The sequence below is a fragment of the Seriola aureovittata genome, chromosome 21 (assembly GCF_021018895.1).
Source record: "Seriola aureovittata isolate HTS-2021-v1 ecotype China chromosome 21, ASM2101889v1, whole genome shotgun sequence".
Classification (NCBI taxonomy): domain Eukaryota; kingdom Metazoa; phylum Chordata; class Actinopteri; order Carangiformes; family Carangidae; genus Seriola; species Seriola aureovittata.
Genome location: NC_079384.1, coordinates 7,754,487 through 7,826,575, shown reverse-complemented (window position 1 = coordinate 7,826,575; position 72,089 = coordinate 7,754,487). Strand labels below are relative to the sequence as shown.

General features: G+C 43.8%; 2 protein-coding genes across 3 annotated transcripts in view; both read left to right on the top strand.

The window, feature by feature from the left end:
• The window catches only part of nog2 (noggin 2), a 2,616-nt gene extending 1,302 nt beyond the window's left edge, over positions 1 to 1,314 (top strand). Inside the window, exon 1 of the mRNA XM_056365367.1 lies at positions 1 to 1,314. This exon is cut by the window's left edge and continues 1,302 nt beyond it. Within this exon, the coding sequence (XP_056221342.1) occupies positions 1 to 600 (600 nt within the window). The 3' untranslated portion in view covers positions 601 to 1,314.
• Positions 1,315 to 16,151: 14,837 nt separating this feature from the next.
• Positions 16,152 to 60,405, top strand: ntn2 (netrin 2). 2 transcript variants are annotated; one of them, XM_056366213.1, is made up of 7 exons: positions 16,152 to 16,308; positions 29,759 to 31,070; positions 43,372 to 43,560; positions 49,209 to 49,358; positions 51,627 to 51,680; positions 56,102 to 56,176; positions 56,270 to 60,405. In XM_056366213.1, exons 2-7 carry the CDS (start codon positions 30,020 to 30,022, stop codon positions 56,653 to 56,655), a joined length of 1,905 nt encoding a protein of 634 aa, XP_056222188.1. In that variant the 5' UTR covers positions 16,152 to 16,308; positions 29,759 to 30,019; the 3' UTR covers positions 56,656 to 60,405. The 2 variants fall into 2 exon arrangements, with proteins under 2 accessions (XP_056222188.1, XP_056222187.1); XM_056366212.1 differs by lacking the exon at positions 16,152 to 16,308 and adding an exon at positions 18,722 to 19,094.
• Positions 60,406 to 72,089: the final 11,684 nt, after the last annotated feature.

Below are 72,089 nucleotides of genomic sequence, written 5' to 3'. Positions count from 1 at the left end.
GTGTGCGTTCACCTTGGAGTTTCCCAGCATTACCTTCGCCTCCGTCCATCGCCCAGTGATCACCTCCCCGTGCCCGACCTGAAGGAGGACCCCGACCCGGAGTACGATCCCCGGGAGCAGGACTTGGCCGAGAGGACTCTGAGGAAAAAGCTCGGCAGTAACTTTGACCCCAACTTCATGTCCATCAGCTCACCCATGCTGGTGAACCTCTCCGCGCCAGACAACCAGGTGAAGCTGCAGGGGCCCATGCCCAACGAGATTAAAAAACTGGACCTCACAGAGACCCCTTATGGAAAGCGGGTAAAAGTGGGCAAGAAAGCCCGTAGGAAATTTCTGCAGTGGCTGTGGACCTATACGCACTGCCCAGTGGTGTACACCTGGAAGGATTTGGGCGTGAGGTTCTGGCCACGTTACATCAAGGAGGGAAACTGTTTCTCTGAGCGCTCTTGCTCCTTCCCTGAGGGGATGTCTTGCAAGCCCGTCAAGTCAATCAACAAGATTTTCCTGCGATGGTATTGTCAAGGGTTTCTAAGACAGAAATACTGTACGTGGATACAGGTGCAATACCCAATCATCTCAGAGTGCAAGTGTTCGTGCTGATTTTCTCTAAGGAAGTAGCGGTGGTCGAGGGGGGAGTGGACTGGAAATACGGTTTCTATTGCACTGTTAACTCTCTACAGAGGTGGGCACCATAGCAAATCTATTTTTTTATATAGCATTTTAAGTGAAATACCAACATTGTACATATTTAAGAAAAATGCAGCTATTTTTTCTAATTGAACCAGGACCATATTTTATTCTCAGCCCTGAAACGCTGTTTTGGGGGGAACACGAGCACTTCATAAGGAAGAGCTTTTTTTTTGATATTTTTTATGAGACATTGAAGATGGGATGCATATGCTACACTTCTCCAAGAGGTGAACTTTTTTTTTTTTTCAACTGAACATTGATGCTGACTGTTATTTCACTGCAATGCTGCCTAGAGTTTTTTGTATAATATTAATATCAATAATAATTAAATTGTAAAAAAAAAAAGAAGTTGAGGTTAAAGATATATATAAAGGCGTGAACTCAGCTTTTTTGGAATACATAGTATTGTAGAAATAAACAAATCTGTACGTTTTATTTATTATTTTAACGATTGTGAGTATAGAGCATAAGGAAAGAGAATAGCAGAGTATACCAGAAAAAAATATGGGAGATGTCTACTTGAATATTTCTAAAAATGACAAAAAAATAAATAAAAAAGTAAAACATATCAGTGTACATGTTATGGTTACACGTTTTAGCAATAAAGCCTATCTTTTCAACATGTGTTAGTGTCAAGCCATGTTGCTTACAACGAGTGTCTATATCCAGGGGGGCGTGTACACTGTAAAAAATATCATCTGAACATGTTGTCTCATCCAGTCTGCAAATCTTTCCCTGCAAGAGAAGAAGTCTGCCGGTGGCTTTCATCATTTCACTTGTTTCCAACAGGGTTTCATTTACAGGATTTTCTATAAATAAGTGTCATAAAAATGTTTCATAAAGAGTCTCTGATTGAGTTTTCTTCAATTGGAAACCATTGAAATTGAGCCACGTTTTATGAAAATACAGAAGACGATGTCAGGCTGATATTTTTTGCAGTGTAGACGGTCGGGCTCCGGAGTGGAGTGGAGTTACTGACTGCACATTAAGTCCAGGCTTCAGTGGCTCTTGTGTGGACTGCCTGATGCTCCACGCCGTCACAGTGATTTTAGAAAGGGCTGATTTACTACGCTGTGTAATGCGCAACACACACCCCGAGCGCCTCCACAGAACTGGCATTCATTTGTCTCAGCACAGGGAGAGAGAGAGAGCGAGAGGAGAGGAGAGGCCACGCACATTCATCTCCCTCCCTGTCTGTGCACACGCTCGTTTCATGGCTCCGAGGTGTTAACATAATGGGTAAAATATGATTCAGACATTTCAAACAGTGTCAGATGATGAAATGGCCAGCGTGTGTATACGCGCAAGCCAGGGGCGTCTGGGGTCTGTGCTTTTTACTCTGGAAGCTCCACACAAGTTCCACTGAGGTATTTGTATAGAGGTGGACTGGAGCAGACCGGCGCCTATTCAAGTCTGACCGCCCTGGAGAGAAAAAAAAAACACAAAGCCCATAAAACAATGGTCAACTGTTTTTGACGTTAGCAGACTATTAATTGGAGAGCTGGGGTATGCTGTCTGCAACTTAAAGAGATATGGCCAATTAAACGCGCTGGAGACGCGCAGGGAAATGAAGTCCTATGAAATCAAAGCGAGGAGTCATTTTCTGTAAGTAGGGGGTTTTTATGGTGTTTATATTATTCCTCAAATACAATCAACGACTTAAACAGAGCTATGACCAAATGTCTGAAAGCTAAAAGCAGCTTGTGTAGTATTTCCACTGAGCGCATCTTGTGTGCGTTAAAGTGATTTGTGTTTTTGCGGGAAGAGTTGGATTTGACACTTGCCGCCCGGTTATTGTGACAGAACCACTGAGGGGATTTGGTAAGCAGAGGAGAAGAACTGCAGCATGCCAAAGGAGGAGGAGGAGGAAGAGGAGAAGGAGCAGGAGGGGGGCTGCTTTCCTTACTGTCAGCTTCTTTCTTGATGATGTCTCGGGGTTTTTAGAAACTGCGTCTCTGACTCGACGGCGCCACTCAGCCGCCCCCTCTCGACTGCGCAGAATGAGGCACTTTGGGAAACAGTAACCCTTTCAGGCTCTGCCCGGAGAGTATTTTAGAAGCGTGTGAAAGGCAATACGCCGCCCTGGCTCCAGCCAGTTAGGTGCGCACCTTTTAGAAACAGACCCTGCCAGCCAGTCAGATCAGCGGTTCTCAAAGTGGGGTCCGGGGACCTACAGGTGGTCCTTAAGGGGATTCCAGGGGGTCCTCAGCAAAATTATAAATAGGTAAATTACAGCAAAGTGCTTAATTCAGAAGAAATAACCCGATTTTTGAGTGTGTATACACAGCAGTCATGTAACACTATCATTATCAGCTCCTCACTGTCAGTGCCAGGTATTAAAAAAACAACTACAATCTTCTCAGTTGGGAGTCTCTGCACACAAATCTCATTAAATGAAAGACTTCACGTTTGTCCCTTTGTGTTTAAATCAAATGTGATCAGGAAACATATTTTAAATTATATAATCTGGGGTTATTATTTTATAACTCCCACTGTCACGAAAGTGTCTGATTGGATAAACTCACTTTTCTAACCTTTGCTATTTGTTCAAAATCCATCCCCAGCTTTAAATCGACTGTACATCCACTATATTAATCCCTTCCTAGAAATAGGAACCTTTTGAATACAGAGTTAATATAGAAGCATCTAACACGGTTGGAGGTTAAATACGGACCATGTGGGTTTTTTTTCTTACACCCGGGGAAAAATGCCAGTCCTCAAATGAGCAACTGCCAGAGACTCCTGTCTTCACTTTATGCAAAACTTCAATGTTGACTAAATCACTGCTTTGCACCATTCATAAAATCTTTACTTTCATTTATCAACAAATCACAAAACTTCATCATAAAATTAAGTTGAGGTCAGTTTACAGTCCTCGCGGCCACAGACAGACTCTTGACTGACATGTTATGCTGGGAAAAATTAGAAAACGTCTCCCATCAACACCATCAGAGCGCCACATGTGAAGCGTTGACACGTCAGAGCAGCCTGCATTCATACACTGTCCATAAAAATGTCAAGACAGTGGCGGCCTTTACCCTGTCAGACGCTCAGCATCATTATTGTCTGACACAGCCTGTCTCCACATTCATCACCGCCGACCTCTAACAAAGTGGGCTGCAATGAGCCCACAATGATAAATACTGTCTGGTATATTTGGAAGCTCCATATACATTTACACCCTCATGTGAATATGAGATAAAGCACATGCCTGTGAGGAGAGTTAAATCAAGGCCTGGAGACAATTAGGGCAGGGATGATGGGGTAGAGGGCGGGGGGAGGGGTGACATGCTTAGAGCCTATGATGAGGCTCTGTCTCCTGATGAGAGTCAATTATTATGATGGATTGCGGTCCTATTGGGAATGACTGGGGTGCATCAGTGGGTGGGTGGGTGGCAAAGGGTCTGTGGTGACCTTCATTCAAGTGAAAGACACGTCCATACCTGTGTGGACACATCTACGCTGAAGAATATGTGTGTAAGTTAAGCGTCTCCTGATTTCGTGCATGCATGCACACGCGCACACACACACACACACACACACATCTCCGGCGTGTGTGCAGTGGGCTGACAGACAGACAGAGACGGAGACAAGGGTCTGTGGCAGTAAGTAAGGCCCAAACCCCATGGTTGTAAAAGCCGGTGAGTCAGCAGTGCTGAGGTTATTGATGATGACAGGGTATTAGATGGAGCACTGAGGGGAGGGAGGAAGGGCTCTCACACTCACACTCACACTCACACACACACACGCACACACTCACGCACACACACACAAATGGAGTCACCACAGATGATACCCGGCATTCAGTCAGACCACCAGCCCCGGCTTGTGGTGTCTGGAGGCATGTGTGTGTGTGTTTGTGTGTGTGTGTGGGGGCGTCAAGCATTTGTTCATATTGTATAAGCATTGAGTGTTGCTGTAGTGTGTGTGTGTGTGTTGTGTGTGTGTGTGTGTGTGAGAGAGAGAGAGAGAGAGAGAGAGAGAGACAGTGAGAGAGAAGATATAGATGTATCTGTGCAGTGAGAGAGCATGAGTGCATGGATGTGTGTTTTTACAGATGCATTTCTTCCTGGTGGTCTTCATTTGATTGGTCAATCTCTAAACCACCAAAAGGCCCCGATTGGTTAATTACAGACCTCTCTCACCGAGGATATGCCTGAATGCATATGTGTGTTTTCTTGTGTGTGCGTGTTTAAGATCTTCACAAGTGCGCTTCCAGTTACTTGAGACATAGCCAAAATCCTCCTGATCTCAACCATCCATCACTACAAGAGCTGACAAACCTGACCTGGAATCAGCAGCGGCGGCCGCAAAATTCATAACATGCCACTACATCAACACAGCGGCCATCTTTGTCAGCAAACAACAGGTGACTGTAGTCAAATAACAGGTGATCGTAATCAAACTCCAATCATCACCAACAAGCGGCGCTTATGACAATTAAGCGTACTGGTAGGAAATGCGTGCAATGCCACAAGGAGTCATGAGCGCATTTGTCATTCACGGGACTGTATTACTGAAATCTTATTATTATCGTAAATTATTTGCCACATGGAAAAGTCTGGCCGGTAACTTCAGTACGCCGTTAGGCTGATGAGTGTGAGGAGCCGCTTGCCAAGCAGAGCTTTCCTGCTTTAAGTACAGAGAAAAGGCCAAAGTTGACTATACGTTCAACATCCAGGCTCCTTCCTTCAGCTCTGAAATCATCTCTGTGCACGCAACGGTTTGTTTTTATATGTTTGCTGTTGTTGCTGCCTGATGTAATCCTCGTGAAAGCAGTTTATCTCATTAATCATATTTGTCTTGTCTATTTTACGCTCTTAATCTCTTTATACCGGCAATTTGAAAAGTAATAATCAGCTAAATGATGTTTATTTTATGTGGTTTGTGTCCTTGGGAGCTCCCATGAACCACACAGCAGTCAAAAGGCTGCAGTGAGAGCCTCATAGCCCTACTGTATATGCTCCTATGCTGCTACCCTTTTAATCAGACGCATAGTGTCAGAGTCACATTTCTGTAGTCATGCTTGCTGATTACTCAGTTTAACTCTTGTTAGATGTAACAGATATTGTAAGCCCAAAGTAAGGCCTAAAAATAGAGCTGTGGGTGGCGTGGCACTCGCAGGGCTGGGAATAGTGCATATTCTGAGCTCTGTTTCCATGGTTACTTGTGCTTTCTCCCATTGCCAGCCTGGGTCTCGAAATCCTAAAAAAAAAAAGTCCCTTTGCATCAGTGGCCATGGGTTGTTTTGTCTTGTTTTTCATCCGTTTAAGAACAAGCTAATTTTACGTTTTTTATCATGTTTCCTCACCAATCAGGAAACATGCGTTAAAGTTTGTGGACCATGTTTGGTACATGCCAGTGTCACAGACTGTGGATTGTGAAAGTGTGAGGCCTGCGTCTAAAAATGTATGGACACAAATATGCCATTAACCACTACTGACTTTACCATCTTTACCTCATTAAACTAAAATCAGAAACCTTGGCTTGTCTGTCAAATGGGACACAAAATAGATGTTGTTTTAAGCCCATTGACCCCAAAATGAGGAAAACAAGGAATAAACTCACCGCACAAACATACACAACACACCCCATTTCCTTTTTCTGTAACACACACACACAAAATCTCAAGATAGACATTAATGTTTGAAAGAGCTCATCACCAGCCCACACAAACACTAGGTGTTCCAGGAGTGCTCCTGATACATAATTGGTCCCTGGTCATCATAACAACACACACAGGTAAACTATCTTTAAATTGTTTACTTGACTACTCAACTCGATCATGATTTGGCCGGCTTGATTATATACACACATATCAGCCCCCCCCCCCCTCAAGTAAAATCTATATTTTCCATATCCATCTCTCAGCTCGCTGATTGCTGCTTTACTGCCTACACACACACACACACACACCTCCCCCTCACCGCCTGTCCGGCGGCTGTCTCCCAGTACCCCTCTGTGCGCCTAGATGGCATGCTGAGAATGTTTACTTTCGCCACAGTGTGTATTTACAGAGCCTAATAGTTTTTTAGGCCGCAATGGCGCCTCGCTTCGTAACATGTGTACAACCCACCTACTCCCTCACATACACACACACAGAAAACATACATCACCCCCACACACACACACACACACACACACACACACACACACACCACCACCACCACCACCACCACCACCACCACCACCACCACCACCAAACAACAAATCAAACCTCTGGTATTTGGGGTTTGGCAGTAGTGTGAGCTCTAATGCAGCCAGGTGACACAAGGAAGCAGCAGCATCAGAATGCGATGTTACCTCCTCTGTGATTGGAGTGAATGGATCACATGAAGCTAAAAATAAGGCCAGGGGGAAGAGTATGTGTGCTATGAGAGGCTGAATGAATGCACGAAGGGCTTGCAATGAATGGTTGTGTGTGTGTGTGTGTGTGTGTGAGACATGTGGCAACCAAAAAGATTTGTGAATGTGTGTACAGTACGTGTGAGCAGGTTTGTGAGTGTGTGTGTGTGTGTGAGAGAGAGAGAGAGAGAGAGAGAGAGAGAGAGAGAGAGAGAGAGATTGAGGGAGATGATGAAGTGTACTTAGATTAAACAGATTATGCAGATGAAAGGCAGGCGGGATTTCTGACGGCAGACAACTCCTTCATCGTCACATTTGCAAAAGAGATGTGGGGAACCGGTTAACTGACCAATGGCTTCATGGCTATTGAAAGTTGCTTTGTTTTAGTGTTCACTGTCCTGTTCTTTGCTTTGGTTTTCGTTCCTTGCAACATGTACTCTGCAAGAACATAATCACACATACCTAAAAAAAAAAAAAAACTGCAGCGCCTGATAGGGATAGACAGCAGGGTCATGGGTCATGATTACACGTCAGCAGCTGAGCCATGTAATGAAATCAATTTAAGACGGTCTATGTCGATCCTCAGTAATTCTGCTCAGTTTCTTCATGACTGGTTCCACACACAAAAAAAATTCCACTTAATTAATCTTTTGTCCCCTGAGCAATATGGTTATTTAATTAAGTTAGTGCTTGAGCAACAAGTGAAGTAGCTGCTCCCAAAGAACGATGAGCAATACATTTCAGCTGGGTGTAGAGGAGTTTGATAACAATGTTTTTTTAAGTCGCAGCTCGTGTGTAATTGTATTTTCATTTTTATTATGTCTGTGTGTTTTTTTATTCTGTTTCTGTACCTGAATTTCAACTTGTTTACACGAATCTTGGTGAGATGAGACAGATAAGAGAGAAGTGACATTTACATGGAAATAGAAAATAATAACAGAAAAATAATAGAAAATGCAAATATCACGTACCCGCTCGGAGCCTCAGAGCAAAAAGTCCATCCGGTGAAACAGTTTTCCATTTTGTTGTCTAGTGTCGCAAATTGTCTGCTGCTGCTGATGAATGGGTAAAAAATTGTGTTGGCGTACAGCATTTCCAGTGTAGCCTCTGGTCAGGGAAATCACCATGCAGGGTAATTTCCATTGTAGAAGAAGGAGAGGCCTTAACTGTAAACTCAGTAGATCTGAAGCCAGTGGAGCCGACAAGATGCTGTACACTCAGGAACTGGTGCCTTAAAGCCACAATATTGGAGATTTTCTCGGACACAGTGGCTTTAATGCTTTGCTTCAAACTTGAGAAACTTGCTCTGCTACCGCTCACAGCTGAATACAACAACTTCAGCTCTGGTCTCTGTCAGGCATTGTGGGACATGTAGGCACTAACATAAGTACTTGAGACATGTTGGGTAGAATAGAAATCGTTACAGAATAACTCCTAGGACTCCATAAACATGATAGATTAGTAATATATAACAATGTAAGAGTATCAAATTAATGTTCCCTTTTATCCTGATAACCATAAAAGGGGTGAAGGGGGCAGTGTACTCGATCCCACTGAAAGGACAGAGTAGGCATTAAGAGTGGAGTCTAAAACACTTGGCCCATTGTTTTATTTTCTTTCTCCCGTTAGACAAAGAGCGCGAGGGAAGCAAACAGGTGAAAATAACTGGCTTTATTTTCCCCACTGGGCCGCCATGCACGACTTGGGCTGCTGAACCTGATGTCCTGACGCCTGCCTGTCTGTCGTATTCAGCCGAGGTGGTCTATTCAGAGTGAGGGACCAGGGGACACACAGCCCAGGGGGGTGTGGACGTGCGTGTGTGCATGTGTTCATGTATGTGTGTGTGTATGTGTGTTGGTGTGTAAGAGGGTGGGAGGAGGCACTGTGAGCAGCAGAGAATGCTTGGTGATGGGTTACCAAAAACAGAGCACCAGGGGACAATAGGACCCAGGACATTCCTGACATAACCCCAACACACCGGGGAGGAAGTGGAGGGGTGGGGGGTGGGGGGTGGGGGGGGGGGTTTATTGGTGTCAACGGCCCCTCGCCCGAGAGGAGGAACGGGTGTCTCTTTTGTCCCCTCTGGCATTGGAGATGGACTGAATCAAACCTTGCACAGAGAGGACGCCTCTAAACACATACACACATAATCACTCCTTTGAAAGAAGAACCACCAATTAGGGAATGGACATATATGGCTATAGAGGTTTAGACTCAAAGGGGCAGGTTTCTCTCTCTCTCTATGTGTATGTGCGTGTGTGAGAGAGAGAGAGAGAGAGAGAGAGAGAGAGAGAGAGAGAGAGAGAGAGAGAGACTGTGTGTGTATGTGTTGTTGCATGCCTGCCTGCATGCACTTGTCAATAGGATCTGAATGTAAAGGGAGAGCCAAATGGGATGCTTTTCAGCTCAAAGTGCACAAGGGTTGACCCCATGGGAACACTGCTATGAACTTGTTTGAATCAGAGGGCATTTAGTCTCATTTAGGAATGGTTCATGTTACACTGAAAGAGACCACAATGAACAAGACAATGTAATACTATGGTAATTGGCTGGACAATTGTCAAGTGAATTTCCCATAGTGTTACTCAAAACGTTGTACTTTAGAAATGCGTGGCTCTCTCTTGTTGAGTGAAATGGAATGACATTAAGTGATAATATCTCTTTAATACCTTAAAAAGAAACATTGCTTGATCATTAAAATCCAGTTTGTGTTTTCATATAACAAACATTTAAAATTTCCAGAGAAAAGGCATGTGTCATACTTCCCTTTATGCCCATTCTATATTATTCAACTGGCGAGAAGAAACATCCTTTTACTAATAGGGAAGGCTGGTTTTGAATTGCATTGTAATTACTGACCCACCCTGAGCCTCCTTACAGCTTATGCAAACCATATTGAAGGTAAATACCCCTTTTGTGAACGGAAATGACTACGGAAAGCTGACCACTGAGCCTGACAAAGAATACTTTTTCTCCAGATACTTGAGACTTAAACCTACAGAAAACATCAACACCACACTGATTGAAGACCATATTTAAGGTTAGTGATTTAGAAAACATTAACATACCTGCTGACGCTGGATATATATAAAAAAAACAAAAAAACATACACTTTGGAATGTTTTTTTGTTCCTTAACACAACAAAACGACTATCTATCTTTGAGGATTTACACCCGCAGAGTCATATATTGATGACAGAGGCTCAAATCACAGCGCTGAAGCTTTTTATCCCAGCAGCTACAGCACACCTGGGATCAGTTCGCCGGTTTTTCTGCACTAGCCCAGTGTCGATTTAGAAAAATGCTGACTTTCTGTATGTGGCCTTGATCATGTTGTACAACACTCCTACTTTGACCTCCTTGGCAAACACTGGAACAGGTGGAGGGACATGTCAAACTAAACCAACACCGCCATCTAGTGGTTAAAAGATTTTGCTGTCCCTTAATGTGGGTAAAAAGCTTCTAAACCTGTGCAATTACACTGTGGTTATCTGTGATCCCAGATGAGCAGTAAAAAAGCTGACCTTTTGAAGTTTTACAAGCTCGGGGTTTGTACTAATGTCATGTTGTTTGCGTGGTTGTTTTGGAATGAACCAGTTTAAAGGATTGTTAACTTGTACATAAGTGGTCTGTGAGGGATCACCTGCAGCTTTATGATCTGACTAACTAACTCATATCTTACTCATTTCCAAACAGGCCATTTTAATGAACCTGTTCTCAGATAGCTTAGAGAACTCACTTGTGCCCTGCATGTAAACCTACTGTAGTTAATCTAAGTCTGGAACAAGCTCCAGTCTCAAGACAGTTAGGAATGTGCTCGACTTAAACAAGACTAGTCTACAGCTGCAGACATAGTGACTCTGTGTGGCTGTAGTTAGTCATAGCAGTACTTTCAGCCAAATGCTAACATCAGCATGCTATCATGCTCGAAACGACAAGGCAAACATGCTGACGTTGAGAAGCTGTAATGTCTTCCATGGTTGCCATTTTACATCAGTTTAGCATGCTAACATTAGCTAACTAACATTTGTGTACACAAAGCACAGCTGATGATGAGGATGTACATAGTGAAGAAACATGGGTATTATTGGGGGGAATTTAAATTTTGACCTGGTGATGGCGCCAGATGAGAAGAGGGCTCACCAAAGTGATTACAGTTCCACCTGAGAGGGACGTAATTGAGGGGTGGGGGGTGGCATAGGTCTAACTGTCTGTACTATTGTCTCTACCAAATTTCACAGCAAACCATCCAACAGTTTGCAAGACATTTCACTAACAAAAAAAAAAAGTCAACCTCATGGTGGCAGGAGAGGAGAAGTCAGGAACCGTGCTTATCTCTACCAAATTTTGTCCCAGTTCATCCAATATAAATTAAGATATTTCACAGTAAATAAAAATGTTAACGTGTTTGCTAGTGGTGCTAGAGAAAAATGTTAGCAGTTAAAGTTGGGACATAAAATAAAATGCACTCCAATGGTATCAACATCTAGGAATCCCTGATACTTAGTGTGTTCACTCTTTCCAGTTGCTACAAGTGCAACAAATGAGTGATCGCCCACTGATCAACACTGGTAATAATTACCATTTTTGATCCTGATCAACTTAGACAGGCAAGAGTGAAATACTGAAACATTTAAAGTTTTTCTTCTAATTGATTGCAGATTTATTTGGTCATAATTTACTATCATTGTGCTTGAATTGAACCTCCACCATCATCCACTTCCAGCTCACTGGATTACAACTAATTCATAGAGCGGCTCTGTAGCCTTGGGTGGCATTGTTGTGGCCGTACAATTTATTAGCTAATCGGCAAGACAGTGCCAGATTCTGCTGCTCATGAATGTCAGGGCGGAATGAGAACCAGAACGTGAGCTTTCATTAGAGTGTTTCGACTCTCTCGCTCTCTCTACATCTTCAGAACACACATCGAGTTCAAATGGGAACTCCCAAGCACTTCCAGCTGGCAACACTTTGGGATAATGATGCTGGATTCCACACAAATGAAGGGCCCAAATACCACCAGAGAGTTACCTGAACCCCTTCCTCAATGCACAGACATGCATACATGTATGTAAAAACACACACGTACCAAGCAATCTTCTTTCTCTGTGGGATAATCGCACATGCACTACACACCGAGTGGGAAAGCCAATTTCCCACCATCATCCTGGACAGTCACTGCTGTCAAATGTAAGCAGCTAACCCAAAAATAATCCCACAGCAAGTCAACAGTACCCCCCCCCCCCCCCCACACACACACACACACACACACACACACACACACACACACACACACGTACACACTGAGGCCAGCACACATCCTCCGAGTCTTCAGGAGTGCAGATTGGGTTACAGCAGATTCCTCGCTGTGGCCTCAAGGTATCCTCATTTAAAAACTCTCTGCGGTTGAGTCATCAGTGTGAGCTGGGAAGAGACCACCTTCAGTGGTGTGATGTCAAAATGATGGATGGGACCATAATACTGGCAGAAGAGCTATTGATAGCTCTCTTTCCTTAATGTTGACATGTTGATACCGCACACCCCAAGAAATGAGAGTGTGTGCGTGTGTGTGTGTGACACAGGGGGAGCCATAGAGAGACGCTAGGCCTGTGTGCGCACACATACACACACACACACACACACACACACACACACACACACACACACACACACACACACACACACGCACGCACTCACATGCACGCACGCATCGTAAAAGGACATGCTGGTATTATACCCATTAATATCTCTTCCGTTCCCACTAAGGCCCCGGCTCTTTGAAGTGGAGTGGCAGCTGAGTCCTGAATGAGTGAGTGTGTGAGAGGATGTATACAATAACGCCAACACGCCGTCTTGACTTAAGATGAGTCGGCAGAGGGAAAGTAAACAGGCGGGGTTCCCCAAGAGGCTGTCGCTATAAACAGGGGGTGTGCTGAGAGGGGCTCAAGCTGTTTATTTTTACATGAGACCTCAATGTCGTTTGAAGTGCCCTCTGTGCTCTCTCTCTCTCTCCCTCTCTCTTTCTTTCTTTTGACCTCCTTTTCCCACCCCCACCCACCCCAAAAAAACTCTGCCATAGTCCCACCCCTACATCCACCCACCCATTCTCTATGGGGTTCTTGCCAGCAGCAACTAATTATCAGTCGGTTGGGTTCCACCGTGCCCCTGTGTTTGGCCCACTTCTCCATAGGCATATGGATATGCAGCGTGTTTCACATTTCTCTACAGTGACACAGGGTTTTGAGTGCTGAACTGAAGGGCATCAGCAGGAGCCCACAGAATAGTGAAGTAACAGCTCCTTCACAGTGGGAGAAATGTCAGGTGTATGGACTTGTGAGATACAGATTTCCGCTTGCGGACTGGACTTTAGTCACTTGTCCCATCAGCTGAGTTGAATATGAGAAATAATGCCAGCAAATAATTGTATTGTATATTAAATATTGTGTGTGCCAAAGTGATTTTAGGTGACAGTATCCAACTTAACATGAAAATACAAAAAGGTATTGAAATATTTGCTACTTTGAGTCTTGACTTTTGTTCATCACATGTGTAGGAGCAGTTTTAGTTAGTGTTGGCAGATTATATTATTTTTATTATTTTTTATTTTGGCTTTAGATTTCATTATTGATTTGGACACACGGTGGCAGTAATGGGAGACACACACAGGATATATGTTGGGTATAGGTGGGAGGAAGTAGGTAGGCACAGGAAGTGGGAGGGCACACAAGTTTTCACCAGACCTGAGGCAGAGAGGACAAAGAGAGAACACCTGTAGAGAAAGTGGTATGTTGGAAACCTTCGGGGTTATGTCAATAAAACGACAATTAAACCTGCAAGGATGACTGGACATTGATTCTGTCTTTTTGGGTCTGCGTAAAGACAACCGGCTGCCCCTCCTGTGCAAGTAATGGCAATATGGGAAACGGATGAACAATGAAAATTGCTATTACAACATGTAACGGCAGAACTTACTAATCAGGCAACTTTTATAGAAGGTTTGTAAATAGTAACCAATGGCCTTTTTAAGGATTCATAAATGTAACTTTGGGGATGCCAGATTTTAAAAACTGCGGAGTGTCTGGGCCACAATCCACATTTTAACAACTTACTAACATTTACAACCATAGAGCTGATGGACTGTTGTATGAGTGCATCAGTAATGTTTCATCATTATTGCTTTTGTTTATGGTTTATTAAAAAGTGAGTATTTATCATAAATGGTTCCCTAGTTGGTATCATCAGTGGCTTATAAAAGAGCTATAGAGAAAAGTTATTGACCATTAATTAATCCACTAATTAAAATTTATAACCCATTTTCAAAGGCTGCTTTATTAGAAAATAATACCTATATACTTAAGTCAGGATGCTGACTCATTTTTTCTTTTTTAAAGGTTCACAAATTCAATTGTTCAGTTTAACAAAAACATCCTTCTGCAATAAAAATTGCACCTGCATAACAATAAAGGTTTAAAAACAATGATACCTCTAACAGGATCACTTTCAGATAAGATATGGAGAAAAGATGAAAAGTTGAATGTGATTACATTACATAATCTGATCAGGTGATGAGATTTTTAATGCCAAGTATTGATTAGTCCACAATATTAAGTGACAGTTGACATCCATATGGATAAGCTAATTGCTCCCTAATATAACGGCACAAAGAATAAGGTGTATGTGGTTACATGGTGATTGAGCTGCATGATAGTGATGTTAACCACATGCCAAAGCTTCCTATGAGAGTCTGAAGACTGAATACATGTTGAAGAGGTGAGAGATGACTGGAGGGGTTTATACCTCAAAAGATCAGCCGAGCTTTGCTGGCCGACAGTGTCCATCATTATAAATCATGGATGGATTATGAGAGAATTGGCCCCTGGGCACAAACATGTGAAAGCCCCCCCATCCCCCACCCCCCCTATATAGGACTCTCAGACTGAAAGAGACGCAAAACGACTACAAACGATACAACTGTTTTGTGTCTCTTTGTGGTCATATTGTGTCTTTTAATGGAACTCCCTGACCTTTAAACAAGAAATATGAACCGTCACTTTATGCAGAGACTCTGGCACAAGAGCACCCTGACCTCCTGGTCCTGTACCAATAGGCTTTGTTTGGTAATCTTTCCATGTTACAAATGCATGGTGTGCAGATAAGCATTGTTAAAACACCCACAGAACATTGTGTATTCTGGTTAAAATCCTAAACTGTATGAAGAAATTTTGGATAAAACATTTATAAAATGATTCATCTGACCATAATATTGTTTCCATTTGATCTTACAATTTAGTCATAAAAGACATGGTCTTAATATTCTAGTGTTGGAAGCAGATATAACAACGCGTAAATGTTTTTCAACTGTTTTTAAAAGGAAACAGGAAAGAAATAAGAAAAAAAAAACTTGTTTCAAGAAGTTGAAGTAAATGATGAAATCTAAATGATAACACAATAGGTTGATGTGATTTCTGGTTAACATACACTGTATATCACATACAAATCCTGGTGAGTACCTAAAGGTCCACTCTCATCCGAGGAGCAATTATGACCGACAGAAAGTTAGTGTAATAAATTTCGTTTTAAAACACAAAATGACACTGTGTAGGGACTTCGGCCTTACATTTTATTACAGGCCACAACATAAATCCTGACTTGTCCAACACAGGTGTTACTAATAAGATTAACGATGGCTGCATTCAATTTAGTGTTTTAGTGCCAGGGCTCTGTTGTGTGTACTGGCTCACTTACAGGGACAACTAAATGGAAGCGTGCATCATTACTGTTAATGGTAACACCTGTGCTGCACAGAGAAAGGCCAATTAGATTGATTAGATGGATTCGAAATAACGTGGCTTTATCTGCCTATTCTTACTATGTGGACATGACCGACAAGACAGTTGGACAAAGACAAAGTGTAAAGTAACGGTGTGGGTGGATCCTAGCTGAAGTGGTCTGCCCGAGTTTTACAATCATTTCGCCACAAGAGGGCGCCCTTCGCCTACTGAAAAAAACAGGTGGGGGGTTCCCCTCTGGACAAGGTAAGCATCCCTCCTTGCGTCCAACAGCAGGGGTGCCAAAAAATGAAGCGAGGAAAAAGCCGGAGGCTGACATTTTCTCCAGGGTGTCCGCCGCAGGGAACCCAGCGCCGAGAGCCCCGGGTTTTGAACAAACAGACCACTGAGACTTGTTTTGCAGACAAAATCAGCTCACTGATCCAAGTGCAACAACTCTAAAGGACCGAGGAGAGCTCCCCGCTTGAATCCCAACTGACAGCAAGTGAGTGTGTTGCCTGTTGTTGGTCTTGCTTTCTTTCATTCTGTCTTTAACGCAGTCTAATCTCTCCCGCTTGTAATTGGAGAGATAATCTACCTAGATTAGTGCCTTGCTGGCGGAGCTTCTTTATTTCACAGAAATGTGTCAGTGTTGGCACTTCTCTGGAAAAATGCATGTACATGGGCCATACTGTCAGTGTTTGAATAGACAAAGCTGTATGACTGCTGGAGACATTATGCAGCTGAGTGAATGGTGAAGCTGACAGTAGAATATCTCAGTTTGTTGTCCTGTTACTGAACCAAAGATTTACAGTATTATGTTCAATTCCAAGAAACTCTGAAAATAATTGTCTCAGTTAAAACTTCAGCATTTAATTGGAAACAGGAAAGAAAATAGCTAGGATAATAAAAATAAAGACCAGGGGCCAATGAAAAAAAAAAATAGAGCAGAATAATTAGAAAACTGATTTAGACTTCTTGTAAACCCACGACAAAGTTTTTGAGAGGAGAAAAGAATTGCAAATGAATAATTGGTCTTAGACAAATAAAGGAATAAAGTGAATGGACAGGAGGCCAGAGGAGCAAAAGGAGTAATAACAATAAATACCAATGGAGACAGATAAATGTGCAGAGATGGGAAGTTGAACGATTAAAAAATGGTGTAATTCTTTTTATCCTACTGCACAATATTTCATAGCTCCACACTTCATTTATCCTGGCTCCAGTTTTATTAATTAGATTGATTTTATCTTTGTTGAACTGGCACAAGTTTGTGTTTAAATCCAATAACCGGCCGCGTCATTTTCTTCTGTCCCATTCTGCTCATTGACATGTTAATTACTATTGGCTGCAGGTGTGCTCCGATATAGGTGTCACACACGCGCGCATGCGCGCACAGATGCACAGCTTTGGGGTTAATACTTATTATTTTCAGTTATCCGCGGGTTTGAATACATGTTTAAACGGTCTTTGTTTTGAGATTAATTATTGGAATAAAAGCACCAAAACGCATCTCGGTCCCGGGCCGGACCGGGCCGAGCAGAGCCGGGCCGGGCTGTTCCCCCCAGTGGATGGTACAGTAAATACAGGAGGAATGTTGATCAGCTTACACCGGAGCCAGGAGGTGCTCGGGATTTGATCGGCCGTGATGCTCGGGTAATGACCCGCCGGTAGGCAGGCTGTACCTGCAATAACACACAAAGCAACACGCGGCCTGTCGCCTATAAATTAACGGGAATTATAAAACGGATTGTGGCCGTCCTCGCGGTTCTGCTGGGTTGATTTTTACAAGTGTAACATATGTTTTTCTGTACGCATTTAAAAAATAAGTAGCTGGTGCTCAGATGAGATTGGCTGAGACAATTTGCAAGCTGTAACAGGCGAACCAAAAAACACATTATTGCTTCCAACAAAAGTCACCATTCATGTTCGCTGACTGCTTTGTGTAGATACATGTCAATAATTCAGAACTATGGACCACAATTACATGTTTCAATTCTGAAGTCACTGCCGTGGCCTCTCCAGTGCGCTTTTACGCACACTCTCCCCTGGCAGGCTGAAAAACTGCAAACACTCATCATGACAAACCACATTTAGCTGTTGCTCTTTAACCTACACACTAACAGAGGGTATAAAGCCATATGAATGCAGTTAATGAGTTAATGTGCTGCTGTCATGGCCGAGGGCGCTGGGCCACATTTTCTGTGCCAAAATGAACCTCTCTCTCTCTCTCTACAAACACACACACACACACACACACACACACACACACACACACACACACACACACACACACACACACACACACACACACACACACACACACACACACAGAGAAGAGACCATTTTCATGATGCAACGACGAGCCAATATCATGATAAATTTAATTTGATGCTACCTTTGTCATTACATATTAATAAAACCATCAAGACATTTTTGGTGCCTTGACGCACAGGCGTGCGCTAATAAATCCAACATGTGTTGGACCGTTATTAGGATTAATAAGTTATAACATTCTGCATCTGCCTCTTGTTTCTGTGGGCCCCGGAGCCCCGCTAGGCCCACTCTGTTTCAACAGGTTCAACGTTGTGTTCTCATTACGACCTCCATATGGCTGCCTGTGAACACAGCGAGCCATGGGGCATTTAGAGCAGGCAGCACAGTAACAATCAGTCCGTAAAGCGGCGGAGGTATTTGTTGTAAAAGTGAGACCAGTTGTGTTGTTTGAGGGGGAAAAAAAATCTTGAAGCAAGTGGTAGTTTGGTCAAGTGTTTATTTTCGTTTGCGCCTTATTCTGGCTGCAAACCTAAATTATGCGCATCACAAAATTACAGGTGAAATTCAACTTAACGTTAACAAAATACAGTGGGCTTTTCTATTTAGCCCCCCTCCCACCCACACTCCCACCCCTCTCTCTCTCCCTCTCTCTCTCTCTCTCCGGCACACATGGTTGGGAAAATCTGGGTTTCATTTTAATGGGGAGTAGCCTACCCCGGGCTCGCTTTACAACCTATGGATGTATTGGACGGTTTTCAGTTGGTTTGAGCTTCGGGCGCGGATGGGTGCAGTGGTTCACCTTCTCTCGGTTTCCCCTCTCTTTTGACTATGTGGCAGGGATTTTTCTTGTCTTTAAACATTTTAACGAGGCGAACGTGAGAAAGACGAGACACTTCTGCGTTTGGATAAGACGATTTCTGACGGAAGACAACCTAAAGATTAATTGGTGTGATTCTCTCTCAGGGGACGTCTTCTTCAATTCAGAGACAGCGACAGTTGCAACGTGATACTGGGGTAAGTTTATAATTAGTGGGTCACTGTGCCTGTTTATTACACACTCAGCGTGTTCCTGTTTTCTGTGGAGAGCAGATTTCAATTTTACGCACCACTTATTTCCTGAGACGAGAAGTAAGTGACTCACAGCGCTTTTTGTGACGGGCTGTCCATTACCTGCCATTTGTTTTAAATGAAGGCAATGACTATCATTACTTTATTAAAGGCTGAGGTCGTGTGACTGAAAGTGGGTGTTTGAGTCGCTGAATCACCGGGACGCGCTGGATCAGAGCGGCGGACACCGCAGACAGGTGTCAGCCTCCTCGGTTTACAACTGGCCCGTGGGTTGCAGCAAGAAAAAAAAAAAGAGCAAGAAAAACAGCCCGTGCCGAGGATTTAATACGAGGTACAAGAGGTGGGCTATACGGAGCCAGTGAGCTTTAATAGCGACTTGGATTCAGAGCCAAGTGTGGATGCCAAAGCAAGCAGCGCGCTCCTCGGTTCCCGTCTTCCTCGGCACTGCCCTCGCCAAGTCTCCCAATGCGTTTGTCACTTCTAATATTTTCCTTTTTCGCTTTGACGCCACCGCATGCATAAAAACATTTGTGTGAAAAAAATACGAATGGCATATTTTTGTCTGCTGTTAATAGGGCACAATAACTTTGAAATACAGCGCCATGCAAAGTCGAGACAAATATGATTTTTCATGAAGACTGATCTGTAAAATAACTCAGGTTTAAAGGGAGAAGTGAGGTAGCTTAAAGCTGCGTCTTCTCTGCGGTTTATTGAGGATTAAAGCGATGATAGGCTTGATTTGCCACTGAAGCCCATTGTGAGCAAGGTGTGACAGGAAACAATAGCTTTGACAATAATAATGAGCTCCACCCTCTGTAAGCTCATCTGCTCTCCGCTCTCAAGCAGCAACAAGCCTGGAAGTGAAAGCGAGAGTCCCATACAGATTGCTTATCGTAACTGCTTCAATAGACTTAAAGTATGCCCCTATTGCACACTGAAACAGTGTCAGCCACTTGACCTACTTCTCACTCTCACCGCAAATGACTGGAATGGGTCCATGAAGAAGGCCTCTGAATCCTCACTGTTCACCGGGGTCAAAGAGAACGTGGAACATCAGGTTTAAGCTGGGAGAAATGTGAGAGATGAATGTGTCTAATGAGGTGAGGTGCTTTTCATCTGGAGCGCAGTCATCGCTTCCCTGTTTGTGCAAATTAATCATCATTATTTAATTGCATCACACCCTGCTTCCATGAGTAACAAAGTGAGGGAGGTAGAGCCAGGAGCAGCTGAAGGCACATGATGTGGAAGCTAATCCAAAGCAACATAGTGCAGATTTTTTTTCACTCCTGTGTGTGTGTGTGTGTGTGTGTGTGTGTGTGTGTGTGTGTGTATACACTTGTATGTGGTATTTATGAACCCCAGAGAAAAGCGGGTGAACGGAGCTGGAGATGGAGAAAGCTGCAGGAACATGGGTAGATCATTTTCTCCTGCTTTGAAAAGCAGGATTCCTCAGGACTCTTGGCTCCGTCCACCTGAGCGAGTAAAGTCAACACATCTAATATATTTTTCTTCTACGGCTTCAGCAGCTTGACGGGGCAAAGTAATGCTAGATCTCTCTTTCTGTCAGTCCCCTTCTTCTCTGTTTTTGTTGGGTGTAACCATCCATCCCCTCCTCGAGTCAAGCATTTGTCATTTTTGAACAAATGATTCAAGCCGATTAAAAAAAAAAGAAATCAGTGCAGCTGTCAATGAACTCAAATATCAGAATGATCGACTTTCATAATACAGCTGTTTCACAGCAGCTACCATATCAGGCTCTGGCACCTGATTACAAAGCAAATATACTGGTCTAAGTTTCCTTGAATGGAAGATTAATATTGTACTTTGACTCCATGCAGAATTTCACATGCAGAGATTTTGTTTTTTTCCCTCTTGGATCAGTTTCATCCCTGACAAGAATTTCTTTTTGGACCTGGAGATCGATGTGGTGTGATAAAGCACCCACATCCCACACTAACATATTCACACATTCGTCCTCTCCGCTTTACAGGTGAGAATGAAGTTGAAATGCTGTCTTATTACTGACTTAAGTGGCTGTCTGTTTTCTCGTTGAGTGAAAAATTGGGTGTGTGAGTGCTCACCTTTCCTTTTAAAATACCTGTCATTCGTCAACGTGACACCCAAGATGTCTCCCACTGTGGGAAGAGGATACGGGGGCAGAGATTTCACATGCTTCATCCTGCCTCTCCCTACACCCTGCTAGGCCTGCATGTGTCAGCCACACATTTGCTCCAGATGCAGGGATATATGTGTGTGTGTGTGTGTGTGTGTGTGTGTGTGTGTGTGTGTGTGTGTGTGTGTGTGTGTGAGGTCCACATGTGTGTGTCTGTGCCCACTTACTACCTATCAGTATGCTTATCAGACTTGGATGCACATAGTTGCTGTCCTCTGTCTTGATGGAGTTTTCAGGCGTGATGGGCTAACAGATGATTTCTCCAAAGCAACTACTTTTATTTACTTTCTGTCTGTTGTTTACACATTGACAACGGACTGGGTGCATGTTTGGCTCCCCCAGTGCTATGACAACCATGTATCCTAGCTGCTACCTCATCTGCTCATCTCATCTTGCTGACAGTTAGATAGCATTTATGTGAGCACACAAATGCAGAGCAACACACTCTTAAAATAGCAGGCTGCTGCTCTTTGCTAGCATGCTAACCTGTGAGCGGAGAGTGTCCTCCCTAAAATGACAGCGTCAGTTGTGCCAGCAAGTGACAGATCCCTCTGGTGGTGTAAGAGGACGTTTGTTATAGAGTGATAAAGTCTGCGTGAGGAGGTCGGTGTGGATGGATGGTTCAACAAAACATCGTTCTTCAACATGGAAGATTTCAGTTTGTTTTCCATTTCAAAACCACAGCCAACAAGTCAAGTAAAAACAAACCAGTTGTAGCCTACTAAAAAGGTGGCAACCCTAGCCTTAACGTTGTTCACGTCTATTATTGTAACAATGACGACGAAGGTCCCCTCACCTTAACAAAGTGGTTATTTGGACCCAAACCATGATCTTTCTCTAAACCTAACCGAACCTTAGCCACAGTTTTGTCACATAATAAAACAGATGCGCTAATGGCTTTGCTACAAACGATGACACTGACAATAAATGATGAATGACATATTTGCTGTTTGATTTGGAAGACCTGTTGTTTTAATGTCAGTCAAGCCAAAAGACAGACATGTAGGTTCTTTCCCCTTTCTACTGGGAAACCACTGACCTCTGACCTCTAGGCAGAGGTCGACCGGTGTGCGCTAACATCGCCTTAGAGAGAGAATGAGCCGAGGGGAGAAGGGAAGAGAGTAACAAGCGAAGAGGGGAAAGGGAGTTGTCTGATGAGTCACAAGCTTTGGCCTCCTTCACAGTGTGTCTTCATGCGTGAGTGAGGGCACATATTGTGAATCCAACTACTAGAGAGCATGTGTTTGTCCGTCAGCAATGAGTGTATTTAAGTGTAATCTACGCAACCGTGCGAGTATTCCAAGCACTTAATAAAATGATTTGTGTTTTTTTTCCCCCTGCGAGTTCAAAGTGGGTCCTCGCTTTTGGCTGTGGGGTAGAGGTTGCTCTTGTGCAATGGAAAAAAACTGACCGTTTTCCTGTTCGGGGGGCTTTTTGGGAAAACCGCGGCTCTGCCTACCGCAGCCAGCCTTCAAAGGGCTTTGAAGGAGTGCTCACCTCTCCTCTCCTTAAATCCTTCCATCCCTCTAAACGAGCTACTTCCTCTCGTATCCAGGAACACCTCGCCTGCCTCTCCCCGACCACCACCATCCAACCACACTGCTGCAAAGCTGTGGTCAGGGTTATGCTCAGGTCCACGGGAAATGTTCAATCAAGGAGTCCTCACTCCACCCACTTGTGCTGAAAACAGGACACTTTTGGAACTTTAACCTCTCAGCATTTTCTTGCATGTCTTTAGCATCTCTGTAACCCGCGCACGGCCTTCATCCAGTAACAAACTTTGAGAAAGAAACTACAGCTCTGCCCGCCAGTGCAGGGCTGTGGGTGTCATCCCTTTCTCAGACGCATCTTGACAGCACATGTAGGGGAAATATTTCTTGTGTTTGAAAATGGATCACAGCTTGACATAGGAGGCTATAAATTTTTTGAACTCTAGTCCCTTCACTCCCAGGTCCATCGTTCTGTCAGTTAAAAATCCAAGTCAAAGCACAACTCTGTCCTCCCTCGCTCTCGAGTTCACAACTACATCTTTCTTTTTTGAAATAGTTATTTGGGACTGAGGCCTTGTGGGACCTCCTCAGTAGTTTGAAACCCCTGCCCCTGCTTTGATTTTAGCAAAGATGCCACTGTTCGGTAGCACACAATGACTTTGTTATTTTCAGCACCAGATTTTATGTTAAAAAAGAAAAAAAAAAAACATATACAGAAAAATCTTGGTGAATATCATTCATTCACCTCATTGTTGAATTGTTCATTGTCTTTTAATTTACTTCATCTATCTTCTATAAACTGCAGTGAACAGTTTGTAATTGCAGAAAACACAAAACCCAAAAATGTTGTGATGTGTGTTGGTTCATGCAACAAAGCTCCTCTTATTCTACATTTCTGTGTTTTTGCCTGATCCGTTTCTCACAAATTAACCCTGTTTAACCCCGAGTCTAGTGAGTCACTGTTGCCCAGAACTTTCTGCCTGCTCATGTCCTCTCCCCTCCCTACACCTCGCATGTTCTCACCGAAAACACTGATCTCACAGAACATTTCATTAACAGAAAAATACACCACAACTTGTCCTATCAGCATTTTTTCGTCTGCTTTTCTACTAAACTGTATATATGCATAAATACAGAGAGTTGTAACTCAGCACAACTTCCTGTCTGTGATTCTATGAGAACCAGCCTGACCTCATATTCCACCTCGCGCTGTCTGTCTTCTCTCCTCCTGTTCGGTTCTGGATCAGGTTCTGTTGATCTAAAGAACCGCTGTCGGACCCTGGGCCAGCCGTGTGGGCTGGGCCACAGAAGCTGCTGCATTCCTCTGCTGGGCGTTCAGTATTTCTCCCCGCAGTGTCTCTCACTGTCAGTGGCAGAGATGGAAAGACAGACAAACAACATTTCATTTATGATACTGTTTGAATCTTACTGCTCCGTCTGTAGCCTCACAGCCACTTCTGAACCGGTGGTGTATGATCAGATTGTTGCTGTTGTAGCAACTAGTTCAGGTGTAGCAGGTGTTGCTCTTTATATAATAGCGAGTCGATGAACCACCTTGAACATTGGAGTGAAAATCAGGCAAAAAACATGGATATTTTTTGGATTAAGCTTTACAAAAAACACACAGAGCTTCTGAGCAGACATAAGTGGGCTTTAAATTTGTCAGTGATCCTCCTGCTAATGACGCCCTCAGCTGTGAGAGTTGACCCCCTCCTGCCCTGGCCCTCCCTGCTCCTCCTCCCCTCTTCCTCCCCTCCTCCTCCTCAATCCCTAATGAATGCCAATGAGGTGCTCTGGGTACATTTCAAACCCACACCCACCACACACACTTACACAAACAGCAGGATCGTTGTCACCACTGCGGAGATGGCCATCATCAAGTGGAATTCAGACCACTACTGTCTGACCCCTGTTAGCTGAGGCCTGTCAGTCATGCCTCTTAGTGTGTGTGTGTGTGTGTGTGTGTGTGCGTGTGTGTGTGTATATGTGTGTGTGTGTGTGTGTGTGTGTGTGTGTGTGTATATGTGTGTGTGTGTGTGTGTGTGTGTGTGTGTGTGTGTGTGTGTGTGTAAGGATACAGATAGTAAGGATCTGATTTGTGCTGATCCAATTAGTCGCTCTGTCAATTAGTTGGTCAACAGAAAATGAATCACCAACAGTTTATTCCTGTTTTTTCCACTGCTGCTCTGTTTTATATTGTTTCAAATTACACGAAAATGATTTATATGTGGGAAGGTGATCAGCTCATCTATGAAGACATCAGCACAAGGATCTTGTGATTGGCATAGTCACCACTTTCTGTCATGTCAATACAACAATAGATGCAGCGATAGATAGGATTTACAAATGGAGAAGCAAGATCTGAGATGTCATTCTGCTGAGTAGCGTCAACGAACAGCATCAAACCATGTGCAATCTGTGTACAGGGGGGATTTCTGACTTTGTTGCTGCTCTCACTGTTCTTTTATATTCATACAATGCATCTTTCCATGATGTTAATGAGAATGGAGGTAGCCCTGTTGTTAGCCTATTAAAAAGTCCTCCATGGTTCTGGCCAGCCACTAATAACCCCACCAGGGATTACTGTACAGCAGTCTGGAAGGACAGCAGGGCTCCAGTTGGGGCCTCAGTTTGCTGTCATCCGAGAGAGGCAACCCAGAAGACCTCCATTCACTCCCAGTCTGAGAGGGGCCACCACGCCAACTCTCTAGAGCAGCTTGAAAGGCTCCCACTTGGGATACAAAGTGGCTCAGCTGTCCCTCTCCTATCCTCACCTCCCCCGGCACCCTCCTCTACACCCAAGCCAAATAAAGCCTCTCAGCAACTTCTGTTTTCCTAATCTGTGAACTCTGACAGAGGCGCCCACGCTTGAAAGAGAGACAGCTCAACATGGGATGATCTCCCGGTGACAGGGAGAAGCTGAAAAAACGTTCCCCAGAATGTCTCTGCTGAAATCGCCAGACCACCCTGCCATATTCCTGTTCCCGTCTTTCTCTTTCTCTCTGCCTCTCTTCCTACCTCTCTCTGTCACTCCCTCTGTTCCTCGCCCACCTTTTTTTTTTTTAAATCTAATTTCCCTTCCTTTTGCCCCCCATCATTTACCTTCTCTAATTGGGCTGTCACTGGTTGATTAAAACCAATGAATCTGTTCCAATTGCCAAATGGCCTGAGTAGTCTTTGTAGCTAAGTGCAACTTCTTATGTAGAGGGCTTCCATCTAAAAGCCTCATATTTTTCATCCATTCCCATTCTGTGCCCATAATACTAATGGACAAATTATTTAACACTGCAGTAGCTTAGCCACAGAGTATTGTAGCCCGGCAGCACACATACATTTTCCTTGCCATTATTCAACAGAGGAATGTTGCAGTGATGAATTGACCATACAGTTTATATTTGTCACTGCACTCCAAGCAGCCATTCACTCGGAAATGACTTAGCTGCCACAGGGAACAGTTTATCTTGTATAAATGGTGGTAGGTTTGTGTGCTGGGGTCAGATCCAACTTTGATGAAACACTCAGTGATTGAAATGTAAACCGAAGGCTAGCCAATATCAAAAATCTAAATATTAACTTATTAGAGGAATAGTTATTAGTTTTCACACTGATGTGATGTAAACATAGAGACCACTCGCGTCTGTGCAGTAATTGTTCAGTGTTCAACGGTAACAAAATTGGCTTACCATTGACAACAGTGTCAGTTTTGGTGCAAATTGAACAAATAAGATATAATGTGATAATTAGTGAGCTTTAGTGGTTTTTAGTGGTTACATTTGGATTGTGCCAAACTCTTTCTCCTTTATGATCTTTGTGCTAAGCTAAGAAAAACTAGCTTCATATTTACATGAAATTTGTGTTGATCTTCTCATCTAACTCTAGGAAAGAAAGAGTATTTCCCAACATGTCAAATGACTGAAATCTGGAAGAATAAAAAAATGTTTTTACATCAGCATTATAAACACTTCTTGTCTGAAGAGCTTCATCCTCTCCTCGGTAGATTCTTGAAAATGTTGCAACTAACCCAGCATTTCCATGTGGTTCTCACTGTCTTCTTCAGAGAGACGGAGACGTGGGCCTGCAGCTGTTGCTACTTCAACCACATTTAATGAAAGACAATGTCTGCCCCCACTGAGGGAAACTTGTGGCTTGTTAAACACACTGTCAATGCTGAAAGCAGAGAATTTTCTTGCTGAAACAGATTCTTAGTATCTCAAAGGTCAGCCAGCTACACAACTGTGCTGACATCTTGACCAGGCTTTCAGATTCAGGGAGATTTTGTGGAACTGGCTCACATTTCGCATTTTTTATTGTGATATAGAATAAGTCTTAAGTTTTTAATAAAGACCAGATTTTTCTGCCAGAGCACATAGTTGTTGGACTGTCTCAGAGAATTGTTAACACTTACTGTGAGGCTAGCATCTATTTCAGAGGGCACACTGAGTGGAATTAAACAGCCTTGTCACTGTTCTCTCTCTGTTTAACCTACACGTTCATCTGCCAGACGCGCCTGACAGCACCAGACCCTGGAAGAATCTCCCAGCAGGCCCGGCAGCACGCGGACCGCACCATATTTAGTCATCCAAAGTCCAGACACAGACCAATGCAGTCCTCCACTTTAATCTGTCTCCTCTCTGTTTCTGCCTCCATCTCTCCCTCTCTCATTTTTTATGTCCTTCCCTCAACTCCCTCCCTCCATCTCTGTCACTTCCCTTCTCTCTCCCACCGCTTCCATTCATCTCTGTCCTCGCTCGCCCTCCCTCGAGTCATTTCTGCTCTATCACTGTCATGCCCCTCACGGTTTCTCTCCCCCTTGTGTGTCCCTCTTTTCCTTCCTACCCACTTAAACTCCCTCTATCCTCGTGCCTGTTTGTCCTCTTTTCTAGTATCTTGTGTCTGTCAGGTCTTTTCCTGCCTGTTTTTTTTTCTTTACAACTTTGTCTAACTTCCTCTCACTCCCTCAGCGACATGCCCATCAAATCTCGAGACTGAATTTTTTCTTTCTTCCCTCACCTGTCATAATTTCTGCCCCTTCTTCCTGCTTCTTTCCGCCCCCCTTCCTCTTCTCTCTCAGAGCCTCCCCACTGTCTCTTTTCTCGGATGAGCGTGCTGCTGATGGAAGCTGGGCCTGGATGCTAATGAGTTGCTAATTCTATCAGCCGTCTCTCCATGCCCTCCCCAGTGGGTGTCAGGCCCGCCAGATTTACCACGGCCAGCCTTTTGATGGAGTGCCTTGGCTGATGAACTCCCGCCAGCGTGCCCACTTTCACCTCGTCGTCCTCAGACACATGTCATTGATCAATGTCCTTATCTGTCCTGGCAAGGCCCACTCCCAGTCCAATCATTTATGAGCAGGCCCATTCCCTGCAGTCTATTTTTCATGTTAAATATTCTAATAGCAGGGGGATTTTTTTCCAAATGTTTTCATGCTCAGGTCTTAAAATTTCTTGTGGCTACTTTAGAGAAAATATATGATTATGTCTTTATCCCAAGTATAGCTCAAAATTAAGCAGAAAAGAAGTATGAAGTAGGATTTTAAATGGATGTGTAGCTACCTCCTAAAAGTTGTGCATTCAACTCTGACATTTTCTTCCTCACTGTCTCCCTGCCCTGTATAATTCCCTCACACTCTTTTCCTTTAATACCCAATCTGCGGTTGAGGAGAGGCCAAATGGCTGGGTTTAAGCACTTGAGCACAGAAGAGTGGTCCTATTTACCAGGCCACTGGGCTCTTTTTGAGGGTTGCTAGCTTTGGACCCCTCACACAAGAAAAGAACGAAACTTTTGTTTTTCCGACTCCCCTTAAATCCGTCTGTCTGCCTTCCCCGCTTGACTGAAGTGGATACAGAGGCGGCCTTTTGTTCTACCAAGATGAAGAGGGATGCTGTAGTATAAGAAGGGGAGCGAGGGTAGGAGGAGGTGGGTGTGATTCATTGTAATTTAATAAATACCTCGCAAAGAGGGTCGGGGTGCCTTCTCAACCCCTCAGCTGTCTGTTTTGAAATGGGGCTCCTCTAGATTTGACACCCAGGGAAGTAAAAAAGGGGATTATGGGAGGAAAAGCCTCAGGCCATCTACATCTCTTTCTCTGTCTTTTTCTTTGCCCCAAAGCTTTCTCTCCCTGCGCCCCTCACTCTTTCTCTCTCTGGGACCAGGAGGCCCCTCGTCTAGCTGTGAGTGTATCAATGATGTCATCCAGGTACCTATCTCGACCCAGAGATTTACAATGGCTTGAATGGAGTCTCGTAGCCTCAGTTCTTCTAATACAGAGTATAATCCTCAAATAGCTATCACTTCTTGTGAATTTTCTGATTCAGTGAGTGAACATAAAGCTGTCTTTTCTCAGGTCAGCACTGTGTGACAATAGCATTGCAATGGTTGATTTCCTTTCAAATTCGTGCAAAAATCAGTAAGAGCTCTAAACTAGAGCCATGTCCTCATATATAAAACTGCTTCTTTTTTTTTTTTCAGCAACAGCTCTTAAAGCAGAGGTTTGACCAGGGTCACACACGGTCCACTGCTTTGCAACATCACCAGGGATTATAGGGTGACTTCTGCCATGCTGCTCAAGCATGACCAGAAGGCTTGGCCAGTTTTGACCTGAATGGAAGTACTGAATGAGAGGCAGGCATTGAAATTCAGGGTGCAGTCACTTGCAGCCGCTAATGTCTCTCTTTAAATGGTCACATCCTTTCTCTTGGGCCTCCCATCTAACTGTCTTCTCCTCTGACAGGCTTTTAGTCAATGAAAACACTCACTTAATTGTACAGTACAAAAGATCCAAATTAATTTCCTTTAGAAGGGCAAATATAAGATAGATAGATAGATAGATAGATAGATTTCTTTTTTAAACAGTAGAATTCAATCAGTGTCCGTTTCTATTTCATATCCTATTATGGTAAAAATATGTCTATGACATTGACCTTTGTGTTTATTTCTCTCTCTTGCAGGAAGGGCTCTGGTCAGACTGAAGTGAAGGGTCACTGAGCTCAGACACTCTCCTTCCACTGACTCACAATTATACACACACACACACACACACACACACACACACACACACAGGGGAAAGTCACAAAAACAGACAAAGCCAAACAAGGACACTTACTCACATTTACACTCATAGACTCTTGACTACACACACGTACACACACACAAAGACTCATTCGTGCACAAACACAGACCCACATTCACGAACAGGCCCTCTGAGCAGGATGAGGGAACCCTGGAGGTGCCTGCTGGGCCTGTGCCTCCTGGCATGCTCAGTCTCCACCCACAGTGCCGCCAATCCCTTTGCAGGACAGCAGACCCCTCCAGACCCTTGCTATGACGACACAGGTGCAGCCCGCCGCTGCATCCCCGAGTTTATCAATGCTGCCTTCGGCAAGGAGGTGACGGTGTCCAGCGTCTGTGGCCGGCCTCCATCCCGTTCCTGTAGTGTGGTGGAGCGGGGCGACGACCGGCCTTCTGTACGCACGTGTCAAATCTGTGACGCAGCTGACCCTCGCCGTGCCCACCCGGCTTCCTACCTCACCGACCTCAACTCAGCCCATAACCTCACCTGCTGGCAGTCTGAGAATCTGAACATCTCTCCGTACAATGTGACTCTCACTCTTTCATTGGGTAAAAAGTTTGAGATTACTTACGTCAGCCTGCAGTTCTGTTCACCACGACCTGAGTCCCTGGCCATATACAAGAGCATGGACTACGGCAAAACCTGGATGCCCTACCAGTTCTACTCTTCACAGTGCCGGCGTATGTACAATCGGCCCAACAAAGCAACCATTACCAAGCAGAACGAGCAGGAGGCTCTATGCACAGATGGCCACACTGACCTCTACCCGCTCTCTGGAGGACTCATTGCTTTCAGCACTCTGGATGGACGGCCCTCTGGTAAAGACTTTGACAACAGCCCAGTCCTCCAGGATTGGGTGACCGTCACCGATATCCGTGTGGTTTTCAACCGGCCCCAGTTACCGCGGGAGCTCGGGCTGGGGGCTGGAAGCAACAGTGGAGGGAGGGACGATGACCCCATGGCAGTGACATCAACGCTGCCAACTTATTTCTATGCAGTGGGAGACTTCCAGGTGGGCGGGAGGTGTAAATGCAATGGACATGCCTCACGCTGTCTGAAAGACAAGGAAGGCAAACTGGTGTGTGACTGCAAACACAACACAGAAGGACCTGAATGTGACCGCTGCAAGCCCTTTCACTACGACCGACCGTGGCAGAGGGCCAACGCCCGCGAGGCCAATGAGTGTCTGCGTAAGTCTTTCCATCTATCTGTCATTCTTTAGACATGTTTGAGTTAGCCTGCTATGGAACATACTGAAGATCTATGTTTGCCTGTGAAAAAAAATAAAAAATACAGACCAGTTCTGAGAATTTACATTTAGCACAACAGGTTTTCTGACAGGAGCATGAACACAATGGCTCTATAATACTATGTATTTGACTTATAAAAAATCATAGAACTAAGAACTTCCTACAATTATTCTTGTAGATCACATTCCAGTCTTTGTAGAAATATCCTTTACACAAATTCAGTGGCTATTAGAAAAGGAGCACACAAATGTTTCGAAACACCTGTATGCAGACCACCCTCTCTCTCTTCAGCTGTCATCCCTGCCCTATTCCTTCCCCCCCTCCTCTGACTATATTATATAGAGATATTGTTTCCTCAGTACGTCTCTGTAGTCCTAATGAGGATGGGACCAAGACAGGACACTGAACCCTGTTACACACACATCATTGCGACTGCCATATAATGTACAATACAAACATCCCATTCAGGAAATGTAGGAAAAGTTTTAAAACAGTCATGACCTTTCCACCACCCAATTTAAGGATATGAGGACAGCCATATAAAGTCAGGCCAACAAATTGAATCTGCACTCATACACACAGAGAAGGAACTATGATGTTTGACTCTATTAATGGTGATTAATAGTGTTGCCAACATACCAGATAGGTTTGTGTTTATTCAGGTGAGGACTTTTGGTAGCATATAGTGGTTGAGCTGGCAACTCTGGCAACGTCTCTCAAAACACACTGGCCCATCCTTTCCTTTCACTTCCCATCAGCCTCTTCTGTTTACCATTCCTCTACAGGGAAACAGGCTGACTCTCAACAAAATCATGTTTTCTGGACTTTTCTATGAAAAAAAAAAAAAACTCATTTTCTCAAGCAAGTCTAAACAGTGGATGACAACAGCTCAAGTCATTGGCTCACGGCTACAGCTAAGTCATCCAAGAATGTTATTTGGCAGCGTTTGCCTTTACCTCAAGACATGCTCTGTAAAAGTCATCCAGACGTGCTCTGAAAGCGTGCCAAGTAAAATTATAGCAATTTCTGTGGCAATTTTTGTTAATGTAAAGGGATAACCTTTGTATTGGATTAGGATTTTCTATGATAACAGGCCTCTGATGTGATAGTTAGCATATATATTAACTTCATGGCTGTACAAGGGTTTTAGACACACATCATGTTAGTCATGTGATTTAGCAGGAATTCATTCTCTAACATGTGGATGTTTCTTTGGCGGTAATTTTTCACAGTATTTTTCTGTTTGTATAAATAGACATAGGTGGAACTTAATTCAGGTCAATTTTGCTTGTCATAAAAATTTGTTAGTGTAGGAAAATAAAACCATATTAGAAACCACTGTCCCCATTTTAACCTCTCTCAGTAATGAAATAAAATTACAGCCAGAGAGAAAAAAAGCAGGAGTCGAACACTGAAAAACAGTGTATATTTTTCAAACATGTTGTAATTGCTCAGTGAGCTGGCCTGAGATCATATTTAGCATTGAACAGTGCCAGATCTGTTTAAAGGGGACAAATAGTGACAGAGCCAGAGCAGCAAGGCTATTTTAACATCAGACCAGCCAGCGAACGCTCCCTCCCCTCGCTCTGTGCTCTGAAACCTCCCATGCTAACACTACCTTACTTTGGCCTCTCACCTGTTCTTGACACCCTCGCTTACATACACACCTAGCTCCCTTCTAGAACAATTTCCTCTAAGTCCCTCAGTGTTTTTTCTCTCGTACTCTTGCACACACCCTCTTTCAAATGTCCCGTAGCTGTTTCCGAAATGTTACACCCGTTTCCCGTAGATCTCTTCTCTGCGGGACTGATATGTCACTTCTGTCCATGATTTCTGGACTAAACCGCCCGGCTACACCGGCCAACTCTGATGACCTAATCCCAGTGTTGATACAGGGCAGTTAAAGCCTATTGCAAGTTGCACGCTATACCTGATCACACATCCGGACACGCCAAAAAAGTGAGTCCCAGATGTCCACAATTTCATGTTCCACAAGCCTCTTTACAGCTTATTCCGGTAGAACCGGTTCCAAGATATCCTCAAAGTAGCAGGAGAGCCTTTAAAAAGCCTCTCCAGTGTATATTAAAGCCCATTCTTTAAATGCACCCGCCCCTTGTTGATTTCTCAGCTTGCACTTCTTTCTGACATGCTGTGTGGAATGGCGGCAGGCTGCGGTGCAAGCCCTGAGGCATGCCACTGTGGCAGAGAGGTGTAAGTATTAAGACTGTCAAAGTGTGGAAGAGTGGCAAGCTACAGAGCCGAGGAGTCCCTTAGGTGTCACCAGAACCTTCGTGAGGCCCTGGGGGTGTTTGGATTGGAGGGAGGGTCTGAGAGGGCTGCTCTGAGGTCATGAGCCTTTGTGGGGTGGTGACAAGGTTAAGTTGATGGGGAGATGGTTTGTGGGTAACTCAGGAATTCAGAGTGGGCAGATGTAGAGCCAAATCAATGGTTATTTCACACCCTGCCTCTGAGTCTGTCAGCCTTTGAGAAATGATGTGCCTGGTAGCCAGATTTCACCACTTTAAACATTATTGTTAGGATTGTTTTAAAGATTTTGCAAGGTTCTGCTCCCACTCGCAGTAATCTTTACCCCGCAGACGAAGAACATTGTCTCTGACAGGCTGGTTTGATTGTTCGCGAGTCTTACTAAATGTCTGACATGCACCGCACCGAGATTACTGTCTGTGCTCTTGGCAAGCTCACGAACAGTCTCCAGACACAAGCCATGCACACACACGCCCATCTGCCGCCACCCTCACTATGAATCCTGCCTGAAGACATTGGTTTACAAATCCCCGCTCTAGTAGTCATGGAGGGCAGCCTCGTAAAGGAGCGTGTCTGTTTGCATTGAGGGAGACATGATGGAAAAAGCTGTGATTTATCTGCCCGGAGTTTGAGCCACAGGACAGAATGAGGAAACAGATGGATAAGAGCTATTTGGTTACTGGTTGTGATGGAGTATTGGCTTTTCTGTTGGCATGGTCGATGCAGTAATGTAAATACTTTATGTTGACTTAAAAATGTGAGACGCTATATCATGCCATAATAGAGTCTGCCACAGTCACTGCATAAGATGAAGAGGCCTCTTGTAGAGTCAACGACAATGTGACATCCTGAGTAGATGATAATTTATGGCGGCGTAGTAGCTCTCTACTCTTGGCTGTGTCTGCAGCCATCTTGGCCCTGTTTGGCTGCGGCACCAAGCTGTTCTATTCTCCAGCCCTTCCTCTCTCTCATTTGGACTCAGCCAGCAGGAAGTCCAGAGTACTGCTCTGGGACGCTACGCGCCCAGGGCCAGACACCATCCATCCCTAATGGACCAACCAAGCCAGGTCTGCTCCCAGTGTTGCGCCAGGCACACCGTTATGCATTCATAGCATTAAACAGAGGTCATGTAAAGGCCGTTTGAGTTGCCATTTGAGCTGAATTGCCAGAAATGCAGGTGAGCTGTGGTTGGGAGCAGAGTTGGGTGTTCCTGCTCTGCTGCAGTGTTTGGGTGTGGTGTTGCATATTTTTCATAGTAAATTTGACATATTGAATCCAGCGGGAAATGAGTGATATGGTAGGCTATTCTGTTTTTGCACAAGACGGGGAGTTTCCTTTGAAATTAAATCAATCAACCAAATAACTATTCACTGCAGACTCATTATACATCAGTCCATGTCATCACCTGAAGGAAATTCTCACAAATTAGTTATTACCTCTAAAGAAAAGTTATTAGCTGTTACATAATAGATGTTATTAGATCATGTCTGCGACACTAATGAAACAGCAGTTGCATTAAAATTACAGTGGAAGAAGGAGAAGCAGAACAGACAGATTTTGAAGTTGCAACTCTTGTCGCAAGCCCGGTCAAACCTTTTGTGGGAGCTTGTGGTTTTTGGTGGGCTCAGCCTCTGCTTTTTGGAAACTATTAGTTGGAATTAGGGGGACATTGACAGATGGGTTTCTTAGGGAGAGTAGTGTTATCCAGCAGAGGGGTGTGTGTGTGTGCGTGTGTCTATGTTTGTGTGAACGTGTGTGTCGGAGGAAGAAGCCAGCCAGGAACACATGCTAAGGAACAGGGCTCAGAATAAGCTCTCGGATCTCTACAGAGCTATGGAAACTCTGAAGACCACAGAAGTACAAACTCTCTTTCTATTTCTCTCTCTCTCTCTCTCTCTCTTCATTCCTCTCACTGACAAGGGGCAGATGGTTATTTAATGCTGATTAGAATTTCAAAATAGGCCTCCATCCTTTCACAGCATACTCCCCCCACCCCCCCACCCCACCCCAACATCTCTGAGCAAGGCCAAGCAGAGGTCAGGCCCATGTTCCAGGCATAGCACAGATTCATCAAGACACTTTTTAGGCCTGGCAATTGAGAAATGACCTCATTCTTAAACACACCACACATGAAACCACGGCACCGTTTGTGAGGTTGCATGATTTGGATACCATGAAAAACACCACAGTTTATAGCTTCTCATTCATAGCATGGAGAGGAGCAGGATCTGTCTGCTTTTATTCTTGTAACATGGTGTTGTTTGCTCTTAGTAGAACCATTTTAACCTTGCTAGACACTGAAACCCTGAAAATCCATCTTTGCAGCACGCAGCAGTCTCAAATTGTACTCCTTGGTCAGCTGAAATGTTGCTGTCTGTCCCTAGGGGGCATCATGATATGAATCTCTGTAGTCAGATGCCAAATATAGACGAGTAAGGATGAAAAAAGCCAGAGCTGCCTCGATATTACTTTATGTACTGTATGTGCCATGTTCCTGCTTTTGCTAATTGACTTTAAGACCCTCCCACCCCTGCCGCCTGTCGCTGGAGGCTAACAGGGAACCGACACTTCAATTACTTACGGCACAACACTCAAATGAACAGGAGATGTTTGTGTGTGTGTGTGTCTGTGTGTGTCTGTGTGTTGAAGGGGGGGGGGGGGGGGGGGGGTTGCTAAGCGAAAGAAAGTGATTTTGAAAAAGAAACCTCCTGTGCTTTCAAATAATTACACAGCCGAGGAATGTTGTTCTAAAATCAACAGCCCTATGAAATGATGCCTCTGGGGTGGTTAGCGTGAGATGATGGGGCTGCGGCACAACGCGGCCGGACAAACACGAGGTGTGTGAGTTTCGTTTTGGTGCTGTGTGCTGTTGTGTTTTTAGGGCTTAGAGCAAAAGTAACTTCCTTTATCTGGCTGAGACGAGAGGGTTTGGTCAGTTTGCTTTTATTCCCTCTGTCAGTATTGCAACTTTGGTCCTTGGCCAACCCACAAGGGATTGATGCATTTCTCATTCTGTGAAGCCACTCATGAAGGCTCACTGGCAAGCAGGGGACATGCTGAAACAAATGTTAAGGACAGCAAAGTGTCAAATAACAGCATTAATGTCAGCTGGGTTAAAACCTTGGGACATGCTCTGCGGCTGCCTGAGGCCATGTGCGTGTGTGCATATGCATCTCCTTGCGTTCGTGCGTGTGTGTGAGAGCCACATGTAATCTAGTAGTGCGATGTGGTGTTTCATCCCGGTGCCAAAACAAACTGGTGGAGCTCTAGTGTGTAGCGTGCCCACCCTGCTCTCCCAGGCCCCCATCGGCTCTCTCACACAGATGGTAGCAATCACCTCCCGAGGTGCCCGTCACCGCCGGCGCTCACTTCCTCTCTATCCTTGTGTAACAAGATTAACTCTCTGCCTGGACGTTTTCTTTCTTCTACTACTTCTTTTATTTCATATATTTTTCTCTTTTTGCTGAAATATGTCGTTTTTCTTCTCTCATTGAATTCGCTGTGTCTTGGTAAAAGTTTGACTCTTTTTCTTTTTTTTTTTTGCTGTTGCAGGCTTCTGTGGTCTGTTGCCTGAGAAAATATGTGGTTTTTGGCTGCCACATGGCGTTGATGGTGGCAGCAAGATTCAGAGGCTGTCAAGAGAAAATATATTTGTTAAAGATGAGAGTATGACAATCACTGGGCTCCCTTTGACTGTGATTATGTCTGTCTGTGGCCAACACAGGCCGTCGAACTGATAAGTCACTGTCAGTGTTTGAAATCATATTTGTCTCTACTGACATTCATGCATATGGAATGGATATTGTCTGTGGAGAGAGACAGCGCTGGTGTGAGTAATCTAAACAAATGTGTAAATATGGAGTCTATCCTTCACTCCAGGATCTCATCCTTATGGACCAGCTCTACTGGGAGCATCTGGCCTCAAATGTTCAGCTATTGAAGGGGTTAAAGATATAAGAATAATCTTACTTATACAGCAGCACCATCACGTACAAACGTAAGTATTGTCCTGGTCAGTGTTCAGTGGCTGTTTGTTTTTAATGTTTGTCTACAAGTTCATCTTTGGTTGATGAGGCTGATCAACAGGGTGGGTGGGTGACAAATCACAAAGAGTACTGCTCAGCTTGTGCAAACAGTTATATAATGTATTTTGTGGCTATGAGGGGAGCTTCTAAAGGTCTGAGGAAAAAGACCTTGATGGTGTCATCTGGGTAAAATCGAAGGGGGTTTGGTGACTTCATTTTTTAGCAGAAACGGAAAACAGAAAAGGGCACTTTCCAGACAGGAAGTGCCCAGCAAAATACATTATTAAGTAGCATTTTGGGAATTGTAGGATTTGAAATTCTGGAGTCTGGGTATTTTTGGCTTCTGCTGCATCAATTTTTCCAATTCTTAAAAAAAAAAAATCTCCAATATGTGTTCATTGAGACCTGACTGAAGGGGCAAAGCATAAGATTCATAATTTTCATAGTCATCAAACCATTTGTTTGGATGAAAGCTGACATCCCTTAAATATACATGAATTTCACTGCTGAATTCTGGGTAACCCATCATGAATCCAGGACTCTGGCTTTCTGTGCATTCACATACAAGCCTGCATCACAACCTGATCACACTTTAGCATCACCCCCCACCCTCTTCACCATTTCTCCTGCCATCAGAGGCCACAGTGCTGAATTTGTTCCATCTGTCACTTTCTATTTCTAAACGAGCCCAGGCATCACACGTATCTCCCAGAGTGGACCTCATGGTTGTGTCTGCCAAGAGTCATGGCAAAAGTAAATCTGCTTTTATGTTTTTACTGATTCTCCATGATAATTTGATTGCACAGCAGTCTTCTGCTTCTGTCTCCGTGCTCAGGACTGCACAATATTGTGGAAAAAGAAAAAGAACAACCGAGACAGACAGAGAGTAAAGGCAAAGGCGGGACAGAGATAACAATGTTTAGATGTGGGGAAGTGAAGTGGACCAGAGAGAGAGGGGGAACAGAGCTAAGGACTCAACTCTCCACTGACACCAGGCCCCCCAACCTGGCAACCCTCCAGCCTAATCTCGTTTAAATCTTTCCCTGCCTGATGCCATCCAGAGAGAGAAGGAGAGATGGAGGAAAAGATGGACAAGAGAAAGGGGATGGGGAAGGAGACAAGCAAAAAGAGGGAGAGGCAACCAGTGAGAGTATTTGAGATAGGGATTCCTGAAAGTAAAAGGAGAGAGGAAGAGAGAAGGAGGCTTAGGGGAGGGGTGGGAGAGGAATTAAGGGGACTCTCAGTTCAAAAGGGCTCCCAAGAGCTGCCTCTTAAGCCCACGGCGTGAGGCTAACCACAGAAACCAGTGGAGGGAGGGGAGGGTTGGGACATGGTGTCGAAGCTAAAAGTGAAAGATATGTCTGTGTGGAAGAGAAGGAAAGAGCAAGTGAGGCTAAAGTGGCTTGGTTACAAAGATGTTGGAGCATAGCACGGCCCATGTAATGCACACAGCAGGGCTGCAGGAGTTGTAGTTTCCTGTTAGTTCTCAGCTTGGAGTTCTTAAATCTTTGTCTCAGCTTGTTGTCCACAGCTCATTACAGTGTACAGACCCAGCAGCCTTTACATCTGTTTATGTCTCAGTTCTGCTGAACTTCTTTTTCAGATCTTTCTGCCACTTGATCCTTATCGTTTTGTGAGCGGTTACTGCCTCTTGAAGCAGCCGTCTCTGGTGTGTGTGGGTGCATAAATGTGTGAGAGCATGTGTGTGTTTATCCACACTGTACACTGCCTTGGCTCTAATGAGGAGCTAATTAACCGGGTGTTCCCCCGGTGCCCTGAGCAGGTGGCTGGAGCAGCCAGGCGGAACTCAGCCCAAACACACACACAGACACACACCATACACGTACACACATGATGGCAGGAGCCCATATAGCTGAGCCTGTTTGGCCAGGCAGAGAGGGCACCCAAGGGGGCCTGCAGCAGGTCTGGACCGCGGCCTGGGCCAAGAGGGGAAAGGTGGTGGTGGGAGAGCAGTCCTCCAATTTTCAAGGACCAATTTTAGCCATGGGATTTGGGTTTTGCACAGGCATCCAAAATCAATTGGCTGTGCTTACCGGCTTGGCTTTGGTCGAGCTGAAGGAAAAATGAGGTTAGATTTATCCCTGACATATGGAGGGGAACAGAGAGGCGGTGCACTCCACAAACACCCTTGCATTTTATTTGTTGAGCGCAGCCTTTACGGGCCAATTTGTCATAGCACGCTTGACAGAACAGTCTGTGAGCTTGTTCAGAGCACATTTACTTGTTGAGGCACCTGTTATGAAAGCTGAACTAGAACAGTGTGGTGTTCTTCTGTCGATCTACCTTACATGAATTATTCCCCCAATTTTTCCTGTTTCTAAAAGAACAACGTCCCACCTCAATCACAAACTATGGGTGAAAGCAAAAACACTTACTGTAGCAGTTCATTTCGCCAACATTTGCATTTGGTGCTGGTCATTTTGATGACAAAGTGGTGAAACAATTCTCTACTCTAACATTTTCCAAGGGGTTTCTTGCTCCTCTCCCTCCATCCCCTCCTTTATTTTTGTCTCAGCATCTCTGTATTTGCCAAGCCTGTAGCTTGTGTTTGTTGTGCGATTTCCACGACAACATGAGGAACCAAGCTTTACGCATCCTTGAATTGGACACTGACCCATAAAGGAACCGCATTCACTCAATGATCACAGTTTCTCTGCTGACTTTCCACCACCCACAGAACTCCTCTCCGCGCCAAAATGTCTGTTTTCTCCTGCAACAGATAAGAATTAGTGAGTGTTTTTGCGGAGGCTTTGATGTGTTAATGAATTGAAAAATGGCCTTCAACAGTGTTCAGTTATCCCCGCTGAGCCTAATTTGGGTGGGGGGGGTGCAGCGGTGGTGGGGGTGGCAGGTTGGGGGTGTGTGTGTGTGTGTGTGTGTGTGTGTGTGTGTGTGTGTGTGTGTATATACAAGCACTTCAAAACAAACCCATAAACATTCCAGGATCCTTTGGCAGCTGCAGCTCTGAGCTGAAGTTAACTGCATGCAGCATGTAGACCATAGAAAACACACACACACACACACACACACACACAAAAAGGTACACATACACTCACTCACTTGAGGCCATCAGCACTTTTTGCTTATTAATTGTTCACATTCATTAACCTGAGCTCACACATCTTCACTGAATCTCTTGCTCTCGTCTCTCCTGCAGACACTCTTTCTCCCACTTTGTCTGTCACGAAAAGTCTGGCTGTCGTTAAAGTCATTCCCAGTCATCCCAGCTACACATGTTAAATCATTTAAAGGTTAAACTCTGCACCTTCCTTTACATTCTCCACACTTGAGCAGATCCTCCCTCACCTCAGACTTTGTTGGCTGATCTTGTTGCATAGCAGTAAATCGAGAGGATGCCGTAAGAGGGCCGCCGCTACTTCAGCCGAGGAGAAAATGTGATCCATCGCTTTCATGTTCTGCTACAATGTGTTAATGGACACAAGTGCTCACAGCTGTGTGTGTGTTTGAGACGCTTGATCATAATCACAGTCCCCCACCTGCAAGCCCCCCCCCCCCCCCCCAGCAGCACCAGCCACCGGAGCTGGTGTGTTCTTTGTCACATTCCCCTTAAAAGAAGTCAGACAGGCTGTTTAGTTGTTCATATGCAGCTACACACTAGGTACAAACACAAAAACACACATACATGCACACAGAGGATGAACCAATTACTCAGTCAATATGTCCTCAATTTAGAGTCAAGATAAAAGGCTTTTAACTCACTGTTTGCCGGCGTCCCTCAGTATCCTACATTGCCATGCCCTTGACACTGCCTACATATCCTCTTTGAACAATTCTCTAGGGTCAAAGGTCAATCCTCGTCTAAGGCTCACCAGTTCATGAGAACACACCAAAAGATCCAGCATTGTCTCTTATGTATTCATACATAAAACAGTATTTCATTAACAGCCGAATTCCATACAAATTGGGCTGCATAATAACCAGAAGGAATTGGGAAACAGTCTGGGAATGTGCTCCCCCCTTTTTCCAGGGTCTGCGACCAGGGAAAAGCGGGCCTCTTTCCCAACCTGGTGCCAGGCTTCCCTTTCAGTGTGGACGGAGGTTGCGTATCGCTCACAGCTCGCATAGAACTTATTGACTTGACGTATGTATTCAAGTGACTCTCCTCCTATGACGGAGCCGACCACGGTGCCATTAACAGTCATTCTTGATCAACTGCAAAAAGCTCATTTAAGACCGTACAGATCATTGAGCTTCATGTAACTGCAGAACACTCAACAGCGCTCCAGGCATGCGTCAGCTACAGACGAGTTTTCAAATATTACTAGAAAACATATTTGCTTGTCTGCAGCATCTGATAGTTAATCTTTCATAAAAAAGGCTCTTCAAAACTAAAATACTTAGAAACTGCCCAATTAAAAGATGTTCATGCCCTGACTAAGTAGATACTGTAGTCTAATGTTGTAATGTTGTAATGTTGTATTGCTGATTCATTTGCTTATTTGCTTTCTTGCCAAGAGTTTGATGAGATGATTGATACCACTTTGTGTTTGTACAGTGAATATGAAGGGACAGCCAGCAGCCAGTCAACTCAGCTCAGCATAAAGACTGGAAACATGTGGACATCGCTGCCCGTAGCTTCATATTTAGTATACAGATATCAACACGTATCAATCTTCTCATCCAACTCAGCAAGAAAATGTTGAACCCGTAATGAATTCATCTAACAAAATACAAAATAAAGCCGATAAGTTGCTCGTCACTATTAGTTTGATTGCATCACTTTCACTCTCTGTGACTATGAGAAAGGACAGAAGACAGAGTATGCACAACGTGCATGTAGCATTTAAAATATCTCAATCAACATTGTCAGTTTTAGGCCTCTTTTATTCTGATACTCTGTAACTCCCTACACTCTATGTTGCACACAAAGACACACATAAAAGTTCCTCAGCCAGTCTGTCTTTACTTATTCCCCTTTGTTGTGTCTTATTCTATTCTAAACATCTAGTGCTAGTGAAATCTATTTTCTCAAACACACTCCCATCGGATTAAAGTTAATTAATATCACCTTCTGTTGTGATCCCCTAATAATCTTCCTTTGCCATAACTGTTGACATTTTTGGTCAAACAGCTCTGCTATTGTTTACCCCTTTCTAATTTATCTGCGGATTACTTTGAACTAAGCTAAGCTCTGCTACAGTCGTCATTGAAGCCACGGCCAAGTCTTCAGGTCCCAGGTCTGAATCTGATTTAACCACACAAGGGTCTGGATCAAACTCTGTTACACAAACAAGAAGGGCAGCTTTCTCATTATACTTCTCAAATGTAAACCCCACATGTAGAGAGTGAACAGAGTTTATCAATAATGTCAGGGCTGGTGGATGTGGTCTTATATGGAGGAGTCAAAGGAAAGGCTTGTGAGCCAAAGAGACATGAAGGAACCAGTTGGATTTCAAGTGGAACTTAGAGAAACTGTGAAGAGATATAACCTCACTTCACATGTCCCATATATTCTTGCTCGCCTCATTTAGAAGACAGCCAGCTCGAGCCCACTCCTTTATCTGAATCAGTCTCGCTTTTAATAGATCTTCGGAGTCTTTACTCATCAGTGATTCATGAAATTAATGTCTCTCTTTCCCATGATTAATAACTAATGGGCTGAGAGGAGCTGAATTCATTAATTATGAAATGGAGAAAATGAGCTCTGTAAATATCACTTTTGATTGATGAGTTCTGGAATAGCAGCCAAGCACACAGCCGCAGTGTAGATTATAAACTAATCCTGCTTTACTGGAAAATCTCTCCCAGCTCTCTACGTGGTAATAAGCATATGTTTTAGTGCAACGCATACTCCTTTGTGAACATTTCATCTAGGCCAACATGCATTTAAACTCTGTTAGATAAATATATTGTACACTTGTGCATTTGTCCTGTACTCACCTTTGCTTACTCTCCTCTTCCCTCTGCAGCGTGCAACTGTAACCTTCATGCGCGCCGCTGTCGATTCAACATGGAGTTGTACAAGCTGTCAGGGAGGAAGAGCGGAGGCGTCTGCATGAACTGCCGCCACAACACTGCCGGACGCCACTGCCACTACTGTAAGGAGGGCTTTTACAGAGACATGGCCAGACCCATCACTCATCGCCGAGCCTGCAAAGGTAAGAGTCAAAACAGGAAGTCACACAATTGAGTGTTTATGCCGTGAGTTTTATCAAAGCAACATTTGTGAGATTCTTTGCAATCAGGCAGAAACTCTGATCTGTTTTTCCTTGGATTTCCCATCGATAAAGTTCGAGTGTCTCTAGGTGGCGCTTGTTTCTTCGTCGGCGATGACTGTTCATAAAGTACCAACTACCCAGTTCTTCTTCTGCTGTCAGAAACATGAAACAAGTATTTTTCTGGGAAAGAATTACCAACCTCTCTGTGTTTACACTAACTAATGCAAAAGGGTTCATGAACAAGGATCACTTTTGTGTCACATCAATCAGTAATAGAGTAGCAAAATGAACATTTATTTATATGAAAATGTCACAGATTATTACTTTAAGCTCAGTTTGACTTTTCATGTGGCAATAGGCTGTGCTAAATGTTTACAAAATGTTCAAACAAAAGCAGATTGAGATGTTCTAACCCTGCTAATACTTGTGTAATCATGTCATTTCTGAGAAAGTGTAAAGGGAGTAACAAGTTATGATCGGAAACATACGCGGTCATGGTAACTTTCAATAAAAAGAATCAGCATGTCTGACTTGCCATACCATAGCAGAGAGAAACAAATTGATACTACGCCTGAAACTTTTCTGGCCACTCCACCAAATGTTTCCCCATACCACACACACCACATCATATTATCACATGACCGAGGCATTTCTCATGGAAAAATGCATTTGACCCCTTTATTATTTCACATTTGCAGTGAATATTTTTCAGCCTGGTATTATGCTGGAAGCATTTCGCTCCTCTCGCCGGACTCAAAAATAACACCAGTTTCCTGTGCTTGTTGCTGAGGAAAATATTCAAATCAATCGCAGAGAGGGAGTGTTTTTCATCCTGTTGATCCTGATGTAGGTAAAGAATCACTTCCAGAACACTGAAAAAGCGGCATTGGTGAGACCTGCCAACACTCATAGCCATGAAGATCTTTTTGCCTGAAATTTCATGGCGAGAATCTCCCACTGGCTTCCTCTCAGTTTTCCTTCTGCAGCCGACCCAAAGCTGTAACCCAACACCACGAGGTTTGAAATGGCATGATATCAGGCCGCGGTTGCCCATGTTAGTTGTGCTGAGATGTGGAGCCATTCATCATATAATGGCAAAAACTCCACTGTGACTTGGTCACATACCTTAAAACTTAAGTCATTTGACCTGTTGCTGCACTGAAACACTGACAGAAAGAGATCCGCCTCGATCCTGACAGGAGATCAGCGCTGAAATGTGTGTGTCCCTCTGTGCAAATTGTTCCCTCATCTTCCATTTCCTGCAATACCTGGACACGCAGCGCGTTGACACACGCGCCAGCTCCCTGACACGACAATCTGTCCTTATCAAAGCCTCGTGATCAGGTGGTAAACAGTTTATCACCCTCCCTCACAAAGGCCCCAGATGTGACGGAAATGAAAGTTAACGTCCAAAAAGCCTCTGCTGAGCAGCTCGCTCCATGATTGATCAGAGCAATTTCACAGCCTTCTAGAAGCCGTCATTTTCCCTTGCCTCAGCCCTCGCTCTCTTTTTTCATCTCCATTTCCCATGATTCGTTTATAACCACCATCTCCTCTTCCTTGCCGACTTCTGCCTTCTCTCACCATGACTCACTACTTTTAAAACCTTTGATTTTGTCTTTTTCTCTTACTGTGGCTTCCCTGATTTTATTTTCTGGCATGATATTTTTTTTGCTCCTCCCCATGTTTAGCCTCCATGTGTCAGGGTGAAGATAAAGGTCAGAGGTGGCTGAAGGGGGCTGAGTGTCACCTCTGAAATGGAGTTACAACAATAAAATACAGGTGTTTTCTAAAGCCGAGACAGGAGTGGGGAGGGCTGAGGGGGGGCGAAGTGCAGCTCTGAGAGGATGAATGGGCCATGTCTGTTTCTAATTAAACCTGCTCTAGATGGGTGTCAGTCCACAATCTGAGGAGTATACGAAGACGAGAAACCACCTCACTCCTGCCTCCATCCCCTCCACCACTTAACCTCCCACGTACGCCAAACACACTCTGTCTTCCTTGTTAAGTCCCAAATTCAAAGTGAATCTGCAGCGCTCCAGTTCTGCAGCACCAGCCTCTCCACAAGCTCTTTACAATGTCACAAGTATTAAAACAGTCAGCAAAATTAAAGAAACATGGCAGTCATTGGCCTGGCTGCAGTGTATGAGGTCTTCAAAAATACAAGGTTTTTATGTGAGTCCAAGTCGTACTGCTGGTATCCATTGACCACAAGGAACATTGATAAAAGGCATTAATAATGAGGCCATAGCCTACGTGAAGCAACGCCAGCCAATATAAACCATATTGACTTCATGTCTCAAATATTGTCATTTTTGCAGCAGAGAGGATATTTGCTGTCAGAATACACTGCAAACTAATTTACTAAGGTAATTTTAGGCGAATAATAGCGTACTTTGCCTGTAGCAGCATGAAAATCTGATGCTACACCACTTTTGTATCATTAGTATCAAGTTTAGCCAGGACCCTTGAACTTGGCCGAGTAAAGGCACACAATCAAGATTTAACTCTGAGATTAACAGTGTGGAGCTGCTTTTTTTGTCAGTTATCAGTCCTTCAACAAAGCATTATTAATTCAAATGCTGAAATAATGCTAAATGAACTCATCCAGTAAAATGTGCACATTTTAACACTTACATTTATTTTCACAATGAACCAGCCAGCAGAACAGAACTGAGTGTTAAAAAAGCATATTTCCAACTAACAGTACAAATAACACCCTCTTCTCCAAATGTGGCAGCTGCCAAACAACTGCAGACAAAGAGCAGTCCTTGCAAGTACTTAGACCATACACACACACACACGCGCGCGCGCACACACGCACACACAAAGAACATGAATCAGTTAAACTAAGCAAACGCCTGTCAAAGGACTACAAATCCCAACACGGTGCCTGTCACGTCTGCAGTCGCACAGGCTTGAAAAGTCATCAACATCTGAGGACGTTTTTACTGCTTCTTAACTGGCCCGAGCCCTTGCACATAAAACAACCACCCCCCACCCCCTCCTGCCCCTCACAGCCCATTCAGATCTGGTGTTTGCTGGATGTTTACTGAACAATATGGTCATTGACAGTAAACTCGGAGGTCTTAACAGCCTATGACAGTTTAGAAGAGAAGCGAGAACATCATCCATTACTCACATCTTGTTCATATAGACTGGATCCGGTTGATCGTCTGTGCTGTTCAGAGATCAGCCGGGAAACAATGGCTTGTCGTTCCTCCCGCTGTACCACATGTCTTGACAGGCACGAAACACCAACACCAGACTTGTGTCAGACAGATCAAATAACAGGGGGTTTATCCCAGATGTGCTTTGACGCTGGACACACCATCTCACAAACAAGAGTAATTAAACCCTAAAATCAAATCAGCGTAGGATTATTTAATTTTGTTAAAACTAGCTTGTTTGCTTTTCAGTTGAAGTCAGGTTGAGGTCAAAACAATGACTTCATTATCAACAGCAAATCTATAGATCAGGGTTTACTATCAGTGTGTCAGTGCTCTAATCAGCTGGGTTTCATTAGCACGCCTAAGGACACAAACTCCAGGAATGCCAGAAATTCACAAATGGTCCATAGACACTGTAGCACCTGGGAACAGTGGCAGGAGGTCTAGCTCTGGCTGATGAATGAGGGTGGGGGTGTGGAGGTGAGGATATACGTTACATGGTTGGCACAGAGCAACAGACAGTCCGGAGACCTTTGTTGACTTGACCTCTGGCATCCAGCTTACCCTGCCATATGCAGATGTGGCTTCCCTCAAGTCAGTCACAAACTCTTACCAAGCGTCTTTAAAGCTTGAGTTTCCTGGTTGGGCCTGCGTGACTGAAATGGCGAGGATTTCACACGTGAAAGCATCAGATTTAAATCTCTGTGCCCAGCTTCAAACAGAGTGCAGCCACACCTGTGGGCCGAGGGGCTTTGCCGGAAAAAGGCAAACATGTTTCTGAAGATCTTAGCGGCAGTTAATCCCTCCCCACCCCACCGCCAGACACATACGATCACTCTTAGGTCAGATCTGGGCGTTTAAACCCTCCCTTCGCCCAGTCGACAGGTGGTAGGGTCCTCTGGCTTTTTTCTGTTGTAGCAGCTAAAAAATGTCCAGCACAAATAAACACATTCACAGTTCCGACAAGTGGTGGGAAGAAACTGTGGCGTGTTAGCAGCTGCCTTTCTCTGGCAAACCCTGTAACAAACTGTTGGGTTACAGGGTTTTTCCCTCCTGAAGTGTAATTTTGGCCTTTCTTGTCTTTTCTTGATAAGCTTGGACAATTACAGCTATCGTGTTACAGTCGAGTCACTTAAAGTTTGCTTTAGTAATTTTGCACTTGGCTGTGCCTGCTTTCCAAAGAATTAGATTAAAAATAAGGGGAAAAGGCAGAAGGTTCACCTTAAATTTCACAGTTGTTTTCTGTATCATTGGCAGCATGTCAGTAGGTAGATAGTAGATAGGAAAGGATACTTGACGTTACTCTGACTTGTTGTATTCTGGACAGGGAATGTCGAGGTGAAAGCCAGTCACTCCTGAGGACTGCTCAAGAAGTTTTTAAAGTCTTGCATTTGTTTTTATGTCACTGATGTGTTTGTCTGGCTGGCTTGCTGTGAAATGTTAAGTATGTGTTTATTACTTTAAGAACAAATGTCTGTTTTCTAGTAGCGTCAGAGTGTCCACAGTTTGGTTAGATTCACTGTTGTTTATGCTGTTGAGCACACCAGAGGCTCTGTTTGGACTAAACTGAAGCGCTGTGTCTCTCACTCTCTCTCTCTTCCCGTCTCATCCTCTCCCTCAGTTCTCACTCTCCGATATGTTGCTTTCCTCCTCTCCCTCTCATCCTCTCTAACATCTTGTAAAGTTGTCAGAGGGTCTCATACCAACACGCCAGCTCTCGTATTTAACAGCTCTTGAAGAAGAAAAAAAAAAAAAAAAAGCCTCATGTTGCTTAAGGTGGCTTGAATAAATCGCCTAGAACCAGAAAAACTCATAAAAGTTTTGCCAGAGCGAGGTGACCGGAGCGTTGCTTGTTGCTGTTGGCATTTGCTGGGCATCGACTGAACTTTCGGGAAGTGATGAAACAGCAGAGCGTGTGTCACCAGGCAGGCACCAGAGCGCACACGGCATTAGGAGAGCGGAAACGAACAGAGAGGAGAGAGGACGGCACAGTTTGCTTTTCTTGGGTCTCCTGACTATGATGCATGACATGCATCACCCCATTCACCTGTCCATCTCTCTGTTGTTTTACCTGGCCCCTGCTGTCCTCTGCTTTCCTTCACTCACTGAATCAGTCTTTCACGCAAACACGTACACATACTCAGTGTTTCTGCTTTGCAATATTCAGGGAATCCCATGCACAGAGGCAGAGAGAAAAAGAGCTGCCTCACTCTGGGAGATTGAAGTCCTGGGCCAAACATTCAGTCTTAGTGCAGATCTGTTGTCTGCAGGAAAAAACAGAAGATTACAAGCTTTCCCTGGCTATCCTGCCAAAACTGTGAAATCCAGGCAATAAGCTGCTGTCTTGTGTATGTCATCAAGATTAATAAATTAATATATTGAATATGCTTTCTCTCTTCCCCACCTCCCCCACCCCAGCCTGTGACTGCCACCCTGTGGGCGCAGCAGGCAAGACGTGCAACCAGACCACAGGCCAGTGCCCCTGCAAGGACGGTGTCACCGGCATAACCTGCAACCGCTGCGCCAAGGGCTACCAGCAGAGCCGCTCACCTGTGGCCCCCTGCATCAGTGAGCGACTCAAACAGACACACACACACACACACACACACACACACACACACACACACACACACACACACACACACACACACACACACACACACCTGCCAGTTAATGCATATCACACTGATAACTTAACCCCCCCCACAGCTTGGTCTTTTTATCATGCAATGCATGCAATGCAATAATTCCATCGAGAACACCCATAATGTGCACAAACAAGGACCCAGATGTAAAGTAGGGATAAACTGAACAGCGACATTTGTTAAAGGGACAGAGAAATGTGTGAGAGCGAGGTGGAGATGTGACTAAAAAGTTTTTTTGTTTTTTTTTGTTTTGTTTTGTTTTTTTATAAACAGAGGACTGATATAGATTCACAATTTAGTTTTTTGGTGCAAGTCAGTGGAGAGCTGATAGAGAACCCAAGACTTTGTTATAGCTGTTCCACTTGCTGTCGACAGTGTGTGATATGCGAGTCTCTAGTTGCTGTAGTTTGCATGCCGACTACACAGGTTTTTAATTTCCTGTGACAAGCATGTGTGTGTGTGTGTGTGTGTGTGTGCGCGTGTGGGTCATGAAATTTGCCAGTGCCCCGGCACATGCAGGCATGCGTAATAGAGGGCAACTTTCCACCACACTGTGTGCCAGGCGGTACAAGCACAATGTGCGCACACACTCAACTCAACACTCAACCTCCACCAAAGCGAGCCGTGCCGTGCCGCCCAGTGCCGCACCGAGCTCTGCCACACTGTGCCACATGGTGCCATGTTGTTTCTCTCACATGCAGCTCCGGAGCAGATGGCGGACGTGCGAGAAGGAGAAAACAACTGTGGTCACGGATGGCAGACCCCACTCATTTGAATGCTGCTGAACCATCCAGTGAGAACAAGATAAACTGTGTATGTGCTTTTAAGTACATGCGCACATTTGGATCCATTACGACTAGCGTTAATGACAACTGTGTGTGTGTGTCAATATGGCCTCATCAGAGCCGACTGCCTACTGAGGCTCCTGGACCCCAAGACAGAAGACAAGACAATTAAGCAGCCAATTAGTATGATGGCAGGAACCCTCATCTGAATGATCCTTTCATCATCTGTCTGTCTTCACAAGATGTGGCCATCAGGGCACACGGACTCAGACTGGCTTCTAGCAGCTGCGCCTGCCTTCACAAAGCTCCGTGCCCTTGTTTGTTTTTCTTGGCGGGGTGTCCATAATTTCAGAGAGACAACTGCTGCTTTTGCCTCAAAACAGCTTTCCAAGAACCCCTCCCACCTCCTGCCAACACACTCCCACTCGCTTGATTCAAACCCTCAATCTCCAAATCCAATCAAAAGCAGATCCTCTGGGTGGATGCTAAGCCGGCGTTCCAGTGACTCTGTTTACGGTAAAAGCAGAGGGCCTGTTGTTAGCATTAGCATTTGTATTGGAAAGTTGCATACGATTAGAAGAGCAGTCCTGGAGGAATTCCATGAGGCACTTTTTAGTGTAGCCAGCGGGCACAGCGAGGGAGGGCTGCATCTGTCTTAAGACGATCCAACCAAAATTGCCCCCTTGCCATCTGTCCATCTGTCTATACATGCTTGCATGGAGATTACACAGCAGTGTTAACCTAGCATCTGTTATGGGAGGACGAGACTAATCTAGTGCAGCCACCTTTCCATTTCAATCAGTGGGCCTCAAAAGAATCAACTTCTGTCTCAGATGTATCAAGTGTGCCAACTTTGACTGGATCAACTTATCTAAACTGGATTGTTTACGCCTCGCGTGTTTGTGGTGCATCTACTCAGTCTGACACTTACACCGTCTCAGGATCTTTCAATGTATTCCTCCAAAAAAACAGTGAAACCACCACATTAGTCCGTGGAACATATGATTTATTCGAGCCTGCCTTCCCTCTCACCACCAATAAGTATCCCTGTCACTCTGTCAGTGTTTATCTAGCATGTCTGTCTGCAATGCTCCATATGTTTTCATGTGCGTACTTGACATGTCACAATCCAAACCTACCATCTGACAACCCTGGTATTTTTTCTTATTGGCCTACTTCTCCTCCATACTAAGCTTACCCTCTGTATTTTGTTGTGGGTATGTTAATACACAAATATAAGCAGTCTTTGAATTGAGTACTTTTAATGAATTCAGACACACTTCATTTCTTTGACCACACATGCACTCTTGGCAGGAACACAGCCGAATCACTTAGGCCGTACTTGAAAGGTATGGATTTACATTTAACCAGTGAAATAATTTTTGTATTTCTTGTGTGTGTTTCAGAAATCCCAGTGGTCAACCCCACAGCTGTGGTGAGCAGCACGGAGGAACCAGCAGGTTAGTATACGATCTCTGAACCTCACCCATAAGCACCATTGCTTTATGAGAGGAACAAAAACATCTTTTTTAATATTTCTGGACTTGAGTTTTAAGGTGTGGAATAAATATTAATGGAGGGTGGGTCCCCCTCTTTTGAAGTTCTGCAAAGAGAACGAGTGCACTGGGGCCAGCAGAATTTTTCCATTGTCTTAAAAACCTGTGTCCTTGGCACAGTTTCCCTGCTAGCCTCAAGTTAGTGGAGCCTCGCTGTGCTCAAAGTATAGCTGTAGCTTAAAGCCAAGGCCAGGAGATAGGCAGCAGAGGTGATTAGTTACAGTTTAGCTGGGAGATATAGTGAAGGGGAGAGTTTTGAGGCGTGAAAAGAGTGCTGGCAAGTGACTGGGGGAAATTTGTTCAGTCTCTCCCTCTAACTCTCCAATTTAGGCTCCGGTCAATTACCCTGCCCTTATTTTTCATTCTGCGGCTGTTTGATTTGAATGGCGGTGTTGAATTGGAAATGTTGATTCATTAGTAGGTTTATAACATTTATCATCACTCAGGCTGCAGATTAATCCCCAACTTATTCCCTCCTACTTTACTGCACTATTCAAAGCATAGAGTTTTATTGTTTTTATATCTACAAATTTGGCAGAAAGCTCACTGTAAATTAGACTTTTGATTTACAGTACAATTTGAGCATTAAAAATGTTTATAATGGCTGATAGTTTGGGGTAAGTTGATGGTCAAACTTAGTCACACAGTCAATGAACACTGCAGAAAAAAATCTAATGGTATAAAATTTAACAAATGGGTTTACATTATTTGCTTTCTGGCAGTTAGATGAGAAGATTGATACAACTCTTATGGCTGTACGGTGAATATAGCTAAGCTAAGCTAATTGGTTGGCTCAGCACAAAGCCTGAAAACAGATATAGGCCAAGAAATAGTCCACCACATAAAACCACATCTTGTCACTGTACAGATTAAACAAACGAGATATAACATCAAATGTAGTGAGCATTAGAGGTGCCTGTAGATAGATTCTGTTAGCTTTGGACAGAGCCAGGCTAGCTGCTAAGCTAACCAGCCGCTAGCTCCAGAATCAAATTTGTTAATGACTCCTCTTGTGGACGCTTCTGTAAACAGATCATGAATGACAATATTGTAAAGCACAGTTGCACTAATATGAAATGTCTTAAATGGAGAGGTAATAAATGCTGTAGCTCATAAAGCCCTTTAAAATGCCCTTATACCTGCACTAAACTACATTATAGTAGTGTTAGTACAGTGTTTCCAAAACATGTAGCTATAACAGAATGTCTTAATTGGCTATTCCTAAAAGATTAAGTGATACTCATAATTTTCTTGTGTATGCAGATTCTTTCCTCATTTGTGACTTCTTCTCATTCTGTTTCCTCTATTTTCCTCTCATTACTCGGGCCTTTGAGTCTTTTTTGGAAAAAAAAGGCAAAAAACAAAAATGCACAGTCCAACCCATTCTTGTGTTTAATACTTCCCTGGGAAAATGTTACAGGGTCTAAGAACACAAGAGTCGTTGATCGCCAAGTCACCTCAGGCTTTACTAAACAGACCAGAGCATTTCCCCCCATCTTTCTCCTTCCTACACTACCATAGAACGAGCGTCACCATCAGAAACCTAAGGCCCCGAAATGTTTTTGTGTAAGGGGCGGTGGATGCAATTTGTCCTTGTCATGGCACAGTGAAAAGGGCTCAGGGGAACGAGGGCATCGAGAGCCCTGGAGCCAATTGTGCGTGGTTTCAGAGGGCCGGTCTTCTGGGTCAGTGGCCGATTCACCGAGAACTTTTCCAGGTGAACAGCCAGCAGTAAGTGACTGTTCATGGGAAAACACACACTGAAAACACACACACAGCGTTTCACCACTGATACCTCCAGGCCAGCCACTGTATACCGCGCACACACACACACGCACACACACACGCACACACACACACACACTGGCAGTGATCTAATGAAATCCATACACATCTCATACAAATGCATGCCTGTCACAGTTGCATGCACACTTACATGATAATGATCTGCACATGAAACCACACGCTCACTTATAATGAAAAAGACCTTTAGCGAGCTATGATATTTAACATCATTTATTTAAAGTGAATAATGTACAATACACACACACACACACACTCGCATCCATCCACACGCACACCTCCTCACCCGTCCACATCTACACCTCCACTCATCGTTATTTTAACGTCACCCTGTCTCGAGGTTATTGGAAGCTGCCGTCTGCTCTCGCTCTCTTTCTCCCTTTCTTTCTTTTCTCTTCTCTCCTCTCTCTCGCTAATAAAATCTCCAGTGCTCTGATATACAGCCAAGCCTCCTGGACATTTTTATGGGCTCCTTGGACCCCTGTTTCGTCCTCCTGCACTCATTCCACTGCTCCATCCGTCCTTCCCCAAAAAATGAACGATGCAACACCCCTACTCTCATGCAACCCAGAACGCTTAATTTCTCTCTCTCACGACCATTTTTTTTTTTTTTTTTTTTTTTTATATATAATTGGGATGTTTCATGTCCAGCAATTTATTTGGTTTGCTTTGGAAAGCAAAGTGACTGAATGGTTTTCCTTTTGAAGGCAATGAGAGGCCTGACCGCAGATACCAGTCCAGTTACCAGCATGTGGTTTTTCAGTTTCACGCCCTGACATTCCAAGCGGGCAGCATGGTCAGCTTCTCGTGTCCCCTGACTAAAACAGAGTAAAACTATATTGGAAAACGACCTTCATGGCATTCCTTACAATTTCACTCCATCAGTTTCATAGTTTTTTCTTGACTGTGTCTCCTTCTCATAGTTTCGTAATTGAAATAAGTGGATCCAAAATTGCACAGTTCATAAAATCCAGTGGAATCCAGTCAAGTACAGTAGAGCCTCACTAATGATCAACAGCGGCTCTGAGCAGTAGCAGTTACCATGAGGACGATTTCAAAACACAATGCAATGCTTTAAATTTTATCAAGGATTCTTGTCATAGATGAGCACTTTCATCTGTTTTTGAAAATCTATTTAATTTTGCGTGTCTTCTTTGTTGCCCATTTCCTCTGCCCTCGGCTCATGGAAAACATATTTCATGATCACAGAGACGGAAAGCTTTTTTTAATGTTGAGATGACAAAATAAATATTTCACCATCATGAGGAAGCAAACCGGTAGAAATAATCACATGCATGTGCTCTCCTGCCTTCCAAAGGGTTCTACGTCTGAATGATAGTCATTTGTCACAGTCAGTGTCATTTTGTATCAACATCTAGTTTTAAATGAATTCAGCTGTTATTGTTATTGTCATTTTTTACCCAGGTTGCAGGTAAACTTTGAGCCATACAGTCTGGAGAGGATGTAATTGCTTCAAATCCTAGACTGGGAAATTCAGGGCAGAATAGTTTCCAGCGCAGCAGGCTCACTTTTTGGCCCAAATCTGTGTGAAGAAAGGCCGTCTTGAAATAGATGCTTGTAGTTACTTGACGAGTATAAACCGAACCAAGGCTGGTCTTAGAGTCACTCAAAAAGAGATCTGAGATTGATCACTCAGCTGAGAGGTCCATTTTAACTGTCGCAATCATAATTGTAACACCTCATCACTGGCAGCTCCACCTACGAATTGTCAGTGGAGGTCATCGGTCCAATGTGTGGTCTCAGTCGTCAAGCTGGCAGCCAAGGCCTATTCACATCCATCCAACCATGACCTGCTTCCACAACGCTCTGTCTTTTCTCAACACAGCCGAAAACATGTCAAACTGAACACTAACTCTTCTGGTATGTTTCACTTGCTTCCCAACACTGGCTCTTGCAGGGGTTTGATGTGCGATTTTTCAGAAGTTGTATTTTAGCACAGAAAAACCAAACCAAGCTCAACGTTATCCAACCTGCTCCAGTTCCCCTACTGTGCCTTTGGCCCTGTCAGTGAATATATATTATTGTGAGGATAAATGTGAAACTGGGCATACTCACTGCAAGGTTATAAAATAATACACCTACAAATAAAAACCAAAAAAGAAGACAAAGCTTATTACATACATGTTCATGTGTTCATATACTGTATAACAACCTCAGCCTGCATGTGCAGAAACATGGTACAGACACATGGTGATTTATGTTGATGCTGTTAAGTTGTTTAGTGGTGGTTTCACAGTACGTAACACTTCCCAGTAAGTCACACCAACTTTGCATTACAGATGCACTGCTCTGTGTTTAAGTTCTACAAGAGCACCACATAATACACTATGAAATGGTGTGAAATAGTCTTAAAATACAAGCGTATAACAACGATTCAAATTTCAAGTGTGTAAGTGTCCCATTATGTGTGTAATTGGAGTGTCAGTAAGTGTTGTTAAAAAGCTCCAGAGTTCCAGCCTCAGCATTAAAGGAACAAATGTTGGTTGTCCTTGTTTTTGCAGATTGTGAATCCTATTGTAAACCAGTGAAGGGCAACCTGAAGATCAACATGAAGAAATATTGCAAGAAAGATTATGGTAAGAGAGAAGAATTTCTAAATCATAATGAATAAGTATACAGTATTGGGAGTATTGACCTGAGTGTTTTTTTTTTTATGAATGTTTTCCCAGCGGTCCAAGTGAACGTTCTCGACATGGAGACGGTGGGGGACTGGGCCAAGTTCTCTGTTAGTGTGGTGTCTGTGTACAAGAGCCGCGGCGAGCCTTTGAAGCGAGGCGACAACATCCTGTGGGTGCACATGAAGGACCTAGCCTGCAAATGTCCCAAGATCCAGATGAGCAAACGATTCTTGGTGATGGGCGGCAGCGACGGTGGAACGGGCACGGGGGCGGGTCCAGGGGTCGGGCCCGGGGGTGGAGCCACCAGTCCAGGAGCGGAGCGTGTGGGCCTGGTGGCTGATAAGAACAGCCTGGTGATCCAGTGGAGGGACGTTTGGACGAGACGTCTGAGGAAGTTCCAGCGCAAAGAGAAGAAGGGGAAGTGCAGCAAAGCGTGATGGGAAAGCAGCGTCCATCCCCCCTCCCCATCACCCACCTTCATGAACCCTGACCCAGTGAACTCCCCTCCTTCCCCTGAATCCTTCCTCCTCCCCATCACAGGAACACTGCGCATTACAAAGACTGCATGTACCCTCCCTGTTTTAAGGACCACATTTTGTGTATATTGTATAATTATTTTCCTTTTTATTTTTCAAGTTTTGTCTTTGTTATGTCACTTGTCTTTTTGTCCATTGGTTTGCCTTAAAAAGGGACCATTAAAAAGGGTATGAAGTGTAGACAAAAGCAGACGCCATTCCCTTCTTCAACGACGACAGCGGTAATGTCCACTCGTCCCTCAACTACAATCCCCTGACTCCCAGTGTCGTCCTCCTGACAAGACTGTCTCCTGCCACTTTGTTTCAGTACTCACATATAAGACTAGCAGTGCTCACACTTCACATCTTCACTTCTGAGGATTTTATTCAACAGTGTTTGTCACTTCAGAGACTGACTAATATCAGCAACAAGACGAGCTGCACACCTTCAGCTTGGCTTCCTCACGTTTCATTGTTGAAACAAACTCAACTTGGATCAGCTCAAGCTGGTGCACCTGACAACCTTTCAACATTTGCTGTTAAAATCTTCATTAAAATGGGCCTACTTGCTCCAGGTCTTTGCAGTAACTTCTACAGACAGTAACTGAAAAAAAACAAAACAAAACAAAACAAAAAAAAAAACTCTTGTCCTGTGAGGAACCAAGGGCTCCCTTTGCAGGGACATTTTCCACAGCAAACCTCAGTCTCACCACCACTGCTGCTGCCACCAGACAGCCCTCACAGAATAAACTGATCGTGTAGGCTCTTATATCAAGTATTTGATGCCACTGCTCGTAATAGAGTTCATATTCTTCATGTGGTTATTTGTTATCTCATCCATCCATATCTCATCCATATCCTTATTTCAGATACTGTGTATACTGTTGTTTCATTTATGCTGAACAAAGCCTGCTGGCATGTGTGAGTCACATTCCAGGCCTCTAGAGCTGTGCGTCTAGTCCCTCTCATGAGTGGTTTATAAAGTCATGCATCACCATCATGACTCATTGCTTGTCACTTTTTCTGGAAGAAAGATTAAGTGGTGTGGACAAATGGCTGGAATTTCAGAACAATACCAATATTTCCAAGGAGACTTTTTGCTTTATGGGTAATGTCTTCCGCTGGGTAGTGGCCTTCCAGATGTTGCTGTGTGGCCACTGTCATTTCTTTGTCTTTAAATGTCTGAACATTTTTCTGATGTGTCTAGTGACTGGCAGGCTTTTGTTTGCCAATATAAGAGATTGAAACGCAAGTTCCTTTTCATGCAGTAAAAAGAAAACAAAGCCAGATAAACAACATGGTCGTGTTTTCCTCTAGTATATTTTGACAAAATGAATGAGGCTGGAAAGTTTTTACTGCTCACTGATTGTATTATGACATGAGAGGATCATATTTCATTCCTCATGTGCTTTGTTATGTTTGCATGTTTGTGGTTTTTGCTGGTCCATCAAACCTTACAGTTAGCAGAGCAAGAACTAAACCAATATGATCGTTGAGATACAAAGGAAAACATCCCAAGTCATCTTCCTCAACTTGCTTACCCAAACGCAGTCCCTGTCATCCTGTGCCAAATAAGCATAGTCAGTTTTTAAATTCAATTAAGAGACTATGAACGCCGGGACCAACGAAAACCACAGAGAGACCCGTCTGGTGGCTCTCAAGCTTTTTATCTGCCTGTAAAGCACATTACAATTTATTTAAATAGAGTACAAGATAAACACACAGTTTTGAGGGGCACATCAAGCAAGCGTAGCAGTGAGTGTGCCGACGGGCATGTCATGCTAGCTAGTGGTTACGCTCCTTTGGTTGCAGCAGTATGTTTGGTTTGTCATTTCTCCAAAAGTGTCTCTCCTTTGCTCTCTTCTCTGTGTCAGCCACCTCCCTCCTCAAGCTCTCTTTTTTAACCCATCTTGCATGTTTTGTATTCAGTGTCTTAGATAAGTGACAGCAGAGAACGAGGCTGCCAAAACCCCTCAGTGGTGTACTGTACTGCACTGTAGTTCTTGTTTTCACGTCTTACGAGAATGTATGTCAAACTGTGAAGAACACACTCACACAAGTGTATGGTCTGATTGTAAGTGTTTATGAAATATTGTCACCAAGCCTAAGAATGTGGACGCCATGACAGTTGATGCTATTAGAGACTATGAACAGAGTTAGATTTTGTTCAAATGAACGTGGGACTTCATGCTTATCGTCTGTCTTATGATGACATGTTAATAATCCAGTCCAAAAACAACCCGTAACCAAAACGAGTTATCACCCACCATGATTTCTGGAGTGTGACAAAAAAAAAAAGCAAAAAAAAGGACCCAAAAAAAAAAGCGTTGAAATTTTGACAGTTCTGTGCCCAGGGCACAATTCCCACCAATGGAATTTCAAAAAAATGCAGAACCAAACAGTCAATTATTTGTGTGTTGGCTGTCGACGGTGGCCTGTCAGACAGGTGGTGTCAGTAGCACCAGTCTCCTCGGCCTGGTATGCGAGTATGGCGTGACACATTATGATGGATGGTCAAATTACGTGCCCACGAGGCCTCTCTGGTGTTCAACTCCTAAAGCGTCCAACACACTCATGGAGGAAGTGAGTATAGTATATAGTGTCCTTGAATGAATCTGGACTTTCTTTCACATGGAAACGCACAAAAGCGTTCTTCACTTCCTATTGGCCGTCTGTTTCCTTGTCTTGAGTGCCCACCCTGAATGTTGGAATAAAGATAAGAAGTAAGAGTGAGCCAGATGTTGTTTTGGGGGTGGGAGCGTACTCTTGTGAAAGCTATTTAGTGAGCCTCATAGGGAGAGCCGTCCTGTTGTTTTACGTTAACAAGCCCGGCAGCTTGGCAGTGGAACTGAGGCCATAACTGCTTTGCTTTGTTTCCCCCCTTTGCAGCGTTTATAGCATCCACAGGTGTGTGTGTCTAATTAACCTCCCCGAGTAAACAAGTGATATGCACATGAACTGAACGAGCAGAGAGGTGAGAGAGCTCTCAACTGAAGGGCAAAGCTTTCAGGGGAGCATCTATGATAAAGAATTATCATTTACATTTTCCTGGTCTGATTCCCATGTTTTTTTTTCTGTTTCACTTCCATCTACACCTTTGCCTTGTTTAATAAGTCTTGACACATTTTTAATGTTGTAAATATGTACTGAACTGCCTCTGCCATTTATGTTGTCTTTTTGTAAAGCCTCACTTGGCCTGGGATGGCTCACGTGTATGGATGTACAAACCAGATGAAGTTATATGGATGTAGAAACCAGAAACATATGCTTTTGTGATCACGACCAGAAGATGTGGTTCAGATATTACACAGAATGTATTTCTTTTGGTTTTATGTTGTTTCCAGACAACAGCCGCCCAATTGTAAATGACTTTGAGGAGAATCGAGTAAAAAAATGTGACATGGGCTGATTGGACCCTCTGCTTTCCCCATAGAGGTACAGACGGGAACTGACACAACAACCCACCACTTTCTGTTACATGAATGCCCTGGGAATAATGGTTCACTCACAAAAACTGTCCTCCTACCTTTCTTTGGGAGCAAAGTCCTCCCTCAGTTCAGCCCTGCTCTTCACTTCTGTTATATCAGAGTCTTCCTTGTACATTTTCTTCTGAGGCAATGAACCACTGACTTTTTAATCTAAATGATAAAAAAATAAATTATTAGTTAATGAGCTGTGTGTTGTGTTGATCATCTGTCTCTCTAATAGCAGTCATTAGCCTGAGCTGCGGAAATGATATCAAATTGATATGTGTGTGTTTCTTATTGGAAAGTATGCTCACATGCGGTGGGCACTGCTGTGGTGTGTTTCCACTCACAGGGACTGGACTGGGGTTTGGGGGGGGGGGGGGGGGGTTACTGGGTATATCGGCTCCTCTCCTCTATGAACAGAGCAAGAGCTAAAGCTCAGTAAATAAACAGTGAGGCACACACACTTGAATATGTACCTCACCTCTGAGGAAACCCAACCCCAGAGTCAGGTCCAAAGCAGGAAACTCCTTACTCTCTCTCTCGCTCTCTCTCTCTCTCTTTCCCCCACTCCCCTGCCCCCCTCTCACCTACAGTCTCCTCTCTCCTCCTCTCCCACCCTCTAACCAAACAGACCAGCTCCATCCATCCTCCTGAAGGTAAATTACAGGAAAGCGACCATTTATCATCACTCTCCCCAGGCATGGCCATCAAGGCTTTGAGAATAGAGGTTGCTGAGATTGTCTGGACACACACACACACACAACACACACACACACACACACACACACACACACACACACACACACACACACACACACAGCATGACATATGTCTCTGCATCAAGCACATCCATCCTAGACATCCTGGCCTCCCATCAGCTTGCCATTGCTGTCCAGTTCCCATTACACCGAAACAGTTTAAATGGCCTACAACCAAATTGACAGTGGAAATCCAGATTTATGGTCCTGTGAGAGGTTCAGCTACAGGAACTGAGTCAACCTCAGGGCTCAGTCTAAGTGAGATTCCACTCCCCTTGATGATGATTGCAAGACCGATTGAAATCTGTGAGTATTTGAGCCATCAGAGTACCGGCTCTGTCTCTTTCCATCTCCTTCTCTGTTTCTCTGTCTTTCTCCTTCACCGCTTCTGACAGGATTGAGATATTGGACGAAATCAAATGGCAAATGATGCCCTTTGTCACTTCAAGATGTTCTCAGGCATGGGAAATCCCAAGCCCACAGTCAACCTACTGAAGCCAAGCCCCTGGCCTCAAACGCAGGTAAAAAAAAATGTGGTCAGTATAGCCACAACACAGCAGTCACCGATGTCAAAGTGTGACAAACCCCCTGCAGGAACTCCTCTATATCACCTGGCTTGTTTCGACACTCATTCCCACCATAACTGTATGTCTAGCTGTCCCTTGAGTTTTCAGACTTTAGGATGGAGAAATTCATGAGAACGTAACTCTCCGGGAGACATGAAGGTTCAGGCTGCTACCAGAGTTAGTGAAGTGTAACAAGAGATAACACTATTTTAACAGCATCAGTTAACTTTTCTTTATGCGTTTGTGCTCCGGGCTTGACACAATGTGGTCCTTTGGTTGATTGGTGGGATAGTTAAAAGGGAACACCTAAGGGATTTCGGTTTTTCATTTTGCTCCGTAGTGGTCGAGGAGGCTCAAGGCTGTGCCAACACAAAGTATAAATTCCAGCTATATTCCATATGATTGATTTACAGTAGTGTAAATACAGTTGCCTCTCTCAGATGTGGCTGTGTAGCTATTTTTCTTAAGTGATGATCTTCAGATAGCAGATCATCATGTACGTGTCCTCTCCCGTGGCACTATCTTTAGGCACACATGTTGTGAACTTTTGAACCTGGGCCAGTCTTTCCATCCCCAAAGTCTCAAGCCAGGAGGCCACATTTCCATCCCTTAACATTCTTCTTCCACACTAAATGTATCATAGCATATATATATAGAAGACAGGCTACTCACTGTTTTGGTTGGGAGTATGCCTCTGCACCAGTATGTCAAAATCAGCAACCAGTCTACCCCCTTTTCCACTTTGATAAATGTGTATTTACTGGTAAGGTGCTGTGTGTAGGTTGGAAAGCCCCTCAGTGGATCATAATGAAATTGATAAAGACATAGTTATATCAGTTGATGTCCCTGTAACTTTCCAGGTGTTTTTGAGGAAACCAACAGGAATGTGAGAGTGACTGGTCTGAGAGAGAGCTGCTGTTTAAAGTGCTGGAAAAGAGCAAAGTGGATCCGGCCAAATACTGTCCACCGCCCCCACCCCACCCCCTCCGCCTCCTATCTGACACACACATACACACACACACACACACACACACACACATCCACACAAACACACACCACCCAGCGGCAGACAAGGGGGGGTGGCTTACCAGTCATGCTTTCATAAGCTGCCAAAGCGGCTTCATTGGCTTTAAATGGAGCCTCATTACCACCGTGCTTCAAAGCTCAACAACGGCATTTTCCAGCATAGGATCTGTGTGTGTTGTGTGTGTGTGTGTCTGTTTCGTAAATCTTTTTTTCCTAATGTACTACTTTTACTTTTTGCCACATTCACGACTTTCCATTCTAATCATCTCTGTTTTATTTCCCTTTTTTTTTATAACCCCCCCCATCTCTCTCCCCTCAGAGACAGTGAATGCATGTGTGAATTTCTGAATGTATCTGCGAACACTCATGTATGCTTGTCTAGGAGTTTGAGAGTGTGTGTGGGTCACCAAGTACTAACCCCCTTGAAAACCGCAAAAAATGTGGCGAGAAATCTTTGTGCACCAAGATCATAAATATTCAGTGGTGAAGGTCTGATCTGTTTCTCTCTCTCTCTCTCTCTCTCCCTCTGCTGCATGTCTTTTCTCTGAGTGAAACCAGCTGTCGTCTAAAGAGACACCACTCCCTCTAGAACTGACAACATGCGTGACAATGACCGCACCTCTGCTCGCACATCTGTCATCCTTCAATCTCTCCATCTTTCCATTTAACAAAAAAATAAATAAATAAATAAAGCATATTTCATTCCTGCAAAGGAAATGTCTTCTTTTCACTTTGAACTCATCCAATCTTTTAAACCACAAATGGGCCAATCACATCCGTGATTCCAGACACAAACACACAGTGTCAAGGATTGTAAGGGACTGCTGTTGCACAAAACTGGGATTCAGTGTTCCTTTGTTGGTCTTTTTTATTGGAGAAACAAACTTTATTGGGCCAGTGAGTGATTGAAAATGAATGAGGAGTAGGGGGTAATTTAAAACCAGTGTGGTCCCTGATAGGAGCATTTTGCAGCACAAGCCTTCTCCTAATCCGCCCCTCAGCTTTGTGTTTGATTGGGTACTGTTGAAAATGGGGATGAGTCTGCCTCTTCAAAGCCTGTAACATAAGAGGAATGTGTGTGTGTGTGTGTGTGTGTGTGTGTGTGTGTGTGTGTGTGTGTGCGCGCGTGTGTGTGCTGCCCATGTATTAAGGTGATCACAAAAAGCGGATTGTGTGCAGATGGACAAATAGAAATTACACTGATAAATTCTACATAAGCCCTATGTGAGTTGTCTCAATTATTACGCCACCTTTTAAAAGCTTTGCTTCAAGAATTACAATTCTGGCTTTAGGCCTGAGTAATTATTAAACTTTCACTTAAACATGCACACATAGACTTTTAAAGATGTATAAAAAACACTTTCAGTATGTTGCAGTGTTGTGTTTGGCCCCGGCTACTCCCTCTGATCGTGGTGGGCTACTTCAGGATCAAGCCTGGGGCAAGCATTTTGGTTTGGGATAAAGATCGGATGCAGAGTGTCTTGGCTTTGATTTTGCCAAAGTCTGTGCAGAAAGGAAAGTCAAAAAGATCCTTCTTTTAAAAGAGGTTCGGTTGGGCTGGACGACAGATGGAGAGAGACCTTGTGCTCACTGGTTAGATCCAATATAAAGGGTCAATGAATCACCTGTACAGGACATACACTTCATCAAACCAGATTAGCTGGAAAATAATCATGAGAAAATAATCAAAGAGCAGCACATGATGAGTCCCACGTTTTACAGGAGCAATGTGTTCTGAATTAAAAGATTTCAGGGAGCATTATTCATTCATATTTCACAAGTGATGACAGATTGATTGGTGAAAATGTGCCATTTGAGGAGTATCCATGCGGAATTGGCTTTGAGTTACATTGGTTGTCTTAGCCAAACATTTGATGAAATATGCATAATTCAGTGGTGAACTAGGGGGCAGTGTTTAAAATAAATCTGACTCATTTTGTTGGAAAATGTATTGTATACAAAGTTCCTTTACAAATGGACACAGAGAAACATGTTTTGCCCTCTAAAGCCAAGGAGGAATGGTGCTGACAATATGTCCCAGGTCCCAGGTCAAGGTTCAATAGTTTTTCCAGTCAAAACCCAGTTACACTTCCTTTCTGGATCGAAATCTGCTTAAAATTTGTCAACTTTTCTCTGTGCATCTGTCCAAGCTCCTGACTCTTCCATTTCTCACTCATAAAAAAATAGATTTAGCAAGAATGCTGCTCTATCCTCTAGGCTCAGGCCCTCTTTCAGCTCTACACCCCAGGCAAAACTGTACTGTACTGCATTAGCCAGGGCCAATCCACTTCAGGCCCCATCTGCTGGCATTTAGCACCAGCTTCCCCGCCTCTGCACTGATCTCCAGTCTACATTAACTGCCCTAATTTGTCTGCCAAAGCCCACTCTGATTGCTACCATGTGATGTTATGTGAAAAGTGAGGGATGCCTACTTATCTGTGAAGACGGACAGAGTCAGAGGAGGGGGAGAGGTCAAAACAAGAGAGGGCAAGTAGGGTAAGAGAGAGAAAAAGTGAGGTTGAAAGAAGAAAGGAAAGTGATTAGAGAACGACATGAAGAATAGAGACCACATGACAGCATGGGGACATGATGGGAAGAGTGGGCAGCGGTTAAGACCGCCCATGTAATGTGTAAAGAGTGACCTATGTGGTTTTGATGGTTTTGTGAAGACAGGGGCCTTTCCCTCCAGAGATAACTAAGACAGTGATGAGTCCAGACTGAGATGACATCTGGCTCCACAGTCCACTAGGGGCTTTGTCGTCACGCTCTGATGTCTGCGGGCCAACAGAACCACCCAGTGAAAAAGCTGCTCCCTTTTTTCTTTAATAAATTTCTAAATCCACTTTCCATGCCAGTGGGAATTGTGGTCTGTATGTCAGACAAGTGGAAAACTGGTGCTCAGATAAGCTTCAGGGCACATCTTCTTGTAATGAAGCAGTCATGCACAGTCATGTAAACTAACAAGATTAAATAAAGAAGAACAGTATACTGTCTCCCAAAGCCTCTACTTCATTTAATTTCACATTAACTCTTTAAGGCAGGGGTATGCCGTGTCGTCCGAATATGAGCGAGGGCAAAAGGTGTCAATGTATGCTTGAGGCTGATGGGAATGGTATTAGTTTTGCAAGTATAGTTGGAGGATTGCCATTTACTACAATTCATTCTGACCTGAATGTCAATACCCACTATCAAAATTCATAGCGATCCATCAAATATTGTCGAGACATTTCACTCAAAACTACAAATGTCAAACTCATGGTGGCGCTAGAGGAAAAATCAGGGGTACAAAGTCATTAGGATATATCCTCTGGACACCATGAACATCTGTACCAAATAGTTACAGATGCCAATAGTTTTTCAGTTTTCAGACACAGCCATTCCAATTCCTACATAGGAAAGGTGACTGTGGAGGGGTTTTCAGGTTCCAGAAAGCACTTAATTTGAAGCGCTAATGGCATTTTCATTCTTACCAGAGTTGAATTAAGCTCCACCTAGAAGCATTTCCCTGTTATACTGGCAACAAATCATCTACATCTGGCCCCAAGCTGACATCAACAAGCATGAGACAGACACTCCCCAACTAACCCATGTATCACAAGGTCATAAAAAAGAACAGTGAAGCTCCCCACAGGCAGCAACCTACTCTCAGCTCCCCCCACGAAGCCTCTGCTCTGCTGTGGTAAAGAGCCTGGTGCAACTTGGCCACAGCTGCTCACCAGGACCAGGTTCTGCCAGAAACCCATCACAGGTAATGGCGGCTCTTGGAACATTATTCTTCTAACCAGTCAAATTCTGCCATGGATATTTGCACTTAAATATGTTGATGTAATATGAAAAATAGTCAGAGAGCAAAGGACTTCATCCATGGTGTGTTTGACATTCAATCAGTCACTGGCCCAATAAAATCATGTCATTTGCAGACTTGGTAGCTATTAAAAACCAGTGTCAAACTGTGCTGCTGTATCTGACTAAATGAGTGCAGTGTCGCTCCAGAGCAGCATCATTGAGATGGTATCAGTCCATCCCAAATAATGGTTCTCATTAACACAAATAATGTTCACAAATTCAATCCTAAATAATCCTAAATAATCAATAAAAGGAAATAGGCTGGTGAGATTTGGAGAGAGGATATTTTTAAGGGGAATGCTTCCTAGGGTAGAGTGTAGAAGGGCACCCTTCCTCCCCCTCGTCCACTAGAGGAAGTTCTGGACAACCAGGGCCTTGTGTCTGCCAGGGAAAGCAGGAATCAGGCTCTTGGTTCAACAACACAGGCACCTGTGAAAATATGGGCAGCACACCACGTATCAAACCAAATAAACTCACCTTGGCGTAGAGCGAGGGCATGCTCTGATGACAGATGCCAATCGGCAGCCGCACCCACAAGCCAATAAAACGCCTCGGCCAGTGTGATGGGACAAGATCTGGTTTTCATGGCATAGAGGCTTCATTTGTGTATTGTTTTCTGTATTCAGACTCTGGTTTGGCGACAACTGACAGCAAAAAAAAAATGACTGTTAAACTGTATGAAGTGTTCTGAACTGCAAAATAAGCATATAGAGACTGCCCCCTGTGACATGACTATTCAGGAATAGCAACATAAGCAGTTGCAAAACACCAAAACAGGCTAACAATAAACCCTTGAGGCTGCAATCAGTCATTTTTAATAAAAGCAAATTCCTATGAGTGTATGTCACAGTTCAGCAGCTAGCAGAGCCGTGCATGGTGACATGGTGCTGTAAAACCAAAGGAAACCACACTTCCTGTCCTCTACTCCTGTTTCCTGAGTGGTAATGGCTGAAGCCAAGCTATGGCCAAGGCAACACAACCAGTGGTAGGACCAGGCCACAAAATAAGAAAGCGTCACAATTTACCTTGGCACTCTAACCTCAGGCCAGAATTACCGACACCAACTGAGAGCACCAGTGGCTAAAAAGCATGCATGACATACTAGACGGGCAGACACAGGCAAGAGCCATCCTGGCATGATCCATTCCTATTTCCTTTTCCTCCTGACAGACATAATGAAAGAGTCATGCTTGGCAAGAAGTTGATATGCTTTGGAGTTGTGCAGCATGTTGGTAAATTGTTACTTTCAAGTACTCATTGGGGAAAGGAGGAAAAGGTACCTCATCACGCAAACACGAATGACTGGAAAAACAATCCATACCAGTGCCATAGCCCAGAAACTCATAACTGCCGGCTGCATATCCAGACCTAAAACTTCTCTTCTTTTAAACTTCAGCTTTAACTTCAAGCTTGCAAACGGGAAGCAATACACAATACAATCTGGTCAAAACTTCAGTATTTGGCCTAACTTAAGCAATTTAATTATTTGCCTTGAAGTTGCTAACAAAAGGAGCAGAGAGATCGACTCCTCACACTTGAAAAAGCGGTGAAATGCAGGTGTGCAAACCTCAACACACAATGGAAGAGCAATGATATTCTAAGATATGTGGCTGTCAGTGAGGAGCAATAGAGAGGATCTTTGAGTTATGCTCCACCTGAATGTGCACCTGTCCCAACTATCCCAGAAACCTGAGATAAGGGTGGGGGCAGGGAAAACCCCGTCAAATCGTGATTGTGACAGAGCCAGATGTGCAACTTGTGTGTTTTTTTTTTTTGTTTTTTTAAGATTTCAACAGACTTTAATGTGGTTGAAGTCTGCTAAAAGGAGACCAGGTTATAGGACATCAGTATTCTTAATATTTCCCCACATTACATTCTCTTGGTAAAATGAGGAAGTTTCGTTTAGTGATTCGTAATTCGCCTTTCTCCTTCAACCAGCACAGTCTCACTTGACCTTTAGGTTCTATATATATTTGCTCTCATGCCTGTACTTTGAAAAGTCAACATTGATGCTCATATATGAAGGCTCAGGTGTTTACATAGCCCACTGACACAAGCACGCCATTTCGAAGAGAGATGAAGCAGCTTTGCGCATAATCAAAAACACAGCAGACCAGAACGTAGCGTCATGAAGAAGCACTTAACTCTTGAATCCAACTATATCCCCTCTGCTGCAGCATGAAAAAACTACAAATGAGCGTTATCTTTGGGGTCTAAGCTCTCAGGTCTGCTGGTCAGGGCGAGGCAGGGGGCTATATGTGCCAGGGTGCCATGACAAAGTAATGTTTATTATTTCAAGGCTGAGGTGAGGAGAGGGTTATTGGGGAAGAGGGAGTGGGGCAGCCATACCACACAAAAAGCATGCATAATAACAACCAGGTGAGATGGCTTCGTAAGCTCGCAGGAATGCAACAGACTCCTGAAACCCCCCCCATCCGATTATAAAATTAAAAACTAGGATTCTAAATGAGACAGAATGGAAATGAAGAAAAACACAAAAGGGTGAAGGAAGGATTTTGTTTGTGTTCTCAGTGTTTAAAACATTGTACTTGACCTTCACACATTGCCAAGACTGTAATCACAGAGCTTGCAGATGGCATAAGCCAAACTTGGTTTCATAAAACAAAATCAGTTTGTTTTCTGCCAGAAACACCATAGGCCTCTGGCAGCTCTAATCTGTTTTACTCTCCAACCAGAACTCCTCTTCCTTCCTTATTTATCTTTCAACAACTCTAACTACTCAGCCAGTCAGTTAAGGCTGCCATTCAGTGGGAGTCAATTACAAGACACCTTTTGAAAAGTCCCTGAAGACCTGTTGGTTTGTGGTGTGAACAGCAGTATCACGTTACACATCTAAAGTGAGCTGCAATAGGCTGACGGTCATTAGAAGGTGTTGAGCTACAATATGGCTAACGCCAGCCCTACAATAACCACTGTGGTTATGACTTTTCAGCGGTGGTTAGCGCAGCCTACTGTGGAGTTTGTTCGAGTCAAGAACTTTGGAGTGAATTAATGCTGACTTGTTGCCAATACTGTTTTACCTCAGAAATATATGGACCTGAATGGTTATGTGAGGGTGGATAATTTGAAGCAGATTTGTGACATGTCATCTGACAGGCGTGTTTGTTTTGCAGTGAGGTTTAGCCAAAACAAGGGTTTAGTATGTTTAGAGAAGGCTAAAAAATGTGTTTGAGAATTTACGTTTGACATTGTTTTAGGGCAAATTATATTTATAAACTGCCAGCGTGAACAAGTTTAACACTGAGAATAATTTATCTTTAATGACACTTTTATGACCTTATGACTTATCTTTTGCTATCATAATCAATGAGCACCGCTTAAAAATGAATGCTATTGTTAAACTTTGTATTGACTACTTCCTGTCTTTTATTGGTGCCCACTTGTGATTACTCAAAAAACAGAAGATTAGCTGTATAATCACAAACTGTTATCCAGGTGACTGTCTTTATTATTTCTCAGTGTAATATATGCATCCTTTCATTTTCCCCCCATTCTTTTTTTTAACTGCCAACATCTGGTTTTAATTAAGGGGCCATCTGGATACCCCCACCTCATATGCCTCGCCTCACCCCACCCCCCAAAAGATGGAAAGTTACACATGTGTGCAGCAAACACTTTTATACCTGAGAGGTTAGATGGTGGCTGATGAACCCTGTGACAGACAGGCAGTGAAAAGAGAAATGTTTTAGGGGAGGTGTCTCTTTTATTTGGATTGGAGGACTTAAGAAGTAGAGGGTGAGTAGTGCTGAGGTGAAAATCTTGATGATAACGACTACTAATATATCAAATTGAATTCAAAGTCATGAGCATTTATCGCTTATGTTCAGAAGTCCTTTTTCTGTCAGTCAAGCTTAATCAAGTCTTCAATTCTTAGTGTAGCCTAAGAATGTTTATTAATTAGTTAAAAGGAGCTATTCGTAAGTTTTGCAATTGCTACATAGCCAGTGTTAGCATCAACAGCTGTTTACTAGTCTAGAGGAAATGTTGTGAGTTCAGTATCAAACTTAATTCCTTTGCTCACCAAGAGCTGTCTCCAGTGGTGAAAAGTAAACCCTGTTGTTTCTATTTCTATCACTTTTTTTCTTGAAGTTGCCATGCTAACCAGCTTGCTCCGGCCTGGTCAGCCTGTTTAGTCGCTTTCCAATACGGAGTCACTGTAGCATCAGGTTTGCTGTGAAGAAGTAGCGCTGTTCCAATGGCATATTATAACCTCTTATAGTGTAAATGCAACGATGGCTGAAGCTCTTGGCAAGACTCGTAAATGCTAACATTGCCTACGTTGCAAAAGCAAAACTTACAAATAGCTTGTTAAAGAACTAAGTTTTACCAATTTCTCCACCTCATAGAATGTACATTGTTAATTTTCCTCAGTCAGCAATTGCAGGGGTGGTAGTTTGATGTTACTGTCAGCATCAAACGCCAGTCATTTATGTATGAAATTCTACTGAGTATCTGCCAACAGTTGCCTCCACATCATCGTCCATTTTGCCTTGGGCCAGCACAAGGATTCCCCTCGTTCTCTTCCTCTGTCTATTTGTCTTGACATCTTTTACCACCATGCTAGCTGCCGTGTCTATCCTCCAGCTTTTCTCCCACGGTGGACTACAGTAAGGCTGCAGATGGCATGGACCTCCGCCCATACACAGTATTCCACCTCACAGCCTCATACATACCTGTGGCCAAGCCCAGCTGCAGCAGTACAAACATACAGAAAGCCTGCATTCCTATACACCCTGTGTCTGCCTGTCTGCCTGCTTAGCATCAGCCACTGACTGTTGATTTGCTACTATAATGATGTGGCAATGTTAGCACAATGTTAGATGATGTTGAAAGCAAGGAGAGGGTTTGGGCAAGCTGCATAATGAAAATCTGGCTATAGTTCATATACTTTAAAGCTCATGCATAACCCAAAATTTCCATATCAACCATTACAGGCAGGGAAAACATTATTATTCATACTGGTTTTTTTTGTTCTAAATGTACAAAAACGCTGCAATATATTTGAAGTCTGAGAAGTCCTTAAAGTGTTTACAAAAACTGAAATTTGAACATCTACAATTCAATCACAAGTGAGCAAACTCTATCTGCTAAGAAAGATCATGTGATACCATGAAAACCTCCAGAAACAGCTACTAAATGAAACAGGGTGAGATTGTTTTATCAACTGCTATTTCCAAGTTTTCTTTATTTTTAATTTTGGTTAGACTAAATTATTTTTCATGTTAAGGTCAGCGGAAGATTTTGGTGATAGTTTTGCTTTCAATATTTAAAAAAAAAAACTGTATTTTGTGGGTACACAAAATCAATTACACTAAAAGTTTCTGAGAGCAGCATTTTGATTTTGAAGAATTGTCCCACTACACCTCATAAGCCCTCCACGCTTAACGCTTTTTCCCAACCCTTGGCCATGACCCATAGGAGCGTATACACGGCAGGCGTACTACACATTCGTTGTCATGGTACCAATAATAAACATGTGGTTATGGTTGGGGGACAGAGACTGTTTGGTTAGGTTTCGGCACAAAATCTACTTGGTCAGGTTTCGGAAAAGATTGAGGTTTGGGTTAAAAGGATAGTTCAGGTTATTTGGGTTATTTAACTACCGTATACATGGTGCTGTAATAAAGTATTACGCCACACATCAGCTGCTTGAGTTTGAAAGCGCTAAG

Excerpts from the sequence above, each read along its gene's own strand:
- ntn2 (XM_056366213.1), top strand. The coding sequence starts at position 30,020 with ATGAGGGAACCCTGGAGGTGCCTGCTGGGCCTGTGCCTCCTGGCATGC. Across the intron at positions 31,071-43,371 it reads CGAGGCCAATGAGTGTCTGC|CGTGCAACTGTAACCTTCAT; the intron begins GTAAGTCTTTCC and ends TTCCCTCTGCAG. Across the intron at positions 43,561-49,208 it reads TCATCGCCGAGCCTGCAAAG|CCTGTGACTGCCACCCTGTG; the intron begins GTAAGAGTCAAA and ends CCCCCACCCCAG.